A 72,089-nucleotide genomic window follows, 5' to 3' on the forward strand; every position below is an offset into this window, starting at 1 on the left:
CCCAACTGAAATCAGAGGATTTAGCTTGAAGGGCATGGTTATCCAAAGCATGAGCAACACAGAAAAATGTTCTCTTGTATATATAGAAAATTGCAGTACTATTTTATAAAAAAATAGTTTTTTTTTTTTTTTTTTTGGCGGGTTAAAAAGTAGTGAACAACACTGAATTAATGATCTTGTATTAAACAAATAAAGAAACCTTCGACCCCAAATTATGTGTGTAGTTTAATTTGATTTATCTACGTTGTGACCACTGTATTGTTATCACCTACCTACGCTGTGGAGGAGCTTACTTCTTTTGTTCTTGAACTTCAGTTATGGTTCGAATAAATATTCCAATTATATATACTTTGGCTTTATTTGATCTTTTTCGAATAAATCCTTTGAATGGTTCTCAAGTTTCATTCTTTAAAATAGTTAAAAGAGAATGAGGGTTGGCAATCTTTGGAGGGACCAAACTAGTTTTCATGAGTTAAATGAAATGGGGTTCGATGAAGAAGATGAAATTTACGAAACTCTCAAACTGAACCAAAAAAATTATTGACAGAAGGTGGGACCAAAGTAGTTTTCATACGTCCAAAAACCAAACGTGAGTGAGAGGGACCTGTAAAAGAATGAGGACCACTCCGTGTGTTAGGATTCTGTGTTTGCTTCTTCTACTGCGATTCTGTGTTTGCATCTTCTACTGCTTACATAACACGATACAATACATCATTTACGAATAAGCAATGTAAAATTATTGCATAAAGGATCTAAAATAGTTTACATAAGCAGCATGAAAGTTGTTGCATTGACACAAAACATCCCATGGCACATGAGAGGATCCAGGTTCCAGAAGAACCAAAACTTCAAAAAAAACCTAGATTTCTTCTCTTATGCCTTTTGGGTGCCACTGGCTTCCACGTGGCCGGCTCATTTTAGGTGTAAACAGAGATTACACTTCTTCTCCTCCCTTAAATTTTCAGTGTCTAGCTTGATAGTCCTCGAAGGTTGGATTCTTCTAATCTGTCACTTTCTTTAAGTACCTCAAAATTCATCTTAACAAAAATACATATAATGGCTCTTGTGTTCAGTATTTTTTTATGCAGAGCCTCTCTCTTCTTAGTAGCAAACTTGTATTTAAAGTTCAGATACTTGGTGTAGGTAATTGTAACATAAAGCAATAATGTAGTCAATTTTCCATCATACCTTGAAAACAGGATACTACAACCATGAAGCACCTCCGGAGTCCATAGCTGTGCCACATTTTCCCTATATTGGTGTAACATTTCAATCCAAGTAAAATGTGTTAAAATATACAGGTTTAGTATTGTGAAATATCATAAATAAATAGAAACAAAGATTAACAAGGCCTTCAATTAGAAAGGAAGCAGCAATAACATTCAATACAATAGGAAGTGGGATTTTAGTGGTTCACACGTTTTATTGCATACATCCAATAACCTTTGATTCACTATCCAAGCAGAATTTTTACACATCAGACAACTATTGGTTGCTTTCAAGTTCCGTTTTGCAGGATGCAAGTTAGACATCACCAACACTATCAGAAATGCGAACAAAATTTCGATTAATAAACACTGCAGGAAGAACCCTAAATTTTATTATTTGCCGGGAAAAAAAAAAAAAAAAAAAAACCCTAAATTTTATTAATCCTACAAGTTTTAATTATACAAGTAGTGCTAGGATGAAGACTAAAGCAATTTATGATTCGGAACATGTAATCTACAGTATCTACTTGATTACATGAGAAGTATCCATGGCACTGGCAGGGGTTTTAATGGTCAGCTTTAGCATCCAATACCCAAAAAGCATTACATGGAAGCTTGGTTGATTTCAATCTCAAATGAGATTAGGGGAGGATTATCAAGGAAAACAAATACAATGAAAGCAACTTTAGGGCATGAATACCTCAGCGACATTAGATTCCAATCACAATCACTCAACTCATCCAGATGGTTATTCTGGCACTACTGAGCCCCATTCTACATTCAGCAGATGCAAGAACAACGAATAAGGACAGGGATGTGGTTAAAATATACATACATACATATATATATATATATATATATATATATATTGGCTCCACTTATGAAAATGAAATCCCTAGGCAAACAAAAGGATTATACTACCAGTGTCGTCAAAGCAATAATCTACCAGAGCAGTACAACCCCGGGAGTATATCCATTATTCTAAACTGACAAATGGGGCATATTCGGTGTCCAAAATCGCTTTGGGGGTTTTGCCAAGTAACCTGGGCCAAGACCATAAAAGTATAAGTGCAGTTTAGTTGCGAATACTTGGCATAAAAGTATCAGTGGAGGAAATACAATCAATATTCAGTATCAAGTATATCATCTAATTAACATGAAAATAGCAATTTTCCAGAAAAGGGAGCACATGTCCTATATTATGTACATATGGTCGATAAAATGGCTCACCTATCACAATGATGCCATATGTTAAAGTCTTCAGATAATAGTACTCTCATAAGAGGAAGCTGTATGCGCAGTGGAGGAAGATGCACTAAATAAGAGTAAATGTGATTCAAAACAGGAAGAACTCTCATGTATTTCTAACAGTGAAAACAAAGGTTTCTGATGCAGCTCATCATACTCAAGAAATTAGTAGTACAGAGCATAATGACATAGTTCAAAACTGCAGTGCGTCAAACATAAGTGGCCACTAATGAATTGTACCACAGGTGCATTGCTAGTCCAAATCGCGCTAGTCACATATATTTATCTTATCGGGCATTGTGGCAAAAGATAGATTTTGCAAATGGATTCTTACACCATGCAAGAGAAATCAAATAAAAACGGCCAGCGGAGAGAAAATAAAACAGAGATCAAGAGAGCCCCAAGTCTATAGTATTTGAAGCGAAAATAATAGGAACTGGAACCGCTGCTACTAAGTAGTGAGGGAAAGAATAGATAATGCCACGTGGTCTGTGGACATGGAAAGGCATCATCAAATGTGATCGATACATGTAGAAAAGACATGTTAATAACCCAAAAACAGTAAGAAGTTTGGGAGAGAGATGCAAGACAGATTTAGAGATCATTTCGTTTGATAAAAGCAGCAGAAAAAATTCTAGAACAGAAAGACTTGTGAAAGAAAATCTCAAATTGAGAACATATCCAAGAATTGCACTACCATGCCCTAGAAAATGGGGCGTATCAGAGGGACAATTAATATATACAGTACAGAAGCTGTCAAGGTCTCTGGGGTGGTGTAGACTATCGAGTGCCTATATCACTATGCCATGCCAGCATGCCCATTTCAGTGAGAGGTCCACTCCTTGGGGCAAATCTATGATGATCATAAAAAGTAACCAAGAGAGGAACAAAAAAGAGTAATAAGGGAGAAAATGAAGTGGACCTCTCACTGAAAACTGACAAAATAATAACCAAACAACAGACCTTATGACTGACTCCGGTTTACAGGACATGAGGGACTGAGATGTAGTGTTAAAAAAATCTAGCTTGGTCATTCAATAATTGCAGATCGATAATCTGAATTGGATAAACATAAGCCCCCCAGCAGAAGCTAAGTGATCCAGCAAGAGCATAAATGAAGTTGTTAACGTAGTTCACATGGATCATAAACCCAAATCAAATAGAATTTACAACTATATATTTTCAAGCCTGAACTGCAAAATGAAAGTAATTTAAAATTCAATACATGAGGTTACAGTGACAAAAAGGTTACATGGTAATAGAAGCTGCAGTATTGGTTCAACAACGTTTTAGGATTGCAATATTGTGATCTAATTCCAGCACCCTTCTCTGAACAACAAAATGACAGTCACAATTCTCAACTACATTTAAGTTCAGTAATTTTGTAGGAAATCAGTAATTTAACTTCATAGCACAGTAACTTTTTTCATGCATAAAATATGGATTACATATGACTCACAAGTCACAAAAACAACAGGGCATCAAGGTCGTTAACCAATTGACTAGGACCCATGTCCCAACACACAGAAAAACACAAATAGTACAGAATGGCATTCATAAACGCAAAGTAGCAAAAAGATGTATGTTTTTCTTCGTACAGTTATAAAATGTTTTACTTATAGAAGACAATTTGTGTTACTGGCCTCATTCAATTGGAACCGATGATGATTATAAAGAGATACTGAATGTTTATCAAAATTAATTTCAACTCTATAGGATTAAAGTATACAAGGATTTTACAACATAAACATCAGAATGAGAAAAACAGATATTCGTTACCAGATAACTTGCACAAAGTGCTCCTCACATTCTGTGTCTAGCTTATAGGTAATTTGCCCTTATCTTTCTCATTCTTCTGCTGCAACATAAACTCGTGAAACTGCAATGCTCTATGTCTCATATTCGAAATCATTTCTTCAGTTGCATCATGTATCTGCTTCGGCAAATAAACCTCTAAATAATCAAACCACTCCCCCAGCGTCATCTTCTCCAAATCTGGCTCATCGTCGACCACAACACCGTTCTCCTTGACACCAGATACACTTGCCAATCCTTCACCACCTTCTCGTCTCAAATTCAAATCCTCCAACCCCTCATTATTTTCCCGCACATCAATTTGAACGGCTTCTGACTGTCCATTTGATAAATTCTCTTTAACACCAGCAGCACTCTCCACTTCTTTACAACCTTCTGGCTGCAAACTTAACCCCTCCATAATCTCTTCCTCCGAAACCACATTTTTCACACTCTCCAATGACTCATCCTCTAAATTCCTCTTCCCTCTTGTTCCTCCTTGCATCCTCTTACCTTTATCATCCTCAATGGGAGCTGAACTCTCCACTTCTTTACAACCTTCTGACTGCAAACTTAACCCCTCCATAATCTCCTGCTCCGAAACCACATTTTTCACACTCTCCAATGGTTCATCCTCTACATTCTTCTTCCTTCTTGTCCCCCCTCGCGCCCTCTTACCTTTAACATCCTCAACGGGAGCTGAACTCTCCAGCTCTCTACAATTATTTCCATCTAAACCTGATTTCTCTGGAATTTTCTCAAGCATGGAAACAGAATTCAAATTCTCTGCCTTCTTTGAATTCCGGGTCATCCTAGCACTCATTTGTCTCCCCTGTTTTGGCTCAACTGGACCTGCATTGTTTACTTCTTCGACTTTTTTGACCTTGCATAAGCTCTCTTGAGCCTCATTCTTCAAAACCCTAGCTCTCCTTGGCCGACCAGTCTGATTCTGATTTTTTGACACCAAATTTTCACCCAATTCCCCTCCAACCCCAAACCCTAACTCACTATTTTCACTAACTGAAGCCATATTCTTTTTTGGACGGCCTCTCCCGCGGCGATTCTCTGCAACAGCTACCACAGCATCCAGAATTTCATCTTTGGGTCGCCTCCTAGGGTTTCTTCGTAACCGACTCTGTTCTGCGAGTTCGATTTGGACCTTCATGGAGGTGTACTCGCCGATCTTGATGGTGTCTTCGGAGCTGAGGTCCGATGGATTCAACGGAAGGAGTTTCGAGTCGTTTAAAATTGTGCCGTTAGAGGAGTCGATGTCCGTGAGAACCCAATTACCCGATTTGAATTCGATCAGCAGATGCTTTGAGGAAACACCGACGTCTTTGACGGACACTGTGTTGCCACGGACAACTCTGCCGATTCGAATCACAGATCCGGGTTTGAATTCTAGGGTTTGTCCCTCTAGAGGGCCTTTCTCCATGATTAGCTTCAAGGTAGTCTCCTCTTCCATTATTGCAGAAGCTTCGAAGTATACTGAAGTTGAAAAATGGAATCTTACTGCAATCCTCAAAAGCTTTGAGGATGTAGAGAGGGAGAGAGAGAGGTGGGGGAGGGGGAAGGGAGGATTTTTGAAATTTGAAATGTTTATTCATTATCTTCCCAAAAAAAACAAAATTTATTCATTTTTTCTTTTCTTTTTTTCCATTGTTCAGTTGTAGAGACTTAGTGAGAAGTCGGATAATTTCTTCTTATTAATTTTTCAATAATTTTTTTATTATTATTTTTAGGGATGCCAAAAAAAAAAAAAAAAATCTTAAACTGTTATCCTGTTGCAAATAACTCTCTTATTGAATTGTTGCAATTAAAGACAAATTTATTTCAAAAGACTAGTTTATACTTTCTCATTAAATTTGTCATTTATTTTTAAATTATTTTTATTGTCTTTTATTTTATTATTAGTATCAATTTATCATAAAAAGGAAAAAAAAAAAATTGTAATTACTATTTTCTAAAATGATTAACTTATTATTAAAACTTATTACATTCATTTTAATTTTTTTTTACCATAAAAAAATAAGGAGTACCTTATTTTTCATATAATATATTAATAAAAATTTAATAAAGTACTTGAATAAAAATACCTTTTTTTCATGCAATATATTAATAAAAATTTGAGAAATTAATTAAATTGTTTAAAAAAATTCTACTTAAGATTTTTATTTACACATTTAATTTAAAAAATTAAAAGTAAATTTATGCAAATTTAACAAAGAATATATGTTATCAAATTAGTATGATTTTTTTTATATTATTTATTTTAATAAAAAAAATAGATTACGTGTAATTCAATAAGAAAGGGCATTATGGTCATTTAATGAATTATAGTTTAGACATTGGGCATTTTGTAACAAAATGTGATACTTCAGGGGGTATTATGCACAAGATATATTTCAGTGGGGTTATTTGCAAATTCGAACATAGTTCAAGAGATTTTTTTGTACTTTATCCTTATTTTTATACTGGCAAACTAAGGGAATGGAGGACTGGAACAAGGGCACTCCTACTCAGAAAGTTTGGCAATCTACCAACTAGATCACGTGGCAATTTTTTCAACAATTATCCCATGTACATGAAATTGAAAATTGCATGTTTTAGTGATAAATTATGGAGTACTTTAACAAGTCTTATGCCACCGTAGCCGACAAAAAAATAAAAAATAAAAAATAAAAAAAAGTAAATAAATAAAGGGAGGAGGTTTGAATGTGAATGATGTATATATAAATAACCACAAGATTCCATTCATCAATAGTTAAACTTCATATTACATCAAGACTCCATTCATCAATAGTTAACCTTCATATTACATCAATTGACTTTCAGTCAAGTACAACCATGCATTATTTTCGTCAAATATTTCAGTAGCTAGCTAAGAGATGTAGTCTCTTATCTGTGGGTGGCATAACCGTAGATTGTAGCCCTTAAAACAAGTAAACATACATTCCCAAGAGCTCAAAGCTCACTTACCTTTCCTTTTTAATGGTATCAGCCCTTCAAGTATGGGAAAACTGAGGACTAGAATGGAGGAGGAAAGGAAAACCTGTCCAAACATCTCTCCCAAGTTTCTCTCAGTAATCACCCCTTTCACTCCTCCAATCAAGCACACGATGTTCAGTATGACTAATGTTGACAGGGGGACCATGAACATCAGAGCCTCTTTGAAATTGAATTCGCCTCTCTCATATTTCTCAAGATTTTCTTTGTCAAAGGCTTTGTTCGTCAACCTGAAATTAGATTTCGCTACTCCTAACCACTTCATTAGAGCATCCAGGCATCCAAATAAGCTGCCTGTAACTAATCTTATCATCCACATCCTTTGTTCATTCCACCATGTCCGAACTGTTCCACCGGTAGAGAGGACCTCAATGAAATGTTGACAAAGGGATGATAAATACACAACTGCAAACACCCCAAACCATGGGTTTGTAACCTGTAACAACAATTGAAACATGTTAAACTTAATCAGTTGTTAATTTACAATTGTGATTATAACTACGCCTAAAAATGCTTTAAGTGCAAGTTAAACTTAATTTCTTGTACAATCCCAGTTTTGGTCTACATAAAAGGATCAACATGATTCATAATTTTAATAACTAGTCCCACGGACACTACAGTAAGGGAACTTCCATTCCTTAGAACTGTAGAATAAAATCACAATAAATATATCTGAGAGGAAGTGTTCAGATTAGGGGGTACTGACTCTATTTTCTCTCTCTTTCAAAATCACCCACCTAGAAGTGAGACACAACTGCTTATTAATGTGGACTTGTATGCATGGAAGCATCAAAATGACAAATTAAACAGAAATGAACAGTTTTTGAAATTTAGCCACCGCAGATGAGTTCCCTTCCACAAGGAACTTTCATTTATTGCAGTCGAAAAACTGTACATTCCCTTGCTTAGACCAACCATGTTCGAGGCATGTTGTAACAATTTTTTTTAGGCCCTTTTAAGTTCCGGGCTTTAGTCAAATAAGGGGAAGCAATCATAGGATATAATTGTAGACGGCAATTAGGTAGCTGCAATACAATTGATACTGAAACCAACATTAATCAGAACAAACATGTGTTTTTTTTTTTTTTTTTTTTTTAGGAAAAAAAAAAAAAATCAGAACAAACATGTTTGTAATTTACAATATAATGGAATATTGTGATTTACCTTGGGGAACAAAGGAATGCCACTGAAAAGGCACAACTGAGGAACTGTGCCGTATATTAGGAGAGCAACAGAGTAAAGGGGCGAAAATGTGAAGAATCCATAGCACATGCTTTGAAGAATGGACATCCTTGACATACCATAAGTGAGAGGGCTGAACCTTGACAATCCAACTTGAAACAATCCAGAGCTCCATTTCATGAGTTGAACCACTGCATCCTTCATGTCAATAGTGGTGCAACCCAAGAAACTTGGCCTTTTCGGATAAAGGTACACAGACTCCCATCCTTTGCAATGCAGAAGGTACCCGGTGAATGTAGACTCCAACAAACTATCATAAGAGTAACCTATCTGTGATCCAAGCAACATGATCAATCTCAAGGTCATAGATACATGTAAATTTACAATGATGATTTAAGATGATGAAAAAAATTATAATAGGATCATACAATACTTGCCTCTTTACCCCATTTAGTGTTTTTCTCAAAGGTACAAGAAGCCAACCTTTTGGCTTCTTCTAAAATTACATCTGATAAAACCCCCTTCCCGTTGGTGTCTTGTTCCTCACTGCCACTTAGTGAAGCAATGAAAATTTTGGACAAACCAAAATTCTTCTCTGGTTCAAGAAGAGACTCATCTATAAAACAATATGTATAATAAGTTAGATAAATTGGTTGTGTTTGTAACATTAGTGTTCATATAACTGATCAGTTAAGTTCTTCTCCAAAACATAATCATACCCTCCTGATTAGGTCTCCCATATAATGCCTTTTTCTTCAAATAATAGCCAGTACCAGCAAACACTGGTCCTCTTAGCCCATCCATACCTTGGTACTTTGTCTGAAATTGAATTCAAGTTAGCTAGATTGGCTTTGAATTAACATAGGCATGCAAGGAATAAAATTAAGGAATTTATGAAATAAGTTTTTGTATGCACCCTGTAAGCCGATCTTGCTTGGCCATCATAGATGTCAGTCTTGCTAACATTGTAGAACATTTGAGGGTATTGTACAAAAGCCAGAGATTGAGACATGCGAGGGTCGAGATGGAAGCACATTGCTTGTCGAGCAGAGGTTGGGTCATTGCAGTACATGTCACAGTCTAATACTAGTAAGTAGGGGTTGTTGCTCATTATCCCAGAAACTCGAAGCTGCAAGAAAATTAGCAGTGCCAATACTAGTCAATTATTAGTAGACACAGATACATGGAGAGATAGAGAGAGAAGGTATATCATACCAGAGCATTGAGGGCTCCGGCCTTGAAGCGATGAGGGTGAGATGGTCTCTTTTCACGTGATAAATAGACAAGAAGAGGCATTTTGGTTTGTTCATCTTTGTTATCTCCATCTTTCCTATTGTCATGTAATACCTAGAACGGAGCAGAAGTTATGAACGATCACGAAAGAATAAATATAAAATTTTGATTCACAAAGTTTAGGCAAAGAGAATTCTATTGTCTCGCCTAATTACCCATCCCATTTTGTGAAAAATATTGAACCTTTGTATAACCTCATACGCATCTAGTTCAATAGTATAAAATTCCCATTCTAAAAGAGGAGGAGAGAGGTTCAAGTCCGAACTTGGACAAAAAAAAATGTGTGTAATTCTGTTTCTTGACAACAATAAAATAACAACAACAACAACAACAATAATAATAATAATAACCCTCATTTATAGAACTGGTGTAGTGTGGTTTCAAAAATGAGGCTCCAGAGTTTTCTAGATTATAATATACCTCAACGTGAGAAGGTCGATCGTTGACAACGAAATCGAAACCATCAATCCCACCAAAGTCACTAGCTATCTCAACAGTTTTCTTGACCATTTGGTATGTTGACTGCAAATTCGAAAACAAGAAAACATGTTTTCACATCATTATCATGAGTACAACAACAATAACAATAATCTAACATTAGCTAGGGTTTTAGTGTTTTCCGGTGTTGGTAACTTTGGTTACAACTAAACAACAAAATAATTTAGCTGCTAAAATATACTTTTTTCAAAAGCCCAGAAATGATTTACCCTTCCAACGATCTGTAAGTCATGTTACGACTTTTAATTGCAGAGTCTCGACTTTTAATGGACGAGCTTTCCACTCTCAACTTCCTGACAACCATGACTAAGGCCTTGTCGTAAAACTCTTCTGGTCGAGTTCCAACAATCACACAATCGACCAGACCTTGCTGTTCAGGATCTTTAACAGCTCTATGGAAAACCATTTATTAGCATCAAATACCGAAGTGTAAAGCACCTCACTCAACGTCTGGATTGTTTCTTCAGATGAGAGAAGATTAATCATAATTTATACCCACCACCTGTTTGATAATATGCCTCACCAAACAATCCTAATTTGTTGCTCTTTCATATTTTCCTTTGTTTTTTTTTTTTCTTTGCGTTTTTGTTGTTACTGTACTTTTATGAGTTACTACTGAACATGCTTTAAAAATATTTTTTAGTATTTAAACCAAACACGGAAGAATATACCTTTTAAAATAATATTTACCGTAACAAGGTTATTTTACGTAAAAACAATTGGAAATAGAAGAATGGTAGAAAAATAATATCGATTGTCTTTTATTATCTTTCATTCTAAACATCTCTAATTTTATATCAATAAATGATTCGAATCCAATAAGAGTTATATTCAATCCACCCAATAACTTGATAGGCCCGTAAATTATCGGGTTAAATATTTGATTTTTATTAAATATTTTTTTTTTTTTTAAAAAAAACAAAATAGGGAGGAGAGAAAATGAAGCAAATAATGATAAAATTATTTTCTGAAAATAAATAAATAAATAAATATTTTCTGAACAAAAAAAATGATAAAAATATTTTAATAATTTGTAAATATTATATATTATAACATTATACAGTATATTTAAAGTATATTATTATGGACCCGATCAACTATAGCACATATGGGATTTGTTTAACTAATGAATATTTATCATATTTAGATCGATTAATTCAAAATTTAACTATTGGCTCGAAAAGTAAAAGGGCGTGGAAAGAGACAGAAATTCAAACATACCTTGACATGTTCTTCATCTGCCCTGAATTCATCGCTCCAAAGACGACGATCATCATCACCAAGTGGTGAAAAATATGCTTCAGGACATCTAGTCTTGATTCCATATTTTCTACAAAATGGAAGCCAAGACCTAGCAAACAAACATGCTGCTCTAGCAGCATTCAGTGTCAAGGACGATCCACCGTCATCGGAAAGATACACGGCCAGCTTCTCCGATGGGTAGTCGAGTGCCATGGCCGACAAAACCGTGCTCATCACCTCCACCGTCGGCTCCTTCTTAGGGTCAGCGGTGCATATGAACACATCAACCCCCGGCAACTCGACATCGCCGGGGAGTTTTTCCGGGTGGACGGACCGAGTGACGCACCGCCACCGGAAAGCTTGTGCAAGTAACCATATCAAGCTCAAAATGATTTCGGAGGTGGTGATGAGCCCCCATGCTAGAACTGGTATGTCACCATGCAAGAGGTGTGAGGTTCTGTGGTAAAGTAAGGTTACTATAGCTATGAAGTGAAAGAGCATATGAACTCTATCAATGGTGGCACGAGATTGCTGAAATGTGCAGGTGTTAAGATTGAGTGTGGCCATTTGATCCTCCCTTGTTTCTGTGAACTCTTACAGCAAAAGCTCCTAATATATATATACATATATATTTAGTTACCTCACTCTCAGAACTGCTCATGTATGAAAAAAATTATTAAAAATTAAATACAAATTTAATATTCGAAGAATAAAGTATTCAATATGTACGTGGACTACCACATAGTAAGTATCCGGTTTTCTATCCTTTCTCACCTCTCTCTCCTCTTCTCTTATAATCTATTTGATTAAGATTCTAAATCACAGTTTTCATTATAATTTATTAAGAACAACATTTTTCAATGACTTAGAATTAATCCAGTAGACTGCAAATCAAGCTCGGATGCCACTCGATTACCTAAGATAACTATTCTTGGACTCTAATTTGTATGTTCTAGGGACTAGTACATAACAATAAAATATAGTACTTATGGATAAAAACAACAAAAAAATAACTTATTTTGATGCGATATTATAATTAATAATATATACCATGCTTTTCAAAAATCTGGCTTAATTTTTATTTATTTTTTAAAAATATATATTTCATTAAAGCAATCAACAACATTCCCTTTATTATACTTTATTTGAGTTTTCGGTTAAAAAAAAAATAATAAATACATTTCGTCTGAATTACAGATATACATCTGGGTTGATATATATTTTTCTTTTTTAATATTTGCCAACAAATCAACCAATTAACAACATTCTGTTTAGGGTAAAGTGCATTAAACCCCTTTGAACTATTTGCCAACAAATCAACCAATTAACAACATTCTGTTTAGGGTAAAGTGCATTAAACCCCTTTGAACTATTGGTCATTTGCAAGAAACCTCCCTGAACTACAAAAAACCTCCCTGAACTATGATTTTGTTGCAATTTACCCCCTTGAACTATTGGTCATTTGCAAGAAACCCCCCTGAACTATGATTTTGTTGCAATTTACCTCCCTTGAACTATGATTTTGTTGCAATTTACCCCCATGACATCAGCTTCCGGCACCGAAAATTTTGAAAGACTAGTTTACCCTTATAACATACTGCGTCGTTTTAACTTATACACTTCTTACATTTTTTTTCCTGCCAAAAGATATTTTTCACCCAATACAACCCAAAACAGAGAGCTAGAGAGAAAGAGAGAAGAGACCAAAGAAATACGAGGTCGACGGGATGGCTCGGTCTCGGATGATGGCGGCTTGTGCGCAGAGGACTCGGTCGTGATGAGAGCTCGGTTGACTCGGCCGTGAACTGTGGAGGCGGCAGCGAGCTCAAGGGGGCTCGGCGGTGAACTGTGGATGGATGTGTGCTCGAAACACGGACGACAGTGTGCTCGGCTATGGAGATAGCGGAATGGGCTGGCGAGCTTGGAATGGACGGTGGAATGGATCGGTAAGCAAGGTGAGCTGAATGACGGGCAAGGCAGTGACGGCGATGGGTTGACGCAACGGTGCAGAGAAGTGCAATATATATGGCCGACGGATCTGGCGGGTGGTGCAATGGCTATAATAGAGCTATGACAGGAGACCCACCGATCCCAACAACAAATTCCTCGGCTTCATCGTCCCTTTTAGTCAATCAATTCGCGCGGTGGGGTAAATTGCAAAAAAAGATATATAATTCAGGGAGGTTTCTTGCACATGCCCCAATAGTTCAGGGGGTTTTGTGCAACTTTTATAGTTTAGGGGATTCTTGCCCATACCTCAATAATTCAAAGGAATTTTTTGTAACTTTTATAGTTCAAGGGTTTTTTTTTGTACATACCTCAATAGTTTAGGAGGATTTAATGTACTTTACCCTGTTTATAATAATATGTTTGACTTTTAGAAAAATATATATACTCCGTGATTAATTTCCTTTGAATTTCATCACTACCGACGGTGATGGATGCTTACACATCATATAAGATCCGTCTCTTTGTCGCCCTCAGTGACGACATGCAGTGTGATTAACAAGAATAACAAGGACGAAGGACAGCGACAATCTATTATATATAGGTAAGAGTAATAAAAAAAAAGAAAAAAAAAGACCACTTTAGTCCAAGGATGCCTATAGCCTCAAAATATAAGAGCCCTCCCATTATTCTATATTTTAATAATGGGGTTTTGCACCGTTATAAAACCTAATACTTTAGGAAACATTAAAACTTTGTGGTGGGAGATGGATTTTTAATTTAAGAGGTCAAACTTATATAGTAAATCTATTTTTATAATTTTAATGAGGTTTTTTTCATAAATTTTTTAAAAATTAAAGTATAAAAAATAAAATAAAATAAATTAGTGGGAGAAAATTATAATTTTAGTGGGATCATCTCCATAAATTTTAAAAAATTTGAAGTATAAAATACAATAAAATAAAATAAAATCCAATGGGGCGAGTTGTAATTTTAGTGGGGTTATTTTCATAAATTATAAAAAAATTAAAGTATAAAATGAAAATATAAAAAATTTAGTTTTAGTGGAAGTATCTTCGTAAATTCTAAAAAAAAAGTAAGGTATAAAATAAAAATATAAAAAATTTAGTGGAGGCCCCACTGGTCCTATGTTGGATCCTTGCCTGATCAGGAAGTCTTTTTGAGAAAGGTCAACCATGGTTTGTCGTATGGACAGTTTATATTAATTTTATCCGAATCCGTTACACCATAATCGTAATGTATATCATAAAACTAACTCATGGAGATTCCGTACCTTGATTCTTATATCTCGTATAAGAACAATTTGGTGGATTTAGTTCAATGCATGGCTTTAAACAAATTTTAAGACTTTGGAATGAATTGATGCTATGGGCGTTAATTCATATGCATTACACGAGGAAAGATGCGTAGTGAAGCGTATTCTAAAAATATTCATGTTTTTGTATGAAAGCTCTATGTAAAATAAAAACACCCAATGTCGCAATATTCTTGTCGTCCTGGCCACAGCATGAAAGTGCTTGTGTGAAGGTTTTTTAGATTGCGACATTGGTGGAAGTTATTCTTCAATAGGAGGTGGTTTGGGATACGCACAAATGAATCAGCGTACTCTCCAATGCACCGGTATTTCGTGATGCGCCCTGTTGCTGAGTTGTTCTCGTGATCTCATCCCTCTCGAATACCCGGTAAAAATACACAAATATACTTCATATGTTTTCATGTAAAGTCCAGTGTGATTTATTTATTTATTTTTACAACAGTTAAGAATATTGTAGTATACGTTGAAATAACTCAAGATAGAATATCATTTTTGAAAAATAAGAAATGGCAATATATAAATTTAATAATTGAAATAGAGAGAGAATTTGCTAAAGGAAACATAGATTTATCGTAATATAATCTTTGATTAAAAAGAGAATGTTTCTAAACAGAATTGAAATAGATAGAATTTCAGAAATTTAAAATATCATCCTAGTTGTTCTTTGCTACTAATAAAAGATTTGATCCACAGATTATTATTTTTATTTTTTATTTTTTATTTCTATTTTGACATAGGGTTGAGAGTTCAAACTCAAAGTCATTAGGACAAAGGTAGACCAGTTTCTCTTCTATTATTAAGTTACATATAAATTAAGTAAGAGCAATGTTATGCATAATGATTTTTTTTTTTACTTCATGAATTTCGTGAATTAAAACGAAGTACCTTTTGATTAGAGTGTCAATAATACTATGTTTGGTTGGAGGGATGGTTCACAGGATGAATAAATTTTTTTATGTTTGGATGGAGGGAAGGGAAAAGAGGGACAGAGTAAGGAGGGATTCTTATTTTGTATTTTTATATCCGCACACAATTAGGGAAAAGAGGAGAAAAAAATAAAGGATAATTACCATAAGTATGTTATGTATCTTCATCATGGATTCAGCTATAACTACCCATTTTTGCCATTGAAATTCAAAGTAGTAAAACAAGTCAATTGATCAAACACATTAAAATCATCTAAAAGTTAGGGGAATCTCCAGTCATTATATTTCCTTCCCATTTACGTGCTCGGTGAGATAAGATGTGGTTAGACTAATTGAAAAGGTTCACAAATATGTATCATTTATAAAAATTCATACATTATATATTTACTGTGAAGTAGGGTAAAAAAGACATTAAAATAGGAGGCACAAGACACAACATTTACCGTGAGGGATCACATTGGTTTTGTCACTCTGGCTAGAACTCTATTTACAAGACACAATATAGGGCCAGAACTACATGGATTGATTGATCAGATTGGTTTTGTCACACTCGGCTAGAAATGAAAATTAGTTCTCTACCATTTCAAGTGTCTTCTTATATCAAGGTGTACTTTTTCAAAACCTTGTCCCAAGGCCATTGTCAGCAATTCACATTTATGGGCTGTAAGCTATTTTACTATGGGCCTTTCCATCTTGAGTATGTGATGGATAATCTGTAAGATTGTGATTATAAAAATGTTGTGTGTGGGAGGGTAATGAATAAAATATTTCTCATTCTATTATTCCCTCCCTCCCAAAGTGGAGGGCTTTGGTGTGCTCGGTAACGGACAAAAAAAGTGTGTTATTATATTTCTTAGTAATAAAATAATTATAATAATGGTGATGAATTATCCTTTTTAAATTTATCAATTTATGCTTTTAAATTTAATTATATACATAGTATAACTTACTTCAAGGGCAGTACAAGAAAAGATGGGTCTAGCAGCAAATATTATAAAATACTGTTAAAAAGTCATTTTTAAAAGTATTTTATAAAAAATGCGGGGAGAAGTAAAAAAATGCCGCTGACATTTTTCATTTTTATTATTCATTTTTCATTTTCCAATTTCCAATCACTCTCACCTTCTCTCTTTACCCCCAATCCTCTCTCTGTCTAGTTCGACTCAAACTCTCTCTCTACACCTAATCCTCTCTCGTCGCTCCTTGCTTTCTTTCTCTACCCTACTCCTTTCTCTCTCTAGCTTGACTCAGACTGGTCTCTCCTCGCTCTTCAATGGAGAGCTTGATCTACCAAAATTATACTGCGAACACAGTCCATGTTGGAGTTTGATTTAGGAGCCAAATCGACATCTAATTCGCCAAAACAGGCCAACAATCATCGACGTTATCTCCATTTTTGTCCACTCGCAGGTAAATTTCACAGCTCCTTTTTTGTTTGAATTTATTATTTCATTATTAATTGGGGATTGATGTTATTTCTCACTTTCTCTCTCCACTCTCGCTCCTCACTTCTTCACTCATCATTATTTCTCCTAAATCAAACTGCGAACCCTAGGTTTTTCACTCTTCATCATAATTTGTTTTTATTGGATTTTATGCTCAATTAGGCATTGATGTTTGTATATATAGTAGTGCATTAGCACAATCTTTTAATTTTCAACAGTATTTAAACCATATGAATGGAAAACTCGTCAGGCATAACCACATACTAGATATGGTTTTCAGTAATTAAAAAATGTTTCAAGGTTTTAATTAACATATATACTGCACAATACTTAATTCTATATAGAAAATCCAACCATCAAAATATCATAATTCTGGACATTTCCAACAATATTAGGAAAATATATATATAGTGAAAACAATTCAGAAAAAATTACTGCAAGCAAAAACTACAAATATCACTTTAAAAATATAAGTCACAAAGCAGGAGTAGGAGTGAGTGAGAAAAAGAAAGTCGGAGCAGAAGAGGAGAACTTTAAACTTCAGTCGCATCTTTAGAATGCATACTATAATGAACTTATGATTTTAATATATATAACATGTGTACATACACGTTGATGTATATAAATGTACTGATAAGAAATTAATATAATCAAAAAATTGATCCATAATAGGGGGTTAAAGTGGAATTGTGAATATATTTAGGTTAGATTAAGTCTATTCGATTTGATAGTGTTTTCTTTACAATTTTCACCTATTATGCTCTATTGCTGAAATGTTATGTAGATTCATTGCTTTGTTTAGCTTTGCATCTGAAATCTTTATATACAAACTTTTGTTGTATATAATTTTGTATAAACTTGTGTGGCAAAACAATCATTCATTCTTCTTTCTTTTTGTGACCGCATTAGCATTGTTCATCATAGTTTATCTGATTTCATTATCTGATTTTTCTATTGATAACAATTTTCAATTCTTTTGGCAATCTGAAAAATCGCCACAATTTGGATTCCAATGAATGGCGCTCAAAGCTGGCTATAATTTACTTGTTCATAAGGTTGCATTAAGTTTCTAATCATTCAATTCTATCCATAATCAAAGTTCTTTGACAACTTAAACTTGTATGTATGTAGTTTACACCTCACCCAGCATCCTCACTTCCCTTCCCCCCCATCCTTTGCTTGTAAAGACCATAGTTGTTAAAGGCTCAAGACGCACAAAAGCGCAAAGGCCTTCTGGAGCCTAAGACGCAAGGCGAGGCGCGCGCCCAACTGAAGCAAAGCGCACGTTGAAAAAAAAAAAAAAAAAAAAAAAAAAGAAAGAAACCACCCAATAAAGATGCAACAGTATATATAAAGATGCAAAAGTCAACTAAATCAATTACTTAAGTTTAATATTCAACATAAACATGCCAAAGCCAACTAAATCAAGTACTTGAGTTCAACAGTGAATAATCATAAAAATGCAAAATGCAAAAAACATAATATTATTTCATGCAAAAAGCAAAAAAGCATTTATCTGTCCATAACTCCATGTTGATGCAGAAAGTAGAAAGTAGTGTTGATGCAGAAAGCAGAATATTATTTATTAATATATGGAAATTATTTCGATCACAACTTATATATATATATATATAAATATATATATATATAAATTTTAATTCAACTATACAACTATGAAAGAAAAAACAAAACCTCTGAATATTGCAATTTGATTGAATTTATTTAATTTTTAGTGATTCAATAATTTCACTGAACACTTGAATTTTATAAATTGATATATGCAGTGAAGTTCTCTAGTTAACCAGTTTTTCTCAATGACTGCAAATTTAAAATATATATATTTTCGTCAAAACATATAACAAAACTAATATGGTAAGAAAAATAATGCTAAATTGATTTATAATTTTTTAAAATTTGTTTAGCTACAAACACGTGTGCGATCAATATATATACTAAATGTGTCCTTATGAAATACAAAGGAAAAGTCTAAAGGCATACACAATTACACACTTAGAACTGGGAACCAAAAAAGAGAGAGAAAAGAAGATTCTGTCGAGACTCGGAGAAGAAAAGAAAAGAATTATGCCGACACTCCAGAGAGCTGAGAGAAGAGAGAAGAAGAAGAAAAGAAGAAGAAAAGAGAGAAAAAGATGCCGAGAGAAGAGAAGAGAGAAAAATAAGAGAGAGAAGAAGAACATACCGTGACTCAGCAGATCCGAGATTGCTTCGCCTTCGCCTTCGCGGTTCGCAAGCCCTAGCCTCTGTCTCTTGAGTCTTTCCTTTTACTATTTTGGTTAATTGGTTTTCTTTTATTTTTTTTTGTTTTGTAAGTTTGGTAAAGTTATATAAAAAGTAATAATAATCAAATAGTTACCAAAAATAATAATAATAAACAATAGCAAACAAAAATAATAACAAAACAACTAAAAAAAAGCCTTTTTGAAGCAGGCACGCCTTTTATGCGCCTATAGCCTTGCGCCTTAGTAGTAGAGGCGCGCGCCCTCTTCAAGTTAGTCGCCTTAAGTCCTTAAAGGCGCCATGATGGTGCCTCCCGCACCTTTGACAACTATGGTAACAACACAAAAATTCGGCATGACCTCTGCAGAAAAGAGTCCTTCTACAACCTGCTTAATGCATATGAAATGCAATGGCCTCACTTGGGCCTTCAAAACTGAACTAACATACTACAACACAAGATGTAAATAATAAACCTTAATCCAAAATCTACAACATCAACACCATCCTCAAAAGAATTCATCATCATCATCCCATTCATCCAGAACATAGAAATACCTGTCTTATACATAGTCCCATGCTCACATACTAGAATTTTACTCCAATTACATCAACTTACAGTCCATGAAGCAAAATTACAATAACAAGAGTTCATAAGTCTCTATATCAAATATAACAAACTAAGGTTATACATAAATAATAGGACTTAGATACAAAAATAGCAAATGATCCTCTAATCCAAACTAAGCCTGTGGTGGAGCATCATCCGCCACTTCTTTCCCGTGTCTTGAAAAATATTAAAAAAATAAATAATGGGGAGTAGAAGTCACCTAAGGCGTTAGTTTTTGACTCCGTTGAACCACGTAGCATGTAAAGGAATAGAAAAGGAATCGGGGTCATACAATGGGGGTATGCAACATTTTCAACTCAATAGGCAACAGTCCCAATACTTAACGCAATTTCACAATTGATGTGCTTGATATGAAATGTGATGTACCCGTCCCAAATCTGGCCTATACCGACCCAACCCACATTTTTTTAAAAAAAATCCGATAACTTGACTTTACCGAGGCAAGATTAATAACTATCTCCGGTTTTAAATCCGGCAACCGTTAAGGGGCCTAGTATTAACTTTTTCACACCCTACACTGGGCCGCGCTCCCTTTAGGTCAAGTTAGCCCCGGACTCGCGAAATCCGGTTCATTTAAATAAAAAAAAAACCTTTCCATCTTTTTTTAAAAAAAAACTTTACTCTTTAAAAGTATCAAAATTTTCCTTTCACCTCTTCTCCGAACCCCTCCCTTATGCCATGATATGCTATGTAATGATTTACATCCTTATAATTTCAATTCCATCATCATCGTATCAAGAACAACGTTATCATAGCATTTATATTAATCAACTAAGATTATGGCATACTTTGGAAGTTTAAAACAATAAGGACATAATTATCCAAAGTAAGATATATGAACAAGAATCATCCACAAGCATGCCAACATATAATTATATACACAATATCATGCTTGAACACATAAAACATTCATAATCCACAATCTCATATCAAGGTTTAAAATTTTAGAAATATAATATAAGTAAATAAAAATTGCTCAAATACAAAGACAAAACTTAACACATTAGGGAGACCCCTACCTCACAAGAAGAACAACCCAAGCAAAGCCTCAATGAAAGAGTTGTTTCATGGATCCGAAATAGAGTATTTGAGTTCTCCCAAATACTAAAAAATGTATCATGCCTGAATCAAACTAGAGTTCGGGGTGGTGGAGGAACTGGATTGGAAAAAAAGATGGATTCTAGTTGGAAGATATCTAATGAAACCATCACTGGAATTCAGATCTTATTCAAAGAGAAAGACATCAAATATCTGGAGTTTTATTTTGTATATCATATGGGAATTGTTTGATTGTCTTTCTCTGAGGAAGAGGCAAAATATAATCAACTTGAATTCGGGAACGCTATTCGTATAGCCCCAAAATAGCCCAATACGAATTCCCAAATGGTGGCCAAACGGAGATTGGCTTCAATCAAAATGACGGCCTCGACGAGCTCTCCAACTTTGCCTTAAGCGGCAATACCAAATTCTCAAAGAAAATGGCTAGATCGAGGCTTTTATGGTTGAAGGAAGAAAATAATTAGAAATGGTAGAGAGAGAGAAATTAGAGAAGAAAAGAAAATAGAATGGGTCTGTAATGACCAATTAGTCATTGTAATGACTTAAAACATCCAGCGGACCCCACGACTTAAAAGAATTTCTTTTAACATTATTACTTATATATATATATATATATATACACACACACATATACAATAATCAATTCACCACCACATTAATAAACATATAACCACATAATTTTGCATCAAATAAACATGCATGAAATGCAATAGACCCGTGACATAACTCCCGTGCACAACGACCCCGGTAGCGGGTCCCGCCCAGGACCTCCCAGCCCGAAAAATAGAAAAATGCCGAAATGGCAACCAATGCATTTTTAAGAGTCCTGAATTCAAGAAAATGTCCTAATCAACACTCTGACACACTCGGCACACCCCACGGTGTCTGACACGTAAAACGTGAAAAGACGAAAAAATCATAAACATTACATTATTCTTATAAACTCTAATCTATTTCCTTTTAGATGTAGTTATTGGTTTACATATTATGCTATATATGAGACAATAATATAACTTATTTCCTCGCTAAATTAACAACGGATTGTACCATATTCTTCATTGAGCAACTAGGATAATAAAAGTATTCCCAGTAATAAGTTGGTTTTTTATATTCTCAGTATTTTTGACTGCGTGTGAGCTTAGGTAGTAAAGTAGATTGCAGTATCAGAGACTTCACTTAAACTTGAAGAATTAATGCGGTAAAGGTGAAAACAGAATGGGATGGGAGGGGACTGAAAGGAAAGGGGAGATCATAATTTTATGCCTTAGTTGACTATTTTACATGAAGCTACTAATTTCGTGTATCATGCTTGCATGTACTCTATAACCTACTTGCCTTTGTAGTTTCTTCAATCACATTGTTTATAGTTGCCACTTTAAGGACACAAATATGGATATGAGTTGGATTCACAGATCAAGGTACATTTTTTAGAATATTTTTCCTTCCATTTTATATGATTTATAAGCTTATAACACATGTTTAACAAGTTAGTCTCTCTCTTTTCTTTTCTTTTCTTTTTTTTTTTTTTTTTTAATGTGTTCGGTAATATCAGAGTGAGCGAAGAATACGTAGAAGGAGTTGGAATCCGCGTTCAGAAGTAAGGGGCATTGAATTGGGACATCATAATTGGGAAGTAAGTGTTACCATTCCAATCATGCAAGAAAAACCATTACCTATTGCTTCTATACGTTTCAAAACTATTGGAGATACAGTTGGAGCTAGCGTTTCTTGGCCTTCTGCTTATGTAAGTATAACTTTAATTATCTTATTTTAATAAAATGAAGTAATAAGAATTTTCTTGCTAAATGGGGTATCATGTTTATGTTTAGCTAAACACATTGCTGTGTATATTAATTTTTAGTAGTTATTAGATTTGTTGAGATTCAATTTGCAACCATATTTTACCATTTTTTTGGGGGGGCTGCAAATTAATCAAGTTCAATGATAAAATATGATGCACATGATTAGTAGAATGAAATGTTAGTAGATGGAGTTATCATTTTAATTTACTTCTATGTCCTGCCATTTGTTGTTTTTGGCCTAGACCATAGCTTAATAATCACACAGCATTTCATCTGCTAGAATTAAACTTTGAATTTCTGATTGTAGTAGATTCGAAATTAGATAATTAAACATAAATTATTCTAAGCCACGATTGGCGTTTGTCCCGTATTTTCTTTATTTTATTTTAATTTTTTAAGTGGCTGTTATTGGGTATACAATTGTGTCATTAGTTATTTGTAGGAATTCTAATAGAGACTTTAATTTCAAATAGTGCATCTGAGTGCACCTAGAGAAATGAGTTGGCTTTTCATTCTTTATTAGTATATTTTTCTGAGAGTTGGTGGAATGGTAGTTCATTTCACTTCCAGAGTTAGATTTCTTTTTTTTTGATATTATGACAAGGATAATGTTGTTGGGCTTGTTATGTTTTCCTATTGTCGGTCTATAAAATAATTTGTTAAGTTAGAGATAATGATATTCCACTGCATTGCAACTTTGTGATTTGCACGTGTAATATCCCGATATTTTAAAAGATATATTAATTAGGATTAATTAATTTAATTTAATTTTTAAATAATTTGTTTAATTTAATTAGAATTAATTGCTTTTATTTTATTTTTAAATTATTTGTTTTATTTAATTGAGTGCTTAGATTAATTGTCTTATTTTAATTAGATTATTTCATGATTATATTTGTTGAATTGATATGGTGTTTTGTTTTATGTAATGTTATGATTGAATTGTTTATTTGATTTGTTTGTGTGAATTGTTTGTTAATTATTTGTAATTATTAGATTTAATTTAATTATTTTATTTCAATTGGATTGGGCTTAAGAGGAGTGAGACCAATGGATGTGGTCTTGGACTTGAAGGAGCCTTGTTGGGTTAATTATTAAAGGCCCATGGTTATGAAGTTATTAAATAATTATCTTTGCATAATTATATATATATATATATATATATAATTATATGTATATAAATATAATTAATTAATAATCATTATGGAGGGGTATATATGTCAATATATATATTGATATATATAGCTATATATAAATAAATGATTATTTATGGAAGGTATTAATATATATAATACAATATATATGTATATAAATATATATATATATATATATATATTATTTAAATATTATTATTTTATTTGATAATCATAGTAGGAATAGGATTTGGTTTTTAATGTGTATAAATATACACATAAGGCTTTAGGATTAAAAATTTACACGTTAGAAAAATAAGAGAGGTAGAGTGAGAAGAGTAGAATGTTGACAAAGAGGAGGCCGGATTAGAGAAAGAAGACGCCAGAATTGGAAGAGACAATCAAAGCTTGAAGCGTCGGTTTCGTTTTGAAACCTTTAGGCGAGTTATTCTCTAACTTTCCTCTTAGAACTCATAAGGATTTCACCTAAATAAGCTTTAATTAAATTATTAATTTAAATTATGGTTAGAACGGATTAATCAAAAGCATTAAGTTAGTTTATTTGATTAAATCATGGTTAGATCGGATAAATTAAAAGAATGAATTATTATATATTTTTATATATTTTAAACTTTGGATTTTAAATTGACAGATATATGTGTTGTATTTATTTTAAAAATCAATTGATATGCTTGATTTATGACCCAAGACGGTTAATTGGGGGTTTTAGAATTTTTGGAATTTTCTGAGATGTTCTGGAATTTTCTATGATTTTTCTAGAATTTTTTGGTATTTTTCTATATATAAATTATATATATATATACTCCTTCTGTTCCACTTTAATTGTCGCCTTCGGGAACCGTTTGTGAGTCACGGTTCCCGAAGGCGACAATTAAAATAGGATGAAGGTAGTATAACTTACGCACAAACTGGAGGCGTCTGTATTATCGCCGCAACATTAGGGTTGAAATCTAGTGTAGGATGATGCATAAGAATTTGGTACACACGCTCATCTGGCTGTTGAAAGAGTTTGATATAAGTGGATTGATCTGGTGCATTGCGGCGCATGGAATTGTGGTGCATATGCTGATCTGGACCATCAGATTATTTAATCTTAGGTGGAATAATCCGGTATATTGCGGCACATGATAAGATGTTACACACCTTAATCTAGGCCATTAGATTAATTTAATATAAGTAGAATGATTCGGTGCATTGCTGCGTATAGAGAAGGGTACACATATGCATCTGGACCGTAGATGTAGTCTAGTCAAAATAGAAATAATCTGGTGTGGGCGAGCTCACAGCAACTGAAAGACTTCAGCCAATCAGAACGCGCAGTACACATGGAGACTTGGATCCGGTGCGTGCAAGTGCGAGGAAAGCGCGTGGATGCACGTGCTGATCCCTATTTACCTACTCTGTCATTTTAAATTGAAATTGGGTCATTCTTGAGCTAAAATTTAAGAATTTTTCGTCCTCTTTTCGATGGTACCAATTTCATTATCAGATTTTCATCCTACTAGGAGATATTTAGGTTTTAGTAAGTCGGTGTCGGAAAACTATTTAAACCGAGATGGAGTATTTAGGGAAAACTATTTCTGACATATTTAGTAGCATTTAATTTGTGTAAATATAATAAATTAATAATTTTTTTATGTAAGGAAGTGTGTGTGTGTGTGTGTGTGTATATATATATATATATATATATATATATATATATAATTTTAAATATTCAAGGATTATTAAGGAAGGTGTTAAACACATATATATATTAAATAATATATATGTGTATATGTATGTATATATTATTTAAGATTATTAAATCATTATTCTTATTTGGTATATCTGGATTAGGCTGGTTATTAATTAATGATATATATATACATCCTTCCATACAACTCATAAATGAATTAAACTATATATACACATATATAAATAATTATATATATATATATATATATAATTTTAAATATTCAAGGATTATTAAGGAAGGTGTTAAACACATATATATTAAATAATATATATGTGTATATGTATATATTATTTAAGATTATTAAATCATTATTCTTATTTGGTATATCTGGATTAGGCTGGTTATTAATTAATGATATGCTTATTATATTCATAAGATGTCTATGTATGATTTGGTTTATTGATTAAGTTTAAGGTTGGTACATGGTTGAATCGTAGGCATGGATGAGTTGCCAAAGGCTTAAAAAAAATATTGCATTATTTATATGAATAAAATATATACATAGGAGGTATGGTTGATTTGTCAATGTATAAATAAATATACTTGTGGAGGCATGGTTAAATTGTCAATGTATAAATGAAAATACTTAAGGAGGCATGGTTGGGTTGTCAATATATAAATAAATATATTTATAATGGCGTGGTTGATTTGCCAAAACGTAATTAAATTGCTATATGTTAAATAATTAAAATTTCATCTATGGTTATTATATGTATAGGTTGGATTAGAATTTGTTATTCTTAAATTAGAATAATCGAGTATTTATAAGTTAGTGTATTATTTTTTATATATTAATAAAATAATATTGGATAAGGCATGAATAAATTGTCAAGGCATAAATCTTTGCTTTATGATTTAAATAAATAAAATCATTCATTAGTGGTTATAGGGTTTTGGATTAAATGAATTATTGCTTAGATTATGGTTTATTATTTAAATGATTAAATAATTATTTAAAATGTAATTAAGTTTAAAAGGTTTCTCTTTAAAAGAGAAAGAGATTGTGGATTGGTTTAAGTAGGATTATATTTTAATCTTGGTTTAATGGTTTTGAAAATTAAAGAACCTATTAATGGATGTGAATGTTATATTGTATATAATTATTTATACATATGTGTATCTTTATTAAACTTAAAACTTTATTAGGTTTGGTTTTGATCAAAGATGATCTACTTATTGGTTTTCAGAGGCCTGGTAGAGAGTGTTTGCTCGTAGAGTTTAACCTACGATTTATTTTTCAAGTTATTAAAAGTTCAAGTCTCAAGGTTGAGGATTCGCAGCTGGAAGACTTATCTATTCTTTCTATTTTATTTCAAAGTAGGATGTTATTACTTCGTAATTATTAATGGATTTATGGATAATGGATTTTAGTTAAGGGGTCCTTGAGTTACGGGATTCTCAAGTTGTAACCATTGGCAAGTTATTAATGGAAATTTTTATTTATTAGTTTTTCTTCAGCGTATTATTTATTCTTTTATTTCATTTTGTACTTTGTGCTTGTTTGAAATACTTTAATTATTTTGATATTTCCCTTATTTTGTGCGCGGATTTGATCAACCCGTGTTTTGAAATTAGGGGGTATCACAGCATGGGTCTCATTAATTGAGGGTATCAGTACAGATAGATTTAGTGTAAGCTTAAATTTTTATATTATTTACATAAATTGTTGTGCTTTGTCTTGAACTTACATTCTGCATTCTCACTTTGATGGTACAATAGTCTTTTGTTAATTGAGAGTAATAATGTGAATGATAAACTCTGTAGTTTGAAGCTTTGATTGGAATTTCATTTGTAGCTACAATATTTTTGTAATGTTAGAGCATAACTTGAAAATGGCTGGTGAAATGAATCTAGAAAATAATAATTGTTGGTTTCTAATACGTTAAATGTTTTATTTTCAGGTTATATATAGAGAAGGATGATACTTGGAGGATAACAAAGATGATAAATGGATGAAACTCAATCTTCATATAACAAAGAAAGTTGATATTGAGCTTTTCCTCATCAATTTGTAGCTCTGTTTAAAGACATGTTCATTGAAAAATTATTTTTTTATGGATGTCGCGTCTAATGCATATAAATTTTAATCTTCTCATCATATATTTCTTCATTGGCTGCAGGGCTTCCTTTTTTTGTGCATTTGATGTGTCTGGCATTGGTTGCTTTGGTTTCTCATTGGAATGGCATGGGATAATCTTCTACTACTGTTGTCTTCAGGTAGAAGTGAGCAGTATTTGTCTCCATTAAATTGTACTAAGATTAAGCTTGGTAGTATTAGAAATTTAGAATAGTGTGCTGATTATTTTACAATGAGATCATTCTAATATTGACATGATATAATTTGTGCATTATTTTTCTGTTAACATGATGTGTAGATAAATTGTATATAAGCCTTTCTTCACTTTCTGCAATAGAAAATATAGTTATAGTGTGTCGAAATTATATTTAATTAATAATTCAGGAAAAAAAATTATATTTAATTATCTCAAACATTTCACAATTTAATCTTATGGGCTAAAAAACTTGTCCCTGTTTGACTGATGATCATTTGGCTTTTTTCCAAGACCTAATGAATTTTGAATATATGATGGAAATTCGATGAGTTAATTTGTTTTATGACATACTTACTGAATGTTAAGTCAATATATATATAGAGTGCTTGAAAATTGACATAGTAAAATTTTTTATTTTTGTTTCCTTGTTTTAGATTACCGAGTGTTTACTTATTTTTGTTAAGTCATTCTGTTTTTTGTTTTCTGAATGGCGGATTTGGGAGTATATGGATTTTGTACTTTACTTGAAATATGCCCCTCTGCAATGCAGGGATACTAACCAACATTGCTTGCTGGAATTTCTTGTTTTAGTTTAGTTTAAAGGAACCAGCTTTGTTCTCTCGTGAGAGGAGAGTGTGTGTGGGGACTGAGAGGAAGGGTTGCATTAGATAGAAGAGAGTTTGTTTGGGTCGTGGGATAATATTTATTGGCATAATGAGTTATGCAACTAGACTACAAAAAACCAATAGGGGTGGTAAGAACGAAATTTCTTTTGAAATGATTAGCTTGTATTCATTCAAATCATAGTTGTTGGTTTCTAATAAGTTAAATGTTTTATTTCAGGTTGTACAAAGATGATTCTTGGAGGATAACAAGGATGAAACATAGAGTCTCTCTTTCTCTCTGTTTTTTTTTTTTTTCACAAGGCAAGAAGTGTCCGAAGTTAGATTAGTAGACGGAGAGAGTCGAAGTCTGGCACTAAAAAAAATTGTATTGTTGAGATTGTTTCTTTTTTGTCAAGGATGATATATGGATTAAATATTGTATGGTTGAGATTGTTTCTTTTTTGTCATTAAAAAAATTGTTTCATTTAAATGTATTGTTATAACCTTTAAAAATAAGTGTCATTATTGTGGATTGGATTTATTAAATTAGTAAATTTGGTTTATCAATGGATTGATGTGATTATAAAATTTTGATTTTTTTTTAAAAATTGTTTCATTTACATATAGTGTTATATTTAAAAATAAGTGTCATTTTTCGCAGTATTTATATTTGTTGCTATATGTGGCAGCAGATATAATTGCTGCCGTGCCTATCCGGTTATGACAGCAAATACAAATGTTGCCATAGCTACATGGCAGCATTTTTATTTTTACTTTAAACAGCAAATAATTGTTGTAGTGGGGTATTTATTGAAATATGCACTTATCTTGTCTGGACTTCTTTTTTTTTTTAAACTTGAACAAGTATTTTAAGATGGCCTAATAAAAAGAGGAAATAAGGGCAATTAAATTGGAACAAAGAGAGTATCATTTACTGTGACCTTACACGCGTCCTACATACTTGTTTCATCTCCAAAAGTCAGTCTGATTAGCAAATAGTTATAATGCCCATTGGTGTGACGGACTCAGCCTTGCTAAGGAGGTTGTTGCTTGATTGGGATCTTCCTCTGTCCTTCATACGCCCACCGTTGGAGCCACCGGACTGAATTGATTTGGGCACAATGCCTATTAGACAAAAAATAAAAAAAAAATAAAAATTTGGGGAAAGTGACTTAGACAATGTTAAGTCTAGGGCTTCTTAGACTATAAATGTCTTGGACCAACTGTTCGCCTTGCTTTGCTTGTTTGGGCTTGGCCTTCTAATGGCCTGCTCTATCTTTTGGGGGCTGTGGCCCATTTGTACGCGTCAAAAGTCCACATATATATATTAACTTCAATTAATCATGAGGTTGATACCCTAGCAAGTAGTCAAGTCCGTAACACTGCAATCACAATTTCATTTTTATCCAAATCCCAAAACAAATGAGTTCCATAATTTCAGTTTATTATAAATTTTAATTGCCAAAAGTGCAAAAAAATACTCCTAAAATTTCACCAAGTGAGCACACCCTTGTGATATAAGAGTGAACAAGTTATTCCTTATAGTTTTAAAAATGAGCAATTTGCCCCCTTGAATTTCACTTCAGACCACTTCCCATTTGATGTCATATCACAAACTATCCATTACAATTATTTTCTTTTAAGTAAAAAATATATAAAAGTCAATATATTTTAAATACCCTCTATAATAACTTGAGCCATTACATGATCTTAAATTATCTCAAGTGTTGCAACTCCTCGGGTGGGTTCATGTAAGTGCATGCGTGCGCGCGTGTGAATGCGTGGCTGGTGTTGTAGTGTGTATCGTAATGGATGCATGCTTTTGAGATTAACCACATATATATATATATATATATATATATATATATATATATTCAAGTGTTTAGTTAGTTTTGTTAAGTTAATTATTATATAATTATTAAAGTTTTGCTTGCGAGTTGATACTGGATGTACGCTTGTGATATATCGATCAAGTTATTTGGATATGTTTAATAATATAATAAAAGTTATTAAAATTTAAATAATTATAGATAACTGGAGTGATAATTATTAGGTGTATTTATAATCGTGTGATGGCTACACATACATCTAAAATTTAAAATGTTTTATTATTGTTATTGTTGTTATTAGTGATAAAGTAATACTTGTATCACGTGTTACTTTAATTCATGTCCATCTTGTGTCAGCTTTAGGTTGAATTGTCCTGATTATACATATTTCATCAATTTTAGCCTTTGACTACATACCTTTCATATCATCAGCTACGTCATATTACATTACAAACCATTTTGATATAGTTATATGGAAGAGATAAAAATGAAAGGAAGGCACATGAAAATATATATGATCCAAGAATAATTATATATATATATATATATATATATATATATATATATATTATATACAACTTAATTACCATAATCAAATACAGAAATATATATATTTAAATGTTAAAATGAACTTACCTTGGAGGGGAGAGCATATAGAGTAGATACAAATAGAAAGCGGAAATCAAAACTTCATATTGAAGGACACTTTCAGAATTAATATCAATAACGTGCATCACAAAATGAAGTCAAAATGGCCAAGAGATCATATTCTTTTCATGAGAAGTCTACATATTGTTGCTCACTTTTGAAAAAGGACATACTTGCTCATTTTATAAATATTGTGCTCATTTGGTAAAAATTTAATGGGAGTTTTTTACAATTTTGCCTTTTTTATTTGTAGACTTCTCATGAAAAGAATTAGGAGGTTAGTTTCGGGCTAATCCATTATCAAACTACATAGATCGATCACGGTTTCAAATCATCAAAACCTGATTAAATCAAGTAGAATCCGGCACAATCAAAGCCCTAATTTCAAAAGTGAGGTCCACTAAGTGATTGGCCATTGAACCAAGTTCAAGACACCCAAAAAAAAAAAAAGTCAAGCATAGATTAAAACCACCTCTTTCGACTCCTCGTTTGTCACCGACCCTGTTTGTAATAATAATATAAATATATAGAAATTTGTACTGTATATATTTAACGGTCACATATATATATATTATATTGTAATTTGTAGAGTTTGTGCTCTATCTTTTTACAAATTCATTTTATTTTATTTTTTCTAGAGAGAAAGAGAGAGAGGAGGAGCGAGCAAGCCCTTCTTGTTTCCGTATCTCCTCCTCACTGTTGTTCTTCAATAAAACGTATAAATAACACACAAAAATTCTTAGCATAAATAATAAATTGTAATAATATTCATTTCCGCCTCTGCTCTGCTTCTCTTTCGACCTGTAACATTTTCTCTCTCTTCTCCGTTCGCTATTCGAACTCAACAACAACTTCATTTCGCCATTTGACAAAGTTTTGTTCTTTCTTGCAGGTATGTATTAACCCATTCGATCTGTGCATTTCCTTTTCGTGTTTTGACGTTCTTGATTTGTTTCTCCTGTTTTCAATTGTTTTTCCTGTTTTAGGGTTTATTTATGAGGGGTTTTTTTTGGGGGATTTTTCATGGCGATCTTATCTGTTTATGGGGACGAGTGGTTTGGGTATTGTTCGATGTGGGTTCTGTTGAATTGGGCTCATTTCGCAGGGTTTAGTTTATGCTTTCCCTATATATATCTTTTATGCTTTTGGGTTTTGTTAATTATTGATTCATTTCCAAATTTATTTTTTATTTTTCAAGAATTACAAATTTAGGGTTTATCGTACTCTGTGGGTTTGGATGTGGGCATTTGGTCATGAGAATTTTCCAAGGTGGGGTTGAGAAATTTCATGATGCAATTGTGTTGGGAATCCTAATTTTCCAACCTGTTAATTTCGACTGAAAATGTATAATGAGGGGATGTTTCTATTATTTTGGTAAAGGACACATTTTTGGTAGGCTGATGATTCTGTTTTGAAGTTTTCAATATCATAATTGAGAAAGGAGGAGAATTGCATATGATGTGTAGTTTTTTTGTTATGAAAAATATACCTTTGGAGCTTATTTTTGATAGTTTTCCGTTGTGTTTTATTTTTCTCGCAGTGGGCGAAGTTGAAAGAGTGTCCAGGGAGTTGTGAACTGGGAAATGGCTGCAAATGCGAGCGAAGAGTCTGGAATTGGAAGGGATTTTGAGGGGGTTTCATATGGGGAGCAGCGTTGCCAATCTGGAGAAACGGCAGAGTGGAGATCTTCCGAGCAGGTAGAAAATGGAACCCCATCAACATCACCTCCTTACTGGGATACTGACGATGAAGATGACTGTGGTATGTTGTTTGTCGTCTTCTTCAGTTCTTTTTTTTTTTTTCCTGGTTGGAACTCACACACACTTGTCTCTTCTGAGACTTGAACCCCTGACCTCCTTTGGGAAATAAGAGGTTGATACTTTCTTCCAAAGAAAGAGCATTTTCTTCCAAATCAAATCTAGAAAACAAGAGTATACCGCTAGGCCATTGGCCTGTTGGTGTCTTCTTCAGTTCTCTGTTGTGCTTTTTTTTTTTTTTTTTTTAACCATTTTTTCAAATTAGGTATGAAAACAAAAAGAAGTGTTCACTTTTTGGCATTATTCACTGTTAACCTACTCTTGGGTTTTGGATTAGTTCAGTACTATTAAAAGTAATTACTGATTGAAGATACTTCTAATTGTTTTCTTCTTGTTTCCACAAGAAAATCATACTTGATCATGGAAAACTGGACTATATAATGTAGAGAGGGCTGCTAATAGCCTCCAGATAATGGTCACAAAGTTGTTGTTTACAACTAACAAGTAGCTATTTTACTGGCTTAACTTATGGCTACACACTACATAACAAGTATTCAACATCATAGGATACTGTTATTGAAGTTATGTATTTTACGTGAGTTAAACCTCTAGTCATTGAATATTTCTTTTCAATAGATTCTCTTAATAAAAATATTTTCATTTAAATTTTCTGTTGGTACAAGTCATTATATTTAATTAAACTTTAATTTTTTTATTACCCGTGTAATGGCAATATGTATGAACTCCTAACATTCTTTTTGATAAATAAATATATATTGAAAAGAAACCATTCTGAATCTGACCTAACTACATTTAGTAGGGGTGGCAATTTGTGAGGGGTCATAATCGTGTCGTGTTGACATATGAGTATTTTGCTAAACAAGCCAACCCGAACACTACCCATTTAAGAATTGTGTCAAGGACACTCGAAATGAACACGACCCGTTTATTAAAAGGGTTACACGGGAAACCGGGTTAACTCTTTTAATTTAAATGAGTGATGTAACTTGTTTATTAATTTAAGTATAGAAATTAAATTTACAATGACAAATTAGATAATTGAAAACAAAATTCATGAAAATGAGAATAATTTGGACAATACAATTATACAAAAGGGCCAAATACAATATTTATATTGAAATTATAGGAATGTCTATAGTAATTGGGTTAAAACAGGTTATGGGTTAATCGGGTTGACTTGACACGATATAACATGATTAATTAAATGGGTCTATTTGGGTTAAACGGGTTGAGCTCCAAAATAAGAACACGAAATTATTAATTAAACAGGTTGACACAATTATGACACGAACACGTTTAAGGTCAACCCAAATCTGCTAACTTAGTGTTGTGTTTGAGTCGTGTTAGCAGGTCGTGTTGAATTTTGCCACCCCTAACATTCAATCCTGAAGTGTGTAGGATATTATTTTTGGAAAACTGCTTCTAATTTTAGAATTAAAAGCTCTTTTTCATTTCAAGTATATATATTTCACTCTTTTAAAATGAGCAGTGTAGATAAGAGTTTCTACAATCCAGCTAATTGTTGTAATAACACGCCAACAATTTAAAAAAAAAAAAAACAACTCAAAAACTGATTTTTGCTACACCAAGATACGCCAAATAAAGAAAATAACATGCTATGAGGAGTACAAGCCACCAAGCTATGCACAAGTAGATGATCCACTCATCCGTTATTCTCATTGCCTGTTCTACAACACTGGAATCTTCCAAATTCAAGTGTAAGACTTCATCTAGAACTGCTGTCCAAACAATGGTAGACCCTTTATTAAGACAATTTAAAATTGGCTACTAGAGCTACTCAATCTTTCTCCATCTTCCTCTTTCCATAAAACCTTGTCATGCACTGATTTCACGATAGAAATTATAATTACTCTTCCAAACAAGGTATCTTCTTTGTTTCTAGAAATCATACAACTTGCCCAAAGAAATCAACAACCGGATCTAATCAAATTGTTTTTTCAAACTGTTTCTTTTGGGTTAATCAATATCCTCTCCCAAACTTGGGACTGCCATGGTTATATTATATGTACTGATTCACATTAGCCATCCATTCCAATCAGATTGTGCTATTAAAATCTTTCAGTTTTGGGTTTATAAACTCTCTCCCAGAATGTTGGACTGCAATGCCTGGGAAAAAAGTGGAGGAAGGAAAGAAAATTTGGATGCCATACCACAGTATATGTACCGTTTGATAGCTCTCTATATTCAGACTTTTTGATTAAATATCTGTTTTCTAGATTTGCAATCTCTTTTGTTTTATTTTCCTACGAATCCTACTGAGTTGAAGCTCTCAATTTTTTTAAAATTTCAAAATAAAATATCGGGAAGAGTACACCCTCTGTAACTTGCGGTTTTATAGAGATTAAGTTTCGTTGTTTTATTGCAATAAATGTTTTCAAATTTCCCTGTTAAAATCCTTAAATGCTGCTCCATTTTTTTTTTTTTTCTGCTTTTCCAAATCATACATCTGTTATATAGTCGAAATTGTTCATAAGCTGTTTCTTAATTTGTAGGGCCAAAACCTTCCGAGTTATATGGAAAATATACGTGGAAGATAGATAAATTTTCACAGATCAACAAGAGAGAACTTCGTAGTAATGCATTTGAGGTCGGCGGCTACAAATGGTATGATCTGTCAGACATTCTTTTGTTTGTCCCTATACCATATTGTAAACGTGGATTCTCATTCTTCATACGCTCGTGTACATAAACATTGATGTATCATTGTAGCAAAGTTCTGTGCTGTATATATTTATATATTTGCATCTGACTGCTTTGAGACACATTGATGTACAGATTCAGGCACGCATGCTTTGTTCATGCCCGCGACACCCCCCCTCTCGAGTAACCTCTGTCAGCTTCAACCATAAGATGCTTTCAGTTTCAACATCTTGAATCTTCAGCACCCTTCAAATGGGGTTGTTGACATTCACTATGTTTTATGGACTCTAGTGAATGTGTAAATTAATTGTATCAGACACACAAATAGAAAGCATATGCTATAATTTAAGTTTTATATATTTATGCATAAAACTCTCTTAATATGTTGCTATTTGTTTAATATTATTTTGAAACTGACCAATGTATCTATGTTAAAAACTTCATATTACATAAATTACCATTTTTATGATAGAAAATAAAAGAACATGAAAAATATATGAATATTTAGTCAACCGTGCCTTAGATTGAGGTTTGATAAATCGGATGCTTAGGCACATACCAACATCAAGCACATGTACCCGAGTCTATGTTTCATCAGACATGCATACATGTTCTTCATTCTGATTGAATAGAAAATTTCTAGTGCTGGGCTAGCATTTGAGGTTTTACTAGTTCTCAGTAGGTGGGAGTCAGAGGCTTGATAAGATGCAAGTGGAATTGTCCTTGGATAGGCCTGTGCTGACCCGACACCTCTGAGCAAATGCTTTCATGTTGTGTGTGTGTATGTGTGTATATATTAACATGACCATAGTAACATCACATTGTCAACAGTTTTGTGTGTGCTACATGCTTGAACTCATATAATCTCGTTATTGAGGTTTACTTTTACTTATCTTGTGAATTGAGGACTGCGTATGTGTCCTTCTTATATGGGCGTACGAAGTTTTTATATACAATACAGTTACAACTCACACACTATAGTAATGATTTTTATGCAAAAGTTGCTGCATTGGTCTAATTAAGCCCCTTGGTGTGGTGGCAGGTACATTTTAATTTACCCCCAAGGTTGTGATGTCTGCAATCATCTCTCTTTGTTTCTGTGTGTGGCAAATCATGACAAGCTTCTTCCAGGTAGGATAACATTTAATGATTTACAGGTTACATTGATAATTAACATTCTCGTTTTTAGTTAATATTATGTGCTTCTTTTGTTATAACAGGATGGAGCCATTTCGCACAGTTCACAATAGCTGTGGTGAATAAAGATCCAAAGAAATCTAAACATTCTGGTTGGTTGTTTAGATATTTTTTAGTTGTGATGGAGTTTCTAATTTTAATGATTTTCATCACTGATACATTTAATGAAAATGCAGATACATTACATCGATTCTGGAAGAAAGAGCATGACTGGGGATGGAAAAAATTTATGGAGCTATCAAAAGTGTTGGATGGATTTATTGATGCTGATACTCTTATTATTAAAGCTCAAGTCCAAGTTATCAGGTGTTCACCAAGAAATTTTCTCAATTATTGTTGGTCTGTGTTTCTCATATGTTCCTTACTGTTGATGTCATTTGCTGTTAAAAATAGCAGGTTTCAAACTTATAAAATTTGATTCGGATGGAATTCTTAATTTTTTAACTTTGGGTTCAATTGCTTTGGTTGATGAATTATTTGATAGTTTTTGAATAGTCCTGTGACCTGAAAAATTCCAAACCACCGCCCCCCCCCCCCCCCCCCCCCCCCCCTTCTTCCCCTTCTTCTCTCTCTGTTCAACCGTTATAATTATCAAGGATGTTTTAAAATATATATTTGGTCATGCATACGGTAGATAATGTAAGGTCTTAAAAAATGATTTTTGTTTATATTAAAGTATTTTGATATTAAAAAGGGAAAAGAAAGAAGAAAATGGCTGACTAATTTATGTTTATAGCTATCTATCATCTTGATAACGAATTTGAACCTATGCTGTTGGTGTCTAGGGAGAGAGCAGACCGTCCCTTCCGTTGCCTTGATTTTCAGTACAGGAGAGAACTTGTTCGGGTATACTTGACAAACGTAGAGCAAATTTGTCGCCGTTTTGTGGAAGAGAGAAGAGGCAAGCTTGGCAAATTGATAGAGGATAAAGCTAGATGGTCAAGGTAAAGGATGCTAGTTTATATGATTGTTAGTTCCAATAATTCATCATATTTTTTATATGGAAGGTATAGCTTTTTGAATGTCCTTTAGATTAGATGGTATTTTAGTTTCTGTGGCTGTAGATTTTGACATTCTTCCGTGTTTTTGTTGTTTTGGGTTGATCGATCATCAAAAAGTTTAAGTCTTTATTTATGTCAATCACTTTCAGAACCTAGTACCCTATTAAAGCAGAAGCAATCATACAAGTATTGATTTACCCTTTGTTGGTTACAAACTGGAGCCTTTTTATTTTTCTCCCACCACTTATGTTTCAGTTTTCATTTATATCTGATGTGATAACACATTCAGTCAGTATATCTTTGATTTTGTAACAGATCACTTGTGATGGTTGCAGCTTCTGTACTTTCTGGCTTGGGATTGAGCAGAATGCTAGGCGACGCATGTGCAGGGAGAAATCAGATGCGATTTTGAAAGTTGTTGTAAAGCACTTCTTTATCGAAAAGGAAGTCACCTCTACGCTTGTGATGGATTCCTTGTACAGTGGACTGAAGGCCCTTGAAGGCCAGACCAAGAGCAAGAAGGGTAGGGCAAAGTTATTAGATGCTGAGGAAGTGCCAGTTCCTATTGTTTGTGTGGAGAAAGATACGTTTGTTTTGGTGGATGATGTGTTGTTATTACTTGAGAGGGCTGCCATGGAACCCTTGCCTCCAAAGGATGAGAAAGGTCCTCAGAACCGTACAAAGGTGAGCAGCACGATTGCATTCCAGTTCTTAAAGAACCTGTTCTTTCATCACAATATTTTAAATTTGTTTTAGTACGTAGACAGTTATGTTTGGATAATCTTTTATGACCCTTTAGTACATAAATGTTATGTTTGGTTCTTTTTGTTTGCTCCTGTATACTGCGTGCCTAATTGATTTGTCCATAGAATTTTTTGATGTTGGATTATGTTACGATCTTTGGAAGATTGCTGCCAACATTTGATTTTATGGTGCTCTTAGGTAAAGAAAAGCTAATAGATTTAATTTAGTCTTTTAATTAGTGGAAGAAAGTTCTAGGATTTATAAATGAAAATAGATTTTAATTTGATTTGATCTAAAGTGATATGTTACTGAAATTTTCACTAAGGAAGTGCTGAAATTTCCGAAAAGCAAGTACTTCAAAATTTATTTAGTCAATGAAGGATGTGTCCTTATGTGGTGTTTAATGCTAAAAATGCATTCATGGTTACCAGTTTTTAAACTCTTTCCTTTAGGTATGTGAAAACATGTCAAACAAAACCCAAGAAGTATCTCCTCCTTGTACATGCAAGGTTAAGGGTTGGAGTCTCCAATGATGATGGTACATGAGGAAATGACCCCACCAGATAGATTTGTTTTACTACCAGCCAATTCGTATTTTGATGCATCTATGGGTGATAGAAGCATGAAGTGAATGTTTTAATCCCTATAAGAAAACCTGGATTCGGGAAATAATTATGATATTTTAAACAGAAATGGCTTTGATTACTGATAGAGTATATGGTGTGCTCTCTGATGCACATATCTGATTAGTATATTTATGTGGTTTCTATTGTTTTTGGTGTGGATTTTTTAATGCTAATTATTATTTTTTTGTATAGTGGATGTATGCGCATTCACTGGTGGTGAAATGAAATAAACACCCCTACTACGCATATTGTCAAATATGACAAGTAGTATATATTGTTTTTCTATTTGTCTTATGTCTTCTTTTCTTGTCATTATCTTTCTACTTACCGATTTATTGACTGATTTGATTGCTATACTCATTCGCTGGTATTGCAACTCTTACCCTTTTTGTGTAGGATGGTGGTAATGGAGAGGACTTCAACAAGGATTCTATTGAGCGTGATGAAAGGCGTCTTACGGAACTGGGTCGTAGGACTATTGAAATATTTGTCCTTGCCCATATTTTCAGGTAATTTATTTGGTGCATATTTTTTACTGCTGAAATCTTATTCCTCTGTTGTTCATTTTACGACTCCACATAACTGGTTGTGATAGAATCTAGAATATTTATGAGGAAGAGTTGTTTGCTCCTGTTCAAAGAGGAAGAGTTGCTTGCCTGGAAGGTAAGAGACAACGAAGCTGACCAAAGCTTACTTGGGATGAAGGAATTAAAAATTATTTCAAAAAATTAATCTAAGAGAAGACATGGTGTGTATAATAGAAAAGAATGGAAAAAGAGAATTCATGTGGCCAACCCCATCCATATGGAATACAAATTCAAGTCTCACTGCATTCACTTCCGACAAATAATTTTAAAAATGGCAAACTCTTTTTAGTGGAGGTGTTTTGTTGAATTCGCTTATGCTGCTATTGAAGGGTGGCGATGAGAGAACTCCTAAATCAAGAGCTTTATTTTACTATCTGGAAAATGAGTCTCTTGCTTGTTTTTGGGATATAAAAATAGCTGTTCATATGGTTGTGTGCGGAAGTCAAATTAGCTTGAAGATATAAATGTTTTTAATTGTTACTGGTACTTCCTCTTACCATGAAGTGCCGAATTACTTTTTTTGGTGATCTGAGAGCACCAGTTGATTCCTTTGGTTGTGCATGTTAAAATGAAATTAGCTTGACAATCTAATGAGTTAATGACATCCTTCTAGCTTTTGCTTAGTACATAGCTGTGGTTCAGTATTTGTCCAGGAGATCCTGTCAAGGGAAATGCTAACACTACTTAAGCTTGGTTTCAGAAGAGCACTCTTATTTGGATATAAGTTTTAATTGGGAAGGAGATTATTTTGTCCTTATTATCTTCTATTGCTGCAAGTGATGAAGTTAGAGCATTAGTCTTTTATCCATGCCAGCAAGTCAAAAGAGATATAGTGTTTCCGATAATACTTTAGTTAACATTTTCCCTCCTTTTTTCTTTAATTTGATCAGCTAACAGAGGGCTGGTTGGTGTGATATAAAAAAGGTTACGTATGGTTTATGTTACATGTTAAAAATCTGTGCACGGGTAATTGTAGTGACCATCATTATAAAATATTCAGTGGATGTGTTATTGCCCTTCTTTGCATTATGGCAGGTCAATGGCATTAGATTTCTTGTCTCTGAAAGTTTGAATTTCCGGCGCTGATATATGGACATTATAACAATGTTGAGAAATATCAAAATTTCCTCGAAAAATTCTCTCTGGAAAACCTGCAGGAATTTGTCTTGTTTGATGGTTGGAATTTTTAACTTGATTCTAGGTACAGTTGTTCATGTATAAATTGGTATATTGGATGGTGAGCCAAATTTCTCGAACATAAGCTTGCCATTTTGTATGCTACTATACATTTTGCTTCGGTGACCACAGACTTTCTCACCAAAGAAAAGCAAATCACAAGTAAATGATATTTGGTTTCATGGTGGTTTAAGATGATCAAATATTCTTATGGGTTTCCTTTCTTATTCTTCCCTTGTAATTATTTTCTTTTGATCTTGTACATTTTAACATATGATCCAATAGTTTGAAGCTTGTAATGAAGCTGGTTATTGTTCTATGACATCATAGTAAAACTTATTCATGTTAATGACACTAATGGGATTCCTGTGGCTTGATACTCTTTTGAACGAACTATGTTATATACGGCCTTAGTGTTGCAATCTTTGTCTTTGTTCAGTGACAGATTAAATTTGTTCTTTTCTTTTCATTTTTGACCAATTACTCTAATTGTTTTTCTTTTTCATGTTACAGCAGTAAAATTGAGGTTGCGTACCAGGAGGCTGTCGCTTTGAAGAGGCAAGAGGAGCTCATCCGTGAAGAAGAGGCTTCCTGTATAGTTGAAACTGGGCAGAAAGCAAAACGTGGTGTGTCGGAAAAGGAAAAGAAATCAAAGAAAAAGCAGGTTTGACAATTATCCATAAGTTTAAATTATGGGAATTATAATAGACATTTCAATATATCATTAAGACTTTATTTGGATTGAAGATTCAAAATGAATGAATTTATGTTCTCATTTAAGGAATCATAGTATAAATTTAGAGCAAGTGATTTAGGTTAAAGTTTTAGCAAAATGCGTATAATGATTTGAAAGCCTTATTTTTGTGGATTTCAAATAATTATATGGAAGGAGTTATTTGAGAACCATGTCAACGAGGATTCTAATTGCAAAAGGATTGCAATAAAATGTCTCTCCTGCCTCTAATTTACTATACCTTGAGTTTTTGGAACCAAGTTTACAATCTTTTTGTTTAAATTCAAATAACTTCATTTCCAATCCATCATTTATCATAGTGGATCCTAAGGGAAGAACTGTTTTTGTTCTAATTGGAAAGATATTATTGAAATGATAGTCCTTTTATTGCTTGTTCCGCCAGGAGTAGGATAAACAGTATGTATATTAAAATGTTTTTGTAGTATGTTTAGAGCTGTATTTGGGTTTGAAGCTATTGGTTATTTGAGGATGTTTACATGTCCGTTGTTTTCTGTCTGGTAACATATTTGTGTTTGTTTATGTTTAGAAAATCATAATTTTAATCAGTTGGCCGTCTCGTTGGCTGGTAATCTTGGATTAAAAGGGGTTAGAACTCCTTCATCCCATATTGAATTACCTTTCTGGATATGCAACAAGGTCATTGAAAGGTTGGAGATGAGATGAGATGACCTGGTTGGAAGATGTGGTATCTCTGAAGTTGGAAGACTAACTTTCATCTGAATTTCTCTCTCGAGTCTTTGAACTTATTTTATGTTATCAATTTTCAGGCCATCCGAACCACCATGAATTATCCTGTTCTTGCTTTGTCATATCTGCCAATTCATTATATCATTTATATGGTTTTTACTAATTTATCTTCAGTCAGCCAAAATAGTCATTTTTGTTTCCTATTATGGGTCTATTATGTGGATGATCTGAGGCTATGGCCTTAAAATAGAGTGGAACACGCACACCCAAATCCCTTTCCTTCTCTCTCTCTCTCTCTCTCTCTCTCTCTCTCTCTCTCTCTCAGGAGGAGGATGGGTGTTTAGTAACAATTGTTTTGTACAAAAGTATTTGCCTTTACTTCAATTTCAGGTGCATTTTATTTTTACTTTTTTCTGTACTTAGGGTAAACAAAAACGAAATAATCGCAAAGGGAAGGATAAGGGAAGGGATGAAAAGGCTGGGGTTGCCGTAGAAGACAAGCTCCAACAAGAAAGTCCTACTGAGGAGAGAAAACACTTCTTGACCGAGCAGGCAGAGGCTGGTCTTGATAAGCCTGATACACTGGAAGATGTTTCTGACATGTCTGATTCAGTAGATTGTCCTCCTGACATACCTCAGCCTGATTCAGAAGAGAGAGATGCTAGTCCTGTCAATTGGGATACTGACACATCTGAAGTTCATCCTCAGACAGAAGCCAGCAGCAGTGTAGCGGGTGGATTTTTTTCCGTACAAAATGGAATGGCAGAGAGGAAGAGCCTATCTGTAATGGATGATAGTTCATCAACGTGTTCCACAGACTCGATCCCATCAGTGGTAATGAATGGGCCATACAAAGGGAATTCAATTCCAAACCGAAAAAACCAAAAATCACCAAGAAGGTAACTTTTAGCTTACTTCTGTTCTAGTGATCCTGGGAATATTTTTAAATTTATATTTGGCATTTCATTTTTGTAGGGGAAGGAGCCAGCGAGGCAAGTTGATATGTGATGCAACGGGTTTGGACAATGGAATGCCCAGTCAGCCATCTGAACGTGCAACAGATGCAAAGCAACCAAATGATGCATCTGGAAGTAGCAAGATGGCTGAATCCGAGTCCGAGGCTGTTGTACTTCCCTTGCAGGATCGGATAAAGAATATCGAGCAGCATGTGGCGAAAAAGGTGGTTTTACCTTGATTTCTTTTGCTTATGTCTTGGCGCATACAAATAAGCATAGAGGCCAAAAAGAGAGGGCCACTTCATTACCACATATGTGAACAAACATTATTTGAACTTTGGATTTCAATGTCAGCTGATGAGCTTTTGCCTTCTCATTTAATAGGAAGAAGTTGTTTCTCTGCAAAGGAAGCTGAGCATCAAAGACGATCCTGAAAATGGAATATCTTCCGCCAAAGAGAGGACAACAGCAGTGCCAAGCTCTCCAAGGAGTCCTTCCAAAAATCTGCAATCTGCTGTTCAGCTGAAGGACAGTCCCTCCTCCATTCTTATTTCAGTTAGCAAACCATCATCAAACAATTCCCAACAAACTGACAAGGCACCCCCTCCGATGAATTCACCCAAAGATTACGTTTCATCTAAATCTGACGCTTCTAAAATGGCAATTTCAAGACCAACTGAAACGCCCAAGGCGCAGCAAAAACCTGTCATGTCAAGGCCATTAAGTGCTCCTCTAATTCCAGTGCCAAGGCCAAAAACTCCTGTTGTTTCCATGGTCCAAACAACCCCATTGCTAGCACGTTCAGTGAGTGCCGCTGGCCGGTTGGGTCCTGATCCCACAACTACAACCCATAGTTATATACCTCAGTCCTATCGCAATGCCATAATGGTAAACCATGTTACTGCAAGTACAGCTGCCTTCACTCAACCCCAGTCGCCAAGTTCAGCCGTAAGCCTGTCTGAGTCGTACTCACAACCACCAACCTTGGCATCCGCACCAATTTTTTTACCGCAGAGCTCCGAGAGAATGGGGAACTCAATCAGACCAAGCTTTTCATTCGGTACAGTAAATCATAAGTTGCAGAATGGGTCCCAGTGGATGGAATGCCCTCAAATGGACACGGTCAGAAGCATGCACTGTGATCCTTCTCTGCTTAATGACATGCAGAACCTTGATTTGTACGAGTCTGTATACAGCAGATCCCCAGATCAAATCCCTGATGAGATTCCTGCCTGTACATCTGGGCCCCAGAGCGAAGGCGCAGTGGTAGATGAGTTCCCGTTCCCGCACCTTGACATCATCAACGACCTGCTTGACGATGAACATGGAATCGGCAGGGCAATTGGAGTTAACACAGGGTTCAGAAGTTTCAGCAATGGGCCTCACCATCTGACCCGGCATTGCAGTTTCCCTGGTGATATTGGTTTGTCAAGTGACATGGCCTCCTCAACCAGCACTTGCAGATTTGAGCCTACCCGAAGTTACCATGATGATGGGTTTCAATCCGTCTATGGCTCTTCTAACGGCCACTTTGATGTAACGAGGGATATGATTCGACAGCCTAATCATCAACAGCCTTACACGAATGGGCAGATCGATGGGTTAATTCCAAACCAGTGGCAGATGGCTGGTTCTGATCATCCATTTCTTAACGTGAGGCATCTTGAGGGTGATGGTTACCCGTATCATATTCCGGAGTATACAACAAACCTGGCATGCGGCGTCAATGGTTATACTGTATTCCGGCCTTCCAATGGACGGTGAAAGGGGGGTAGTGGCACTGAATTTGTGCGCAAATTACTGTGTTATTGTTCGTAATAATGTATTTGAGGAAAGTGTTGGCTTAGATTTGGAGTGAGGTTGTAACGATTTGATAAGAAAAACATTTTGTAAAGAGTGATTTCTGCCCAAGTTTTCACAGAAGTAGCTTTTGTTGTGTCCCTGTGATTGAGAGTTGGAAGTTTGAAAAGATGCCCACCTTGGCAACCTTCAAATTGTGATCTAATCTGACCCACATTTTAGTTGCTGCGTTGGTCTGCATCAAACCACACTGTGATGACTCTAGACTAAACCTTCTTTGCTTTCAAGGGGGACTCCAAATGCTTTATGGCGTCAACCTTCTGCTAATATTGACATCCGAAGAGTGTTGTTGGAAGTCCTCAACTTTCTAAACAGAGTTTAAGAATAAAAGTCCGATTATGATAAGGGAATGGAAATAGTTGAAAAAAAGACTTCTTCTTGTCGAGTATGATAAGGAAGGAGAGATTTAAAATTAATACAAATTTGAGATGGTAAAAATAAAAATGCCATCTCATGCTAGCTCAAAAAATAGTTGGAAAAATGTGTAGTTGTGTTGTTTCATATATAAAATCAATGTTATACTTACATTTTAGCTAATTATCTACTAAAGTTATTTTAATAACAATTTTTAAAAAAAAAAATTATTTAATGACAAGAATTATACTTCAACTTCACATGTCTTTAAGGAGACTTGAACCAGCCACCTTCAATTTTGGAAGGTGAGGAAGTAGTTCTAGGTTGCATCATTTGATGGTTATTTTAAAAATATCATAAAAGTTATATGAAATTGTCACACGTAAAAAAAAAAACAAAAAATTTAAAATTAAAGCTTTTAATATAGGTATTTGCAGTATATGTAAGAAATAACTCATAAATCTACTCACCCTACGTATCTCTATAGGAACTTGAACCCTCCCCTTTTAATTTTGAAAGGTGAGAAAGTACTATTAGGTTACGAGTCTTTGATTGTTATTTCAATAATATCAAAAAAGCTCTATAAAATTATATTATGGACATATAGCGGTAAAAATTAAAAAAAATAAAATAAAACTTATAACGTAGGTATCAGCAATTTTTTTATAAGAAATAACTCATAAATCTAAAAACGTGAAAGAAATAAATGTAGTGGATTGACTTGGGTAATGGGATGATCCAAGTAGTGATTCAATATTCGTCCAGTCCAAACCTCATATTCAAATATATGACTCCTAAAAAACATGGGAAACTCAAACACTGGTTGCCTAATCAAACATTCAAACATTCAAACCCCAAGCAACTGCAGTCCCCATGAAACTTCCTCTTGCTGAACCAACGGACTTGCATCACTCCTAATCAAACAATCAAATTCTTCATCCTTCAAAAACCAGTACCATACATTAATCAACACTATATATATATATATATACACCTAATTATATATATTAGATAAGAGTGTGAGAAATTAAGAAACACTTGGGATTCATGTTAAATATTTATAGTTGAAGAATTCGGTAGTCGAGTCAAAATCCTTGAACAAATAAATAAATAATAGAGTAACGAAATTCTCATACAACATTTCTATAAATACTCTCTGCCTCTTCATTAAATGTTCATTATCATTTGTTTTCTTAGACAAACAAAATGAGTCCCCACAACATTGTGTTGGTAGTTCTAGTCCTCCTCCTATGTGTCCAACCACACAAAGCTAGTAGACCATTAAACAAAGAAGAAGCTATTGTGTTGCAGTCTCTCGACAAGGGTCCTGTCCCTCCTTCTGGTCCGTCTGGATGCACCAACATCCCGGGGGGTGGCGGACCAAGCTGTCCGGTGAATGAAATGAACTTTGCCGGTGGTGCTCTGCCTCGTGCTAGTGCGTACCCACATCCCACCACGGTCCCATTTGGTGTTGCTACCTAACAGAAACGAAGCTTGATCAGTGATTACCATTAGAGATCACTCTCAATTTTTGAACTGAAAGAACTTGAAACTCAGGTTTCAGTTTTCATGATGGGAGAGAGAATTAATGTCACTGAAGCAAACCATGGATACAAAGAATTATTCAATGTTATAGCATTTTTATTGTAATAATTAATTTCTTCAATTGTATGTTCATTTTGTACAAATATATATTTGTATGTTTTCTTTCTGAATTCATAAAAAAATCAATGCTATATGTTCTTGTAAAATTTAATTCCATATATAACATAATATATATTCATATGATTGTCTCATTTTTTAGGACCATAAATAGCTTTTCTATGACATGAATGTTTATGCGCATGATGTATAGATATGTTCTCATTAAGCCCATCGTCTCCATACCTGTTAGCAAAATGTATACATCAAAAAACAATTGGGATGAAGTTTATGTTGAAATATGTTTTAAAATATTTTCATAATGTTTTTTGAAACATATATGTATATAATAAAATAAAATAATTTTAATCCATTTCCTATTAAGCAATAAAGTTTTAAATGAGGCCACAAATATATGCATGTATTTCGGTGGTTTTAATGTTTTTACATTTATCTATACTAGGCTTTTGGTAATCTTGATGAATTTATTTGAACTATTTTAAGTTGATTCATCAAATTTATGAGATATATTTTGATTAGTGTGATGTGTCAATGAATTTATCAAAATTTATTGTCTCAAAACATTAATGTTCTAAATTCATGTATATTGAGATTTGAACAAACTTGATATTTGAACAAACTTTATGAGATTTGTCTATATAGGGACGAGACTTCACAAAGTCATATTGAGTTTACTTAAAGTTTAAAAGCTTTCTAATTTATTTTTCATACTTGGACATTCTGAAAAAGAGATTAAATCTTGCACTTAATAGTGTATCGTATAAATACACTATAATTCGAATTTTATAAAAAAATTATTTCGAGTGATGGGATTATGCACCTCCAAAATATGATCCAAATTTTATAAAAAAATTTATTTCAAGTGATGGGATTACGTACCTCCAAAATATGATCCAAATTTTGTAAAAAATTTATTTCAAGTAATTTTTGTGATTTCATCGTCATTTTTATAATAGTTTTTCTGTGAACTACTGTTTGGTTATCAAGATGGATGGAAAGCTAGATGAGAGTTTTTGGAGTAGCTCATCAATATGATTGTATATTTATGTTATGGTTTACAGTCGCAATATTAGTCGGTATTGTTTGTGGTAGTAATGTAACGGACTCAGACAAATATCGATATAAACTGATCGGATAATAGAATTATATAACAATATCAAATCTTTAAAAAACAATTATGAACTGAGCAATGCGTCCGCATATGGTCAATATGATAACCATGATTTTATGCCTACAATTCAATCTCTTAGTCAAGTCCCAGACTGCTATTTTGTGGGCCCATTAAACTACAAAACCCTGAGAGGCTGAGTCCATACAACAACTCCTATAGTGGATGTTGACATAAAAATCAATAGATGGATTATATAATTGTTTGAATTGCGTATTAAAATTGTGAAAGTTGGGTTTGGCCTGTTTAGGTAAAGAGAAGAAAGCGTGGTTCTTAGTTGACCCAGCAACATTTTAGTGGACAACTTTTTGCTGACCAGAACAAGTCAAATCTGGTATTCACTTTCATATTTTAATAGTAAATGATGATTATTTTGTAACTAATTAATAATGATTGTTAATTGAGGTTTAGGAGTCGTGTATATCTAATGTCTAAGTAAATACTTTGTCAAAAGCCAAAAATGTGGGCATTTATTTAAATGGTAGGGCAGGTGTAGGAGGAATAATTCAAAATATTAAGACACTTGTATCAATAATTACTTGGGCTGTACTCAGACTCTGGCCTTTTCTGTACTTAATATTAAACTGTATATTCTCCCCATATTTAGATTTACATTTTCAAAAAAAAAAAAAAATTGTTATTCTTTTTTCTTTTCATTGAAAGAAATAAAATAAATTGAAGCCCAGCTCAGTGGCTACTTTGTTATTTTGAATTTGTTCTCTGGCATAAATAAGCTATTTTCAACGTTTAGATGTAATTAAATGGTATATGTTTGTGTGTGTGTGTGTGTGTGTATATATATATATTGTACCCGAATGCATAGGAAAAAAAACCCACCAACTTTGACATATTATTTGCATGGAATGGTTTGCATGGTCACTGACTTTAATGGTACTCAAATAAGAAATTAAAGCCCAACATCCATTCATGACCATGTACCTCAAATACGGTACGTATATAATATAGTGTAACCATATAATATTTATAATACTACTAATCAGAATAATAGTAATTATAATAATAATAACAATAATACCTTTTTACCAAAAAAAAAAGAAGCACACAATTAATAAGAAATTAATTTAATGGGATGTAAATTACATCAATTACAAGGGATAATAACCTAATTTACCATGACTGCTCCCAAGTAAGAAAAAAAGAAAAGAACCTGGCCAAAAAAATATCTATATATATTCCGATTCCTTTGTGAAGCTAGCTGATGTATTGTATATATATTTCTTTATAGCCAAGTAAGCGAGATCATGAGGATGGTTATTGCTTGTTCTCAGCTGCAGCTGCAAACTTAATAACATGAACTGGATAAGCCGGTGGCGAACGAGCGACACGGCCGGCAAAGTTCTTTTCATTCAAGGTGCAGGTACCGCTACCTCCGCCGGGAATGTAAGTGCACGGAGAACTGGAGGATGGTGGCACCGGACCCCTAGCGAGCGACGCGTGCACGGTGACTTGTTTCTTCAACCATTGGACTCCATCCAAAGGCCTCGAGGCATTTGCAAGTTCTGAAGCTGATAAAATGAGCAAAATGGACAAAATGAAGAGGCTCTGATTGAAGGCCATTTAAGTAAGCAACTTCAAATAACACTTGGTTATAGTTAGTACTTTTGGAACTTGTATATTTTTTTGTGTGTGAGAGGAAGAGAGAGTTGTGAAATGGAGCGGGAATGTTGAAGATGTGATATGTGTTGTGTGGGGGTGTGTATATATATATATATATATATAGGTGTTGTGTTCAAATTATTTTGTGCAAATGTTAATGTGATTTTTTGACTTGGCCTATACGAATTCTTTGTGTTTGTGTTTGACTTGGCTATGGTTTGAAGGTTGAATATATCACTATATATGGTCTACAAATAGGAAATCAAACACACGGAATATTGAAAGCCAAACAAACAGTAATAGTTTAAGGTGGCAGCTTGAAAAGGCTCAAACTATAATGTTAATTTATGACTTTTCGTGGTCAGTGGTTTGCTTAGCTAATGTATCTTGTTCAGGAGGGTTTGAATCGCCACCATATAGATATACTATTATATATACAATCACACATACACGTGTATGTGTGTGTGCATATATCAAGTTTTTTACACAAACTTGTGATTACCATGGAGTACTATTGGATGAAAATTGGTACTAGTTTTATTATTTGAGATCCCGAGAAAAAAGATAAAATTATATCTGAAATATATATATATATATATATATATATATATATATATATATATATATATATATATATATTCAGATTCGCAGTATCGGTTACGATTGTGGTATCGATTGCTGTCGCGGTGTATCGGACGATACATTGCGTATTAGATTATACTTCGAACCATAATTTATTCACTTATTAATTGTCATCATATTGCTATCAATTTTAATTAGTTCACGGTTGGATTTTTATTCATTTAATCTAGAATAAACTCAAATGTGATATCTATTTATTGTGTCAAAGGAATAAAACCTCTTCGATTATATAAATATGTTTGAAAATCCAACTTAAGAAATCATTTTTCATCTAAATTTGATCCCATGGTAGAAATAAATCTACTGAATGACTATTGAATATCACAAAAATTGATGCTAGGAAGCATGATACAATAGATATATATAGACACAATTGGATAAGAAAAAGATAATACAACAAATTCCTAAAAAGTAAAATACGAATACATTAAGAACATGACAATATAAATATGTATGTATATAATATGTTGTAAATATGTAAATTAAATTTATATGTATGTAAAGTAATAATTGTTTGTCATTTATATATGTTTTTACTGACATTTCCTTGTAAAGTTATGACAACCAAACTTACAAGTCTTATTGTTTGAGATCCCGAGAAAAAGTAATAAAATTATATCTGAAAATAAAAAATATATTATTGACTACTTGTCAATTAGTTCGAAGATGAAGGGACACTAAATATAAAATTAAACTAAAAAATCTTAATTGAGTAATGATATTTAGTCTAATTAATTTGTTTAGCCAATGACTAAATGACTGGGTTTTTATTTTTTTAATGTAGAATAAACTTAAGTGTGATATATATTCACTGTATCAAAAGAATAAAGCCCCTTCGATTATATAAATAAGTCTGAAAAATCCAATTTAAGAATTAATTTTCATCTTAATTTGAACCGATACATAAATTTTCGTGAAAATAAATCATCTAAATAACCATTGAATATCATGGAAATGGTGGTTGGTTAGTGATAATTAAACATTGCCATCGCAAAAATCAATGCTATGAACCTGATACAATAGAAAAAGGTAAGAGTATCTCCTACACTTTGTTAAAATATATATATATATTTTTGTGTAAAATATATATGTGATTTTTTATTTTTTTATTTTTTTATCTCTAACAGCTTGTTAAGGCACACTGTCAAATCATTAATGTGTAAAATCATTGTATATTTTACACAACCAAAATAACATATTTCTTTTCTCATCCCTATTTCTCATTTCATTAACTAATCAACTCTATATTAAGTATGTTTGTAAAAATTATGTAGAATTCAGTTATAATATTAGGGGATATATTTTTACACGTATAAAATAACCGTTAAAGTTAAAAATAAATAATCCAAATTTTTTTGTATAAATCATCATATTTACACACAAAATATATATATATAATATATATATATACAACGGTTGCAGATACTCTAATACAACAAATTCTTAAAAAGGAAAATATGAATACATTAAGAACATGACAATATAAATATATATGTATATTATGTATGGCTCAAGTCCTTTCAACTAGGTTAATCCTTTGAGATTTATCCAAAGTAATAATTGTTTGTCATTTATATATATATATATATATATATATATTTACTAACATTTCTTTGTAAAAATTAATTACCACAAACAAACTAAGAATAACATTACGTGGACATACATTATTCTTATTCTTTTATATTTACCGAAAAAAAAAAAAGACGTACATTATTCTTTTGAAAAAACACAATTTAAGCTTTTTCTGACAATTATATAATTATATTATTTTAGAAAAAAATTACATTTCAAGATTCCTTGTCAAACATGTGTCATGAGATGATGGAGTGATGCCCTGAGCTGGGCCCACAATCTATAATTTTTTTAGCCTTTTTACTACACATTTGTAAAACGTTAAGAAATGCCCCCTGAAATTTCTCTATTTATTTTTCATTTCTCTTTTACCTTTATTCTTACACCTTTGTGTAAATAGTATTGAACACATATCCACGGACATTAGAGACAAATAGAGTACCATTACTCTCCCCACAAAAAGTGTCAAACCATGCTTATCGTATGTATTTTTGCGTCTATAATAGAAACAATGCATATAGTGTGTGTGTGGGTGTGTATATCAGTTTGAACACAAATTATTACTTTCAGAATTTCACGCACAAACAAAATATAATTCCTTAGTTTCAGCATTTCAAGCCCAAGGAAAATAATAAATATGTCACAGTTTGAAAGCTAATTCTTACTTTCAGAATTTCAAGCACAGAGCAAATATTTCCTAGTTTGAAACTAATTTTTACCTTCAGAATTTCAAGCACAAAGAAAAGGACAATATTGTTTGAAAAATAAATAAAAACTCTAGCTATCTTGTGTGTGTATAATGTGTGTGTGTGTGTGTGTGTATATATATATATATATATGCACACATTTATACATACGTTGAAACTTGAAAGTGCCTCATCTATACATAGGTTGCTCTAAAAAAGGCAGACAAATGAGAACCCCATGGTCATCATACATTTCGTCGACTATCATGGCCTCATTGCACAAGTGTTGACTTTGACAAGGGTAATATAGTCAAACACGCGTGTAAAGTTACGTTATATGTGAAACAATGTCAAATCCAATTATGATTTTCTGAAACACCTGTCTTACATTGTTCCCAAATCCCAATTTCACATTCCAAGCTCTCTTACTAGTCACACGTAACATAACGTAATATTCCTCCGACAATTATTGAATAACTCCGGAATATTTACTGTGTTTCTCTAAAGATAACCCACCTTCGACAACATTTCAGTATAAATTTAATTTGAATTTTGAACTAATTTGGTTCTCCTCAACATTAATATTGAGAAGCTAATTCTGTGCTTCAGACATAATGTAGATTTTTTTTTTTTTTTTTGATAATTGAAGTGTTCGAAATTTTGTCCAAACTAATTCACAAAATCGGTGCAAAGCCTCCTTAAGGAACAACGAAATTAATTAGTCAACAAAACTTGCATAATTAATTATCCTTATTGGAGAGGTTTAGTCCGTTTTTGAACCTTAAGCCCATTTAATGCTGCAAGTTTGGGTGGAACCCAAACCTACGCTGAGTACGATCACGAATATCCACTAGTTTAGGCCTAAGTCAATGGATCTAGAATTGGGCTTAGATTGAAAGCATATCCTGTTTAAGTCAGGTGGCTCTCAAGTCTGTCACATTCTTCTTCTGTTTTCAATCTAAGCCCAATTCACACCATGTATATAAAAAAGGGATTAATATATATATATATATAACAGAAGTCTATATAATTTTTACACCATGTATATAATAAATAAAAAACAAAAGTCTATAAAAAGGGTTGGTAAAAAAAAAAAATTCTATAAAATGGATTAATTATATGTAAATTAGAAATTAAATAGCTACCGATTAGTCGTGAACAGCCAACGAAAAATTGAATAGTTTCGATCCATGATCACTAGGGTCTCTTAAAAAATATTAATATGAGATTATTCTTGAAGACTTTAAAGAATGCATGCATCTTATTCAAAGCAAACATTCAACAACAATGTAATTAAGAATGCAAAAGACAATTATAACTTTATTAACTTCCGAAGTTCAAACTTCGAAGTAAGATATTACAAACAAGATATAATTATTCAAGATATTGTCTATAATTCAATTACTTTAATAAAGTTTAATATTTATGAACACAATACATTTATACATGAAGTCAACGTAAAAGTCATATTATACTTTAAATCGAGTAGTCAAACACAAGAATATATAATAGAAAAGTCTAAAATTTTTCACCATAATCTATTTTTTTTACTTATTTTAGTAAAGTTCAAAAATTATGAACACAAGAAATCTATAGATGAAGTTAAACATTATACCTTAAATCGAGTGGTCAAAAACGCTAATAACAGAAAAGTCTATAAATTTTCACGATATTGTTTATAATTCACTTATTTAAATAAAGTGAATTATTTATAAACACAATAAATCTATAAACGAAGTTATAAAAAAAAAAAAAAAAAAAAATCATATTTTGAGACTTCAAATCGAGTTTTCAAACACATAATAATAAAAAATTATATATTTTTTCACGATGTCGTCGTCACTGGTTGAAAGTGGCTCTCTGCCAAACTTACAGGAAGAAGTCATGTGGCTCATACATAAATCAAATTTTAATTTCAAGTCACCTACCTTAATATCTGAGGCAACCCTTCTCACATTTGCAACACTGTCAACTCTCAATTTCATATGGTACATGCATGGTGAGAATTAGATATAATTTGTTTGCTTGACAGCTTTTTAAAATTAAATTTTTTATTATAAAAAGTTTATCCTCCAAGTCCACCCCAATTTATGGTATAATATTATTATTTTTAAATCGGAGTCGGCGCTGTTTCACTTTTGGGTTTTATCTAAAACATTTGGAGTTGGATTTAGTATACATAAGCGCATAATCTTCAAGACAATGTGAAATTATGCACCCTTAATAATTCGTCTGGTATCTATTTACACCTGCCCACATTGGCGACCTATGCAAGGAAACAAAGAGACCACACTGGATAGTGGCCATGGCCAACCACTGCACAATATATATATATATATATATATATATATATATATATATATATATGCGCGCGCGAGGAAAAGATCCAAAGCGTATATAATGGGTAAAACATAAATATGTCATTATATATTCTTGCATATTAAGTTCTAACATAGGATCATAGAGATGAGCTGATAATCAAGAAAGAAACTCATATATATTGAATTTATTGAGCCACTCTTATTCAATTTCTACAACAATACGTGGTGAATACAAAGTGTTATAACTTATCTCTTGGGGCTCTCTTTCAGAAACAATAACATAACAATAAATAATTACTAGCAATTTTAGCAACAATATGCTTGGAACCCTAACCAATCACAGGGACCCTGGTGACAATGCCACTCTCATTAACCCAAACACGAACCCTACTACACACAGGTACAAGATCTGCGGGAACAATTGTTCCTTCTAACACTATTTCAGCACTCACCAACGGATTCTCCTTCTCAATGGTTGCTGCAGCAGTCTCTCCTTTGACGTGGAGGAGCTCGGGCCATGAACTCTTACCTACACAGTCGCAAAAACATGTACGCGTTATATTTTACGAAAATTAACATAAAAACATAACAAGAACACATAAATTTACGTAGCCTACTCAAAACTTGAGTTACGTTAACAAAAAAACTCTGTATAAAAAAATAACACAGTTACTTCGAAATGAATGGTCCATAGTGTTATGCAGTGATAAAAATCTACTGAAATGGTTAGTTTGTATTGTGTTTAATTTGTTAGGTGTTTGTGTGTAGGTCATTAATAATAGGGTATTTATGCACTAAAGTTATGATAGCGTGTGGTTGATCTTCTTTGACTTTGGATGGCTACTGTAGGATTGATCACACAGCAAATGTGACTGCTATGTGTACATATCGAAATTGTAGAGGTTATCATGAATCATGGTTTATGCTTCGATAAGGTCAGCAAAACTGATGGTGTTCCTGCGTGTGTTCAAATAATTTGACTATATATATTAGCTTCCGTACACTCAAGCTGGCAATTAATTCAACAAATTTACTTAAAACACGTAACATGTGCTAGTCAAAATTTCATGATCTTCTCAATGTTTCATTTATCTAATTAAAAATAAATAAATACTTGTAAGCAAAAGAGCAAGCACTTTCAAGCGAAGTAATTAATAGAAATGCAAAACCATTAATAGGCATTATGATATGGAAAATGATATAAATCACATTGAATTCAACTTCCATACGGTCACTTCAATCGTTTGAAACCAATTTAAATTCCACAATTCAAAATTTCCATACTAACAAAAATACCATTTTGTCCTTATTAAGAAAAATACAATTGTAAATAACTAACGTATTTAATAACTTTTAAATGTGATTATGTATTTACTTTAGGCTTGTTGTTTCGATGGAATTGCTTTATCTTTCCCAAAAAGAAAAAAGATTTGTTGTTTCGATGGCATTTTGTTGAAAGAATGTTAGGGCCATTTGGCATGCATTATGATATTATTTTTCTGATATTAATATTCAAATTTTGGCTTATATCATATTTGGGATGGCTGATATTGATTTGCAATAATTCATAACATATCAAATTTTTTGACCAAAACCCATATCACAAAATTAGTGATATTGTGTGTTTTGATATTGTAGCAAAAGAACGAAAACTAATTTTCAAATTTCTCAAAACAAATTTTCGTTATTAAATATAGTTCTGATTTATACTCAAAATACTCTAACAACAAAACGATTCTTTTAATATTGACTAAAAACATAATGTCTAATTGATTTGTTATATACAATTGTGTGACCTTGAAAAAAAAAAAAGTTTATTAATGTGTTAGTTTTAAATATCTTGAATAGGAATTTAAATAATGAGACGATGGTATAATAATAAATCAATTAACATATATATATATATACACACACTATTTTCAACCTAAAATATAACTATTAGACCTTTAGTTAATTGGTTTATAAATTTAAGTCACATAATTTTGAGGAGAAGGATGTGCTAATATCCTAAAAATATGAATTATATTACGGACTCTCCCATCTTGTTGATTAATTATATTTCTGTCATATGAAAGTGTGTCATCCGCGATACGTGTCAAGCTGTTACCATCGTTCTGAATGGGCCAAGCAAAAGATATATTGAATCCATATTTGGACCTTGGCCCATTTAGGGCTGCAAGTTGGGCTGAGGCCATAAGTTAATGGATCTAGAATTGGGTTTACATTGAAAAACATAGCCTGTTTAAGTAGACAATTAAACTGACTTTCGTATAAAAACCGAAACAATAAACTGGACTGTCTAAAAAAACAAATTTAATAAAGTGTTTTTATAATACTGATTTAAAAATAAAATTGTTTTTTTTTCTTCAATCTATAAAACAGAACAGTTTTTTATTATTTAAATTGAATTAAAATAAAACAGAAAGTATTTTTTTTAAAAAAAAAAAAAAAAAAACTCTAAAAGAGAGCCGTTTTTCTTTTTGATTTATAAACAGAACAGTGTTTAAATATATGTATAAAAGAACAACTTTTTGTTATTTATAAATTTATTATATTACAGAACAGCGTTATAACTTTCTTTATAAAAGAGAACACGTTTTTGTTATTACCAAAAGCTTTAATTCACATTAAAACTGTTTAGTTGTTATATATTTTTTTTAAAGAATTATGCTAGTACTAAATAAGCTATCAACTATAGATTGTTATGGAAATTATAATTTATGAACTAATTTATTTTAATGGAAATTAAAATAAATAAAAATAGAATTGCCAAGAAAAGTAAGTTTTGCTAATAATTAAATTAATGAAAATATTATAGTTTTGTATTTATTTCATAACATGCAAGTTTATTAATAAAAAAAGATAATAAAATAAAACAAAAGAATTACTATAAAGTAAAGTAAAATAAAAGCTGGCCTTATGTAGAGAACGTTGATCTAGATTTGATAGCTCTCTTGTCAAGTCTCTATTGTCGACTTGCCCAAAAATGTAAAGTAGACAGCCCGCCCCGCCCCGCATCCATACAGACACATATGCATGGGTAGGGACGGACTCAGGATGTAAGATAAGTGAGAACAAAAATAAATTTTGGAGGATAATAGTGCATTTTTTTAGTAATTTTAGTGGAGGCAAATGTAATATTTCATGAGTATATTACAGGAAACGAACAAATTATAAAGATAAAATACTAATAAAAAAAAAAATCAGTGGGAGCAATTGTCCCCGCACCCTTCAATGTGGATCCGTCCATGTGTATGGGGGATAAAGTATCAAAAAAATTCCTTTAACTTATAACATTTTTCAATAAACCTCCTTATTTATTTTTTTTTTTATCAAAGAATCTCCAACTTGTAGCCTTTTTTTCAATAAATTCCCTTGTTTAATTTTTTACCAAAGAACCCCCTTCAACTATCTGAAAGGGTAAAAGAGTTGATATTTGGACCAAAATGTTATTTTATTTAAATCTTAATTCTCCTAAATTTCAAAAATTCATTTCTCACAAATCGTACATTTAAAAATTGTAAATGATATATGCACGGAAAGCTTATGAAATAAGGATTTAAGAAATATAAGATTAGTACAAAAAATCTTCATAACCAGAGAGAAATAGACAATTTAAAAATTTACTCCATCAATCTTATTTTATTTTTAAAAAATAAAATACTTGAAATATTTGCAAGAAAAGTTTCAAAATTATTCATTTACATATGGAGCCGAATATAAAAAAAATTTAGCCCCAACAGATATTGATTTAATGAAATATCATATTTTGCGTCAAAGTATTTTCATTCTTTTATAGACTCACAATTTTTTTTTAAAAAAAATGAATATTCGGTCTCTATTGGGGCTAATTTTTTTTGTATGTTATGCCTCATATGAAAATGAATAATTCTGAAAATTTTATTACAAATAACCTGAGTATTTTATAAAAAATAAAATAAAATAAGATTATTGCAGTAGATTTTTAAATTGTCTATTTCTCTCTGGTTATGAATATAACAATCTGAAATTCTTATTTTATAAACTTTATGTGCATATATTATTTGCAATATTTGGATGTACAGGTTATGATATATGAATTTTTGAAATTCGAACAAATTAAGATTAAAAAAAAAAAGGCATTTTGGTCTAAATATTAACTCTTTTACCCCTAGATAGTTGAGGGGGGTTTTTTGGTAAAAAATTAGATAAAGAGAATTTATTAGAAATGGGTATAAGTCGGGGAGGATTCTTTAATAAAAAACTAGACTAGAAGAATTTATTGAAAAAGATTACAAGTCAAGAGAATTTTTCGTACTTTGTCATATCTATATCTATATCTATACTATTATTAAATGTGTTTCAGTGTTTCAGTATTTCAGTATTTATTTATTTATATAAAAAAATATTTATTAATTAATATAAAAATAGTTTTTGTAAAAATAATTTCTATAAAACTTTAAAAATTACTTAATAAAATCAATCACATTTTATATAAAACTCTTACCTTTAGTTATTTTTTATGGATAATTATAGTTTCTATAAAATTCTAAAAATTACCTAATAAAATCAATCACATTCTATATAAAACTCTTATTTTTTGTTATTTTTTATAGATAATTATCCTAATATAACTGGCCCGGGCCAATTATGATTATATCATTACCAAAAAATGACACATGTCATCATTCTATTCATCCAAGAAGTCTATAAATAGAGGCATGGAGGAAGGAGGAAGGAGGAAGGAGTACAGAAATTGAGAATTCTAGAAATCTAGAATCCCAGAGTAAAATACAGAAGCTCTGCCAAAGAGTTTCAGTATTTCAGTATTTATTTATTTAAATAAAAAATATTTAATAATTGAGTTGAATTTCAGAGTAAAATACAAAAGTTCTGTCAAGAGTTTTCAGTGTTTATTTATTTATATAAAAAAATATTTATTAATTGATATAAAAAGATTTTTTATCTATATTATTATTAGATGTGTAAAGAGTTTCATTATTTATTTATATAAAAAAATATTTATTAAAGGATATGAAAAGAGTTTTTAATAAAACAAAAAAAAAAAAAAATCTATAAAACAGTAAAATCTACGCAATAAAATTTAAATTAACCTATTTATCTATTTATTATTATCCATTTATAATAAAAGAAAATCTAATTAGACAAGATTTATTAAAATAAAAAATATTTATTAATTGATATATTTTATAAAATAATTTTTATAAAACTCTACCACAAAGTAGCTTTTATTATGAATATCTTAATAAAATTAAAACTAATTAGACAAGTATATATTTAAAGAAAATAAAATAATTTCAATAAAACTCTATTACAAATTACCTATTTTATTATCAATAAAACTCTATCAACAAAGATATATTTAAAGAATTTGTATAAAACTCTAACACAAATTACCAATTTATCAATTTATCATGAGTTTTTTAATAAAAGAAAATCTAATTAGACAAGTATTATTAATATAAAAATTATTTATTAACTGATACAAAATGAGGTTTTTAAAGAGTTTTTAAAACATAAATTACCTATTTATCTATTTATTTTGAGTTTTTTTTACTAAAAGTAAATCTAATTGGACAAGAATTATTAAAATAAAAAATATTTATTAATTGATATAAAAAGAGTTTTTAAAAGAGTTTATATTAAAATCTAACACAAATTACCTATTTATTTATTTATTACAAGTTTTTTTAATAAAAGAAAATCTAATTTACCTAATAAACCCAATCACATTCTATATAAAACTCTTATTTTTAGTTTTTTTCTATGGATAGTTATAATTTTTATAAAAATCCAAAAATTACCTAATAAAATCAATCATATTTTATATAAAACTATTATTTTTAGTTATTTTTTATGGATAATTATCACAATATAACCGGCCCCGACCAATTATGATTATGTCATTATCAGAAAAGAATATATGTCATTATCCTATTCATCCAAGAAGCCTATAAACAAAAGCATGGAGGAAGGGGCACAGAAATTGAGAATTCTAGAAATTTAGAATTTCAGAATAAAATATAGAAGTTCTGTCAAAGAGTTTCAGTATTTATTTATTTAAATAAAAAAATATTTATTAATTGATATAAAAAGAGCTGAATTTCAGAGTAAAATACCGATATAAAAAGAGTTTTTATCCACAACTATTATTAAATGTGTAAAGAGTTTCAGTATTTATTTATTTATTTAAAAAAATATTTATTAAATAATATGATAAAACACTAAAATCTACATAATAAAATTTAAATTAATTTCTTAATCTATTTATTATTATCAATTTTTTAATAAAATAAATCTTATTAGACAAGAATTATTAATATAAAAAATATTTATTAATTGATATATAAAAGAAAATAATTTTTATATAACTGTACTATGAGTTTCTTAATAAAATTAAATCTAATTAGACAAGTATATATTGAAATAAAATAAAATAATTTCTATAAAACTCTATTACAAATTACCCATTTTATTTTCCATAAAACTCTATCGACAAAGTTTCTATAAAACTTTTCAGTATTTATTTATTTTTTATATAAAAAAAATATTTATTAATTGATATAAAAAGAGTTTTTATCTATATTATTATTAGATGTGTAAAGAGTTTCATTATTTATTTATATAAAAAAATATTTATTAAATGATATGAAAATAGTTTTTACTACAACAAAAAAAAAAAAAAAAAAAAAAAAAAAAAAAAAAATCTGTAAGACAGTAAAATCTACTTAATAAAATTTAAATTAACCTATTTATCTATTTATTATTATCCATTTTTAATAAAAGAAAATCTAATTAGACAAGATTTATTAATATAAAAAATATTTATTAATTGGTATATAAAATAAAATAATTTTTATAAAACTCTATCACAAATTAACTTTTATTATGAATATCTTAATAAAATTAAAACAAATTAGACAACGGTATATTAAAAGAAAATAAAATAATTTTAATAAAACTCTATTACAAATTACCTATTTTATTATCAATAAAACTCTATCAACAAAGATATATTTAAAGAATTTGTATAAAACTCTAACACAAATTACCATTTTATCAATTTATCATGAGTTTTTTAATAAATGGAAACCTAATTAGACAAGTATTATTAATATAAAAAATGATTTATTAATTGATACAAAAGAAGGTTTTTAAAGAGTTTTTAAAACACAAATTACCTATTTATCTATTTATTTTGAGTTTTTTACTAAAAATAAATCTAATTAGACAAGAATTATTAAAATAAAAAATGTTTATTAATTGATATAAAAAGAGTTTTTAAAAGAGTTTATATTAAACTCTAACACAAATTACCTATTCATTGATTTATTACAAGTTTTTTAATAAAAGAAAATCTAATTTACCTAATAAAATCAATCACATTCTATATAAACTCTTATTTTTAGTTTTTTTATTTATGGATAATTATAGTTTTTATAAAAATCTAAAAATTACCTAATAAAATCAATCATATTCTATATAAACTCTTATTTTTAATTATTTTTTATGAATAATTATCACAATATAACCGGCCCGATCCAGTTATGATTATGTCATTATCAGAAAAGGACACATGTCATTATCAGAAAAGGACACATGTCATTATCCTATTCATCCAAGAAGCCTATAAATAGAGGCATGGAGGAAGGAGGAAGGGGTACAGAAATTGAGAATTCTAGAAATTTAGAATTTCAGAGTAAAATACAAAGTTCTACCAAAGAATTTCAGTATTTATTTATTTATATAAAAAAATATTTATTAATTGATATATAAAAGAAAATAATTTTTATATAACTGTACAATGAGTTTCTTAATAAAATTAAATCTAATTAGACAAGTATATATTTAAAGAAAATAAAATAATTAAAACTGTAACACAAATTACCAAAACTTTACCACAAATTAAGTATTTTATTTTCTTTAAAACTCTATCACATATAACTTGTATTTATCTATTTATCATGATTTTTCTAATAAAATAAAATCTAATTAAATAAGGATATATTTAAAGAAAATAAAACAATTTCTATAACTCTATCACATTAGACAATGATATATTTAAAGAAAATATATAATAATATAATAATACATATAAATAAAATATAATGTTAAAGAATTTGAGCATTTCAGTATTTATTTTTTAATATAAAAAATATTTATTAATTTATACAAAAAGAGAACTCTATCACATATAAGTATATAACCCTTGTATTTATCTATTTTTTATGAGTTTTATAATAAAAGAAAATCTAATTTTACAAAAATATATCTAAATAAATAAAATAATTTTTATAAAATTCTACCACAAATTACATATTTAAAGAAAATAAAATATAACCTAGTGTCTTCCAAAAACCACAAACTCCATATAATAAATTTTTATATCAATTTCAATCTAATGTATAATTAGTATAATTGAATTTCTATTTTAAAATTTAATTAAAAAATAATATAATTGAATTTCTATTGTAAATTTAAGATTTTACTAAATTTCAAATTATCAAATAAAATTTAAATTACAAATTACCTAATAAAATTTAAATTACCTAAAAAAATTTGTTACTTTGCAAAACTCAAATATTTCACTATTAAAATAAAAAATTATTATTTAATGAAAAATAAAATATACATATTTCAATATTAATATAAAAACATAAAAGAATTTATTAATTTACGAAACTTAAACTCTATCACCAATTTCAAAATATTTCAATATTTATTTATTAATATAAAATAAATTTTTATTAATCAATATAAAAACAAAAATTTTATAAGTTACAAAATATTCATCACGTGCATCGCATGTGCATTTTCCTAGTATATATATATATATATATATATATATATATATATATATATTCCTATCTCCAAGAAGCCAAACGGCTACCTCTTTACTATCATTATTTGCTACAATAAAGACTCGTAAACTTTGCACGTTTTGTATGGACTTTAAAGAGGCAAACATGCATGCAAATTAAAATTGTAAATTAATCCATATAAGTAACAGCTAAAAATCAAACAAGAAAATTAAATATTAAAAGAATTTTAAAATTTTCCAACCACAAACTCATAGTTTTAAAAGCTTTAAAATTCTCAACAACAAGATGATTACTATTTACCTTTAAAAAAAAAAAAAAAAAGATGATTACTCTTTTGCTTAAATATCCCTATAAAAATTTAGTTAATTCTTCAACCCAAATTAGAACATACACGATGGAGTCAGATGATTCGTCTATTCTTTTTCCGTGAAGCAGTACTTGAAAATTCCATTTAAAAAAAAGAAGAAAAAAGACATGTTTTTAAGAGAGATGCATTTTATAGTTTTTTGTTTTCATAAATTTTGAAAATTATTTTAATCAGAAATGACTAAATTGCAAGGCAGCCCGGATTGTTAATTTAGTATAGATTGAATGAATGAATTAACTAGGTGATCTGCATAGGATCAAACAAAGAGACCACACTTGTGGAACATACCCAAGGCCTATCACGGCACAATCTATAGATGTTAGGAGAAGATCCAAAGCATAATACACACACACACACGTCAGAACTCAGAAAACATAGATATTATGTCATTATTCTTGCATTTTAAGTTCTAATTAAAGTGGGACGACATAGATAAGCTGATCATAAAGAAGGAAATTTATATATATATATATATATATATATATTAATTGTATTGAGCCACTCTTATTTAACAATTAGTAGTGTTTACAACAATATGTGAAGACTACCAAGTCTATAACTTATTTCTTGGAGCTCCCTTTTAGAAAAAAATAACGTACATAACAATAAATATAAATAGTTCATTTACCGAAAAAAAATATATATATATATATATAAATAGTTCTAGTAATTTAAGCAACACAGCTTAGGACCCTAACCAGTTTTAGGGACACTGATGACAATGCCTTTCTTATTAACCCAAACCCAAACCCTATTACAGTCAAAATTCTGGATAACGGCGGATCCTTCTTTGACAATAATAGCATTCACCGAAGGGTTCTCCCGCTCAATGGTTGCTGCAGCAGTCTCTCCATTGACCCCGACCAGCTCCGGCCATGAACTCTTACCTGCGCGCACACACACACACACACATATATATATAGCCACAAATTAAAACTTGTACACATTATTGCAATTCTAAGTAGCTTGAAACCATGTTTTTTATACGTACCTTGACAGTCTTCTGATGACATTCTTAGTGTGATGCTTTGATTTATAAACTGGAATGTTGCGATGGATTTGTTGTGATGAATAATATGGTATTTATACACAAACATTATGATAGCTTGTGGTTGATTTTTTTGACTTTGGAAATTGTAGAGATTGTCATCAAGGTGGTTTGTGCTTCAAGTAACCTCTCATCAAAATTAAAAGTCAGCAAAACTGATGGTGATCCTGTTGTGTTCAATCATTTGACTATTAGCTTCTGTACACATAGGCTGGTCAAATCTTCATAATCTTCTCAATGTTTCATTCGTGTAATAAGAAAGATACTTGTAAACTAATGAGAAAGCACATTAATTAATTACATAAATACAAAATCAATAGTCATTAATTAGGGATTATGGTTGTAAATCAGATTGAAATCAACATGCATAAGGTGACGTCAATCTTTTGAAATCAATTTTAATCCCACAATTCAATTGTTTCATACTAACAAAAATACCATTTTACCCTCATACTTTATGTTATACACAAAAAAATAAAAAAATAAAAATCTTAAAATAACGAACCAATATAATAACATTTAAATGTGATTAATGTGTACGTACATGTTTATTGTTTGAATGAGAATTTGTTGAAATATTGTTGATGTTTATTTATTTGGTTGATTTGGTTATATTGTGTAAACTTTGGAAAAAAATTTGTGAGTTTTAAAATTTTGAGTAGGAATTTAAACAAAAGGGCAGGGTTGATGGGGGAGGAGAGTTGTTTGCTAAATCATATAGATGGGACAAAGTTTATTCTCTTTAGATCGAGATGGAAACCGAAAAAGAATTCATGTTCTAAATCCGTCTCGTTGTCATCCTACTTTTATGTTATCCAAGAAGAAGAGTTAATTCTAGTTCCATAAAAGTAACTTGTGTGAACTGTTCCGGTATGGATTAATTAGTTGCAATTTGAATGGTAAGTTTCTCCATTCTCAGGTCAAAGGGAGGGTTGTTTGCTAAATCATATAGATGGGTCAAGCTTTTTTCACAAACTTGTGATTACCATGGAGTACTACCATTGGATGAAAATTGGTACAAGTCGTATTATTTGAGATCCCGAGAAAAAAGTAATAAAATTATATCTGAAAAAAATATATATATTCACTAATTAATTGTCATGATATAGCTATCAATTTCAATTAGTTCACGGTTGGATTTTTATTCATTTAATCTAGGATAAACTCAAGTGTGATATCTATTTATTGTGTCAAAGGAATAAAACCTCTTCGATTATATAAATATGTTTGAAAATCCTACTTAAGAAATCATTTTTCATCTTAATTTGATCCCATACGTAAATTTCCGTGGAAATAAATCTACTGAATAACTATTGAATATCACAAAAATTGATGCTACGAAGTGTGATACAATAAATATAGACATAACTCGTTACGAAAAGAGTAATACAACAAATTTTTAAAAAGTAAAATACCAATACATTAAGAACATGACAATATAAATATGTATGCATATAATATGTTGTAAATATGCAAATTAAAATTTATATGTATGTAAAGTAATAATTGTTTGTCATTTTTATATGTTTTTTACTGAGATTGCGTTGTAAAATTATGACAACCAAACTTACAAGGCTTATTATTTGAGATCATGATAAAAAGTAATAAAATTATATCTGAAAATAAAAAATATTATTGACTAATTGTCATGATCTATAGCTACCAATTTCAATTAGTTCGAAGATGAAGGGACACTAAATATAAAATTAAACTAAAAAAAATTGATTGAGTAATGATATTTAAACTAATTAATTTGTTTAGCCATGGGGTTTTATTTTTTTAATGTAGAATACACTCAAGTGTGATATATATTCACTGTATCAAAAGAATAAAGCCCCTTTGATTATATAAATAAGTTTGAAAAATCCAACTTAAGGAATCATGTTTCATCTTAATTTGACCCGGTCGATACATAAATTTTCGTGAAAATAAATCTTCTAAATAGCCATTTAATATCATGGAAATGGTGGTTGGTTAGCGAAAATTAAACATTGTTGTCGCAAAAATCGATGCTATGAACGATGATACAATAGAGGAAGGTAATACAACAAATTCTTAAAAAGTAAAATATAAATACATTAAGAGCATGACAATATAAATATATATATGTTTATCATGCATTGTAAATATGTAAATTAAAATTTATATGTACATATCTAAAGTAATAATTTTTTTTTTTAATTGGCCTAACTCTTTTCCGATTAGACTAATCCTTTGAGATTTATCCAAAGTAATAATTGTTTGTCTTATATATATATATATATATACTAACATTTCCTTGTAAAAATTACCCCAAACAAACTAAGAATAACATTACATGGACATACATTCTTCTTTTAAAAAAACAAAATTTAAGCTTTTTCTGACAATTATATAATTATATTATTTTAGAAAAAAAGTAACATTTCAAGCATTGTCAAACATCTGTCATGAGATATGGTAGAAGTATTATGGATGCGTGATGAGTGCTACCCCTGAACTGGGCCCACAGTCTATAAATTTTTAGCCCTTGGACTATATATTTGTAAAATGTTAAGAAATCTCCCCTTTAAAATTTCTCAATTTATTTTTCAGTTTTCTTTTAGCTTTCTTTGAAGGTCTTTGTGTAAATAGTATTGTACACATATTCACGAGCATAAGAGACCAACAGAATACGATTACTCCCCCTCCCCCCGCGAAAAGTGTTTATGATAGAAACCATGCTTATAATATGTATTTTTGCGTCTATGATAGAAACAATGGATGTAGCGTGTGTGTGGGTGTGTATACCAATTTGAAAACAAATTACTACTTTCAGAATTTCACACACAGCAACCAAAAAATGAAAAAAATAAAAAAATCCTTAGTTTCAGCATTTCAAGCCCAAGGAAAATATGTACCAATTTGAAAGCTAATTCTTACTTTCAAACACACAAAATATTTCCTAGTTGAAAAACTAAAATTTTTTACCTTTAGAATTTCAAGCACAAAGAAAAGGACAGTACTGCTTGATAAATAAATAATAATAATAATAAAAAACTCTAGCTGGTATCTTGTGTATGTAAAATATATATATATATATATATATATATATATATACATTCACACACATATATTTATAAATACGTTGAACCTTGAAAGAGCCTCGTTTATACGTAGGTTGCCCTAGAAAGGCAGACAAATGAGAATCCCATGGTCATCATACATTTAGCCGACCATCGTGGCCTCATAGCGCAAGTGTTGACTTTGACTAGAGTAATATAGTCAAACATGCGTGTAAAGTTACGTGATATGTGAAACCACGTCAAATCCAATTTTGATTTTCTGAAACACCCGCCTCACATTGCTCCCAATCCCAATTTCACATTCTAGTCACACAGGTAACACAACGTAATAGTACTCCGAAAAATATTGAAAAACTCCGGAAGATTGACTATGTTTCTTTAAAATTAACCTACCTCCGACAACATTTCAGTAGAAATTTAATTAGAATTTTGAACTAATTTGGTTCTCCGAAGCTAATTCCGTGCTATAATTTTTTTTATTCAGAACTTTATCCTGATTAATATTTTTTTTTTGATATAATTGAGATATTCGGAATTTTATCCGACTAATCTACATAACCAGTGCAAAGCCCTCTTTTCTGAGGGACTACGAAGTTAATTATTCAACAAAACTTGCATAATTAATTACTGCCTTATTGGAGAGGTTAAGTCCATTTTTGAACCTCAAGCCCATTTAATGCTGCAACTTTGGATGGATCCAAACTTAGGGTGCGAATCCTCTCCATGGCACCTCTAATTGGAGAGTGATCATGGCAAATCCAATAGCTCTGATGAAGCCATGTCACCCAAAGTTGCTTTGTCATTGCCCAATAAGCGCCAACTTAACATGTGAATTAAAAAAGTTTCTAAACTCAATTTTATTTTATCATGTACAAATACCGTATACAAAAGTTATATACAGAAATATTTTATTCAGTTGTACATGGGACCCAATTCAGTAAAAACCCAATTAACTTTTACTTCTTCTCTTCTGTTCGTCTTCTTCATGCTTCTGTTCTCTTCTTCTTCTTTCATCCTCCTCTGATTTTTCATCAACACCAAATACCTTCATTCTCATGTGGGTAATGGAATTGACTAGGTAAAATAATGGAATTGATTTCAATTGATTTTATGTTTCCTTCTATTCCCATAAATATATATATATACACGCTTTAAAGTGGAATTGATTTGAAGCGGAATTGATTTGTCTGATAAAGGATGGTGACCACAAAAAACCCATGGTTTCTTCTTCGCATAGTTGGAGAGAGAGTGACAAATGAGAGAACCAGATTTGGGGAAGAAAGATAGGGGAGAAAGAACTGGATTTGGATCGTTAAGGAAATGTTTGCCTTGGCATTATTTCCCTATTTTTTTTCATTTAACTGAAAAATAATTTCCTTTTTTTAATTGGCATGGCCTAATTTTGACCACTAGATCAATTAACGGTAATGATGTATACTCACAATGAAAGATGATTCTGGTCTGCTAATTAATAGATAATGATCTTGAATTTAAAGATGGTGATCAAAATTTGGGAGGAAATATGAGATAAAAACTTATTTCTTGAAAAATAGGTTTAAATAGCATGTTAATATTTTTTCACTTTTTGCTTCTTATTTAAAAGCTGTCATTACCAAAGAAAATTTTGTGTATATGCATTATATATCTAAATTTTTTGACAAATTAAAATTTTGTGTAATTACATTTAAAAAAAAAAATTAAATAAATTTTGTGCAATCATTCTATTTATAAAACAACAGATTTAGAATCACAACAAATTTACCTATCCATTATGCATCTCAAATATGTACATATTTAATCGATAAGTTAAATTTAGAATTTTAGATTACAATAAATAAGAGTCGCAAGTTCTTACAACATTTATCATGTATAAATTGAATATTGTATCAGAATATTTTCATAACACATCAAAAATAAATTTAGAATTTTAAATTACAATAGATAAGAATCACAAGTTCTTACAACATGTATCATGTATGAATTGAATATTATATCAGAATATTTTCATAACACATATCGAAAATATACTTCACAAAGTATCGTCTTCCCTTTGGTTGTTGATTAATAAATTTTGATTTTGACAAAAAAAAAAAAAAAAAAAAAAAAAAAAAAAAAAAAAAAAAAAAAAAACAACTATTTTGCCAACAAGGAAGTAAAATAGCAATTTTAAATCAACATATGTATAGGTAAGTATTCATTATGTTTTAGACATTAATTTATATAATAAGTGATACCTGTTACAAGTAATTTGTGATGGTAGATATAATTTACGTTTGAAACATGTTAAGCTTAAGTTGTGTAACATGTTTTCACTTTTGACAATGGGACAATCTTCCACTCATAAAAGAAAGTTGATGGATTTATTTTATCCCATTCCTTTTTATATTATTATTGTATTATAAAGTTCATAAATGATATATGTTACAATTCAGTTGAGGTGTATCATATAATTAATTTTTGAAACATTATACTTTAAAGTTGTGATGTTTTTAAGATATGTTTGTTTAATATTACGTAATTTAATGTTTGTTCAAGATATGTTTGCCTAGCATGTTATTATTTTTTTACTTTTTTCTACTTATTTAAAAGCTGTCATTACCAAAGAAAATTTTGTGTATATGCATTATATATTTTAATCTTTGACAAATTAAAATTTTGTATAATTACATTAAAAAAAAAAAAAAAAAAAACAAATTTTTGCTACTTATTTAAAAGCTGTCATTACCAAAGGAAATTTTTGTGTATATGCATTATATTATATCTCAATCTTTTGACAAATTAAAATTTTGTGTAATTACATTACAAAAAAAAAAAAAAAAAAAAGACAGATTTTGTACAATCATTCTATATACAAAACAACAAAGTCTCAAAACATTTACTCTCCCAAATCTTGCCTCAATTAGTTGGTATCAACAATTCAACCAAAAAAAAAAATACAAAAAAAATGAAAATTTCAAATTCACAAGCCCTATAGCATCAGCATCAAACTACCGACCAAAAAAAAAAATCAAATCAAATAATAGCATTCATAATCAACGTCGATTTCTGTTCGGTGACCCAAAAACCTTTTTTTTTTTTGGAATGTTAAGCAAATGTATTTATGTAAACATAATTACAAAGAAGTCCAGCTTGCGCTGGAACAAACGGCAGTGGCCCAAAAGAAACAGCAAGGTCAATGACCGAACCCAAGAGTCTAAATGACTCAACCCGATACTGTGCCTGATATTTCAAATCACTTATTTACAACAGGTCAACTCAAAAACGAGAAGATCTAAACAAATCCCATGGTTATAGCAAACCCCACCTGTTCTCCCTTTTTTCTGTCGACTCTCTATGTCGTCTCCCTCAATTGACGCCGTCCGGCGGTCTTGGAGGCGGACGAGAAGAGGGATTATATTCCCAGTCCTTCAAGGATAGGAGAGCTTCCATATGGTTTCTGGGAGAGTAAGATTATAGTTTTCCTCTGATCGAGATTGAAAAAAGAACAGTGACTAAATCATAAGCTCTCTGCTGCAATTTCAGTTCGTCAATGAGCCTCCCAACATTGGCGAGCAAAACCAACCAAACCAAACCCAACAACCTCCATTGTTTTCGGCCAAGCTTCATTCTCATCATTAATGTCCAGCGAAGTTAATGAAGTGTTCCATTGTTTCTGGCCAA

General features: G+C 31.4%; 4 protein-coding genes, 1 long non-coding RNA gene and 1 pseudogene across 11 annotated transcripts in view; 2 read left to right on the forward strand and 4 right to left on the reverse strand.

Moving 5' to 3' along the window:
- LOC132275038 (cellulose synthase-like protein G2) overlaps window positions 1–1,251 on the reverse strand; it is a 3,822-nt pseudogene extending 2,571 nt beyond the window's left edge.
- Window positions 1–5,929, reverse strand: part of LOC132275037 (FHA domain-containing protein At4g14490-like) — a 6,060-nt gene extending 131 nt beyond the window's left edge. The window contains exons 1-2 of the mRNA XM_059776413.1: window positions 4,236–5,929; window positions 1–1,251 (exon numbers count right to left, since the gene is read on the reverse strand). The exon at window positions 1–1,251 is cut by the window's left edge and continues 131 nt beyond it. Of these exons, the coding sequence (XP_059632396.1) occupies window positions 4,273–5,715 (1,443 nt within the window). The 5' untranslated portion in view covers window positions 5,716–5,929 and the 3' untranslated portion in view covers window positions 1–1,251; window positions 4,236–4,272. The remainder of the gene's footprint in view (window positions 1,252–4,235) is intronic.
- A 912-nt stretch (window positions 5,930–6,841) lies between these two features.
- Window positions 6,842–12,038, reverse strand: LOC132275039 (cellulose synthase-like protein G1). The gene is made up of 8 exons (XM_059776414.1): window positions 11,451–12,038; window positions 10,152–10,253; window positions 9,654–9,785; window positions 9,355–9,567; window positions 9,158–9,257; window positions 8,876–9,054; window positions 8,421–8,768; window positions 6,842–7,692 (listed from the first exon to the last, which is right to left on the reverse strand). Exons 1-8 carry the CDS (start codon window positions 12,036–12,038, stop codon window positions 7,222–7,224), a joined length of 2,133 nt encoding a protein of 710 aa, XP_059632397.1. The 3' UTR covers window positions 6,842–7,221.
- A 4,726-nt stretch (window positions 12,039–16,764) lies between these two features.
- Window positions 16,765–28,939, forward strand: LOC132275040 (uncharacterized). Of its 6 annotated transcripts, XR_009470581.1 has the most exons (5): window positions 16,775–17,090; window positions 22,394–22,468; window positions 22,603–22,794; window positions 27,643–27,958; window positions 28,858–28,939. It is a non-coding gene; the product is annotated as an uncharacterized LOC132275040 (long non-coding RNA). The 6 variants fall into 6 exon arrangements; XR_009470580.1 differs by adding an exon at window positions 28,606–28,768 and having other exon boundaries at window positions 16,765–22,794; XR_009470577.1 differs by having other exon boundaries at window positions 16,774–17,090; window positions 22,394–22,794.
- A 2,744-nt stretch (window positions 28,940–31,683) lies between these two features.
- On the forward strand, window positions 31,684–45,268 carry LOC132275041 (TNF receptor-associated factor homolog 1a). 2 transcript variants are annotated; one of them, XM_059776415.1, is made up of 13 exons: window positions 31,684–31,988; window positions 32,637–32,857; window positions 35,388–35,499; window positions 36,578–36,666; window positions 36,756–36,824; window positions 36,909–37,038; window positions 37,518–37,676; window positions 38,069–38,417; window positions 39,500–39,612; window positions 41,380–41,530; window positions 42,731–43,206; window positions 43,283–43,487; window positions 43,648–45,268. In XM_059776415.1, the coding sequence occupies exons 2-13, from the start codon at window positions 32,680–32,682 to the stop codon at window positions 45,025–45,027; spliced, it is 3,411 nt and encodes a 1,136-aa protein (XP_059632398.1). In that variant the 5' UTR covers window positions 31,684–31,988; window positions 32,637–32,679; the 3' UTR covers window positions 45,028–45,268. The 2 variants fall into 2 exon arrangements, with proteins under 2 accessions (XP_059632398.1, XP_059632399.1); XM_059776416.1 differs by having other exon boundaries at window positions 41,383–41,530.
- A 19,549-nt stretch (window positions 45,269–64,817) lies between these two features.
- LOC132273465 (inhibitor of trypsin and hageman factor) lies at window positions 64,818–65,386 on the reverse strand. Its single transcript, XM_059774426.1, has 2 exons — window positions 65,329–65,386; window positions 64,818–65,224 (listed from the first exon to the last, which is right to left on the reverse strand). The coding sequence occupies exons 1-2, from the start codon at window positions 65,348–65,350 to the stop codon at window positions 65,031–65,033; spliced, it is 216 nt and encodes a 71-aa protein (XP_059630409.1). The 5' UTR covers window positions 65,351–65,386; the 3' UTR covers window positions 64,818–65,030.
- Window positions 65,387–72,089: the final 6,703 nt, after the last annotated feature.

This window comes from Cornus florida, unplaced genomic scaffold (assembly GCF_030987335.1).
Source record: "Cornus florida cultivar Cherokee Brave unplaced genomic scaffold, ASM3098733v1 CherokeeBrave_3.0.0_Hap2_Chr09, whole genome shotgun sequence".
Classification (NCBI taxonomy): Eukaryota; Viridiplantae; Streptophyta; class Magnoliopsida; order Cornales; family Cornaceae; genus Cornus; species Cornus florida.

Coding starts and splice junctions, on each gene's coding strand:
- LOC132275039 (XM_059776414.1), bottom strand. CDS start 12,038: ATGGCCACACTCAATCTTAACACCTGCACATTTCAGCAATCTCGTGCC. Junction 9,786..10,151: donor ATCGACCTTCTCACGTTGAG/GTATATTATAAT, acceptor GCTCCGTTCTAG/GTATTACATGACAATAGGAA. Junction 7,693..8,420: donor GCATTCCTTTGTTCCCCAAG/GTAAATCACAAT, acceptor TTGTTGTTACAG/GTTACAAACCCATGGTTTGG.
- LOC132275041 (XM_059776415.1), top strand. CDS start 32,680: ATGGCTGCAAATGCGAGCGAAGAGTCTGGAATTGGAAGGGATTTTGAG. Junction 32,858..35,387: donor TGACGATGAAGATGACTGTG/GTATGTTGTTTG, acceptor CTTAATTTGTAG/GGCCAAAACCTTCCGAGTTA. Junction 43,207..43,282: donor AACCAAAAATCACCAAGAAG/GTAACTTTTAGC, acceptor TCATTTTTGTAG/GGGAAGGAGCCAGCGAGGCA.
- LOC132273465 (XM_059774426.1), bottom strand. CDS start 65,350: ATGTCATCAGAAGACTGTCAAG. Junction 65,225..65,328: donor GTCATCAGAAGACTGTCAAG/GTACGTATAAAA, acceptor GTGTGCGCGCAG/GTAAGAGTTCATGGCCGGAG.